This window comes from Gorilla gorilla, chromosome 5 (genome assembly GCF_029281585.2).
Source record: "Gorilla gorilla gorilla isolate KB3781 chromosome 5, NHGRI_mGorGor1-v2.1_pri, whole genome shotgun sequence".
Lineage (NCBI taxonomy): Eukaryota > Metazoa > Chordata > Mammalia > Primates > Hominidae > Gorilla > Gorilla gorilla.
In genome coordinates this window covers 154,021,276-154,093,364 of record NC_073229.2, presented here as the reverse complement: position 1 = coordinate 154,093,364, position 72,089 = coordinate 154,021,276, and the positions used below count along the sequence as shown (strand labels likewise).

At 37.2% G+C, this 72,089-nt stretch overlaps 1 protein-coding gene and 1 long non-coding RNA gene across 2 annotated transcripts; one reads left to right on the top strand and one right to left on the bottom strand.

Moving 5' to 3' along the window:
- Positions 1–26,108: 26,108 nt before the first annotated feature.
- Positions 26,109–46,958, bottom strand: LOC129534485 (uncharacterized). Its single transcript, XR_008681085.1, has 3 exons — positions 46,883–46,958; positions 43,130–43,225; positions 26,109–26,227 (listed from the first exon to the last, which is right to left on the bottom strand). It is a non-coding gene; the product is annotated as an uncharacterized lncRNA (long non-coding RNA).
- TMEM244 (transmembrane protein 244) lies at positions 41,268–71,754 on the top strand. Its single transcript, XM_019030115.3, has 5 exons — positions 41,268–41,427; positions 56,832–56,917; positions 59,081–59,154; positions 69,413–69,538; positions 71,612–71,754. Exons 1-5 carry the CDS (start codon positions 41,395–41,397, stop codon positions 71,677–71,679), a joined length of 387 nt encoding a protein of 128 aa, XP_018885660.2. The 5' UTR covers positions 41,268–41,394; the 3' UTR covers positions 71,680–71,754.
- Positions 71,755–72,089: the final 335 nt, after the last annotated feature.

The following is a 72,089-nucleotide window of genomic DNA, read 5'->3' as shown; positions in this document are numbered from 1 at the left end:
TGGAAGAATTTTAAGGTGCTTATTAGAAAAAAAAAAGGCAGGCTACTTTGGAGAGGCCATTGGTAGAAATATGAATGTTAGAGATGCTTCTGATGAGTTCTCAGAAGGAAATGAGGATATGTTACTAGAAACTGGAGGAAAAGTAATGCTTGTTATAAAGTGCAGAAAATGTGGGTGAATTGTATTCTGTGGCTAGGTAGAAAACAGAACTTACAAGTGATGAATTTGGATATTTTGCTAAGGAGCTTTCCCAACAAAGTGTGGAAAGTGCAGCCTGAGTTTTTATTGTTGCTTACTGTAAAATGTGACATGAAAGAGGTAAATTGAAGAAAGAACTGTTAAGCAAAAAGGAACCAGAACACTGTGATTTGGAATATTCTCGGCCTATCCATATTTCAAAAAATGCTGAAGCATGTGCTAAATAGAACACCAAAGGTGTGGCTGGCAACCTTTTGCTGGAGAGATTAGGTTTATGACTCATAGATCCAGCCAACCATCTCAGCAGAAACCAGAAATAGAGATGAGGTTATTCAGGCAGAATCTGTGGAGAATACTCATGTCTCAAGGAGGTGTGGACCTCCTTGAGATATATAAGTGACCAATAAGGTTTTTGAAAATGGTATAGCAGCAAAAACAATGCCAGCTTAGACTGAGAAAGACAGAGACTCAATAAAATGAAGGAAAGCTGTTGGATTTCTGAGATTCTACACACAAAAAATAGACTGATGGAACTGCTGAACTACAAACATCTGCTACCCTTTAAGAAAAAAGAATGACTCCAAAAGCAGAGCTGTGGATGCAGAGACGGAGACTAAAGAAGTGGGCCCTGAGGCCTCTGCGGGCCCAGAGAGTGGATTGATCCACACAGGTTCACTCAGGCTTTGAAGACAAATGGAGTTTTCCCTGCTGGAAGCTTGCTCCGAACCAGTGACCCCATTTTTTTTCACTTTCTGTCTTTTGGGATGGCAATGTTTATCCTATGCCTGTCTCATCATTGAATTTGGAAAGCAGATAATTTGTTTTCTAGTTTACAGATGCACAGATGGAGAGGAATTTTGTCCCAGGATGGATCATACCCAGCAGAACACCACGTGAAGTCAAAGGCAGAGATTGGAAGGAGGTATCTACAACCTATCTCTCTCAAATTTTCTTTTTCGATCGTAGACTTCCATCCTCCATAACTGTAAGAGAATAAGTTTGTGTTGTTTTGGGGCACCCAGTTTGTGGCCATTTGTTATGGCAGCTCTAGGAAATGAAAACGTTATCTTTTATTTTGCTGATTGCAAATTCTTTGTTTTTCGTGTTCCATAGCTTCACTCTGATATATCTAACTGTGGACTTCTTTTGATTTACCCTGCTTAGAATTCATTTGGTTTCTTGGATGTCTTGGGGTTCCTATTTTCTATTTGGTTTTGGCCTGGAAGTTCCTTATTCACTTTTGATTTTTTGATGCTTTAAATATATTTTAAAAATTATTTTTATAGAACTTTTTATTGCTTTTAGTATAAGGACTGGTGTAATTAACTCAGGCTAACTTTATTAGAGAAAGAAGTCTCTGCCAGAGTTTCTTGTAATAACCAAATAAAATCATGGCAGTATTTTGCTTAATACTCTCTATGGCTACTTATTATGCTTCTGATCAAATCCTAAGTCATACACCTGACCCTGGTGATCATGCCTGGATAAAACTTTTCATTCACCTTCTCCTAGATCATTCTCTCCCTTGAAGCTCCGCTCCTTGCCATGTTCCTGCAATGTCTGCAGTGTTGTTGCAGAGATTGTTCCCACTGTAGGGAACAATTTCTCTCCCCTCTATTATTATTTTCCCAGCTAAATCTTAGTCATATTTCATTTTTTAATATTAGGATTCTAAGTGATGCAAATGACTCTATCAAATAAATTAAGAATGACTTTGAAAGTTAATATTTCAGGGCAAAAGAGTTTTCTCCCTAATCTTTCACATCACACCATGCAAATAGAATTTTTTCACTTCATTCTGTAGAGTTCATTTCTGTACGTATTTATTGAGCACCTCTATATATCAAGTATTGTGTAGGAGTTTTGGGGAGTGGGGGTTCAAAAATGAGTATGACATGATCCTTTCACCTGAAAGACTTCATAGTGTGGTGAAGAAGACAGATAATAAGAAAATAATTTTAATGTATTCTTGTTAGATAACGGTCTGCAGAGAGAATTATGGTTGCCCAGAAGAGGGAAACTTTGCCAAGCCTGAGATTTCATAAAATTCCTTCTCAGTACCTTTTCACCAGGTCCTGTACAGTTCAAAATCCCTAGAGTCTAGAAAAGAATTTTCTCTGATTAAACTGGGTACCAGGAAAGGTAATTTTAGAACTAAAGATGGTTCTGTCTTTTGGCAACAACATAATCATTTATATAACTTAATTTAGCCAAGAGCTTTCTTTTCACACACAATAACAAATGAAGAGTTGTCCACCTGTCTTAAAAGAGTAACTTGTAAGATAATATTATTAGGTCTATTGACTGGGAAGTAGATTGTGATAAACTTGTAAAGCAAAACCCCCTTCACTCCAGAAAAGAATTACTCTCCTGACAATAGAGCAGTACCTTCAAATTGGGGTTTATTCACACCTGGGAGCACCAGGAACCTTTCCAAGGCCTACACAGGACCATGATTTTAAGGAAATCAACTTCCAGATCTTCAACTTTCATATGCATACTCTCAGAAAACTACTAAAATTGTCTTCTGTGCTTTCCTAATTTCCACATTTCCATTTATAATCCCTCTTCTCAAACTTTATAAAAGTGAACAACTCACCTTTCCTGAATTGAATTTCACTTTATCGTATTCTTAATGTTTGAAAAAACTTCTGAGGCACCAATAAAAGGGCGGTGGGGCAAGGAGCAGTTCCAAGTATTGGTGTCAGTATTGAGAAAGTGAATAATGCAAACGATTGGTTAGCAAATTTTTTTGTTGAGAGTTTCCCTTTTCAACTATTTTCATCAAAATCCAGTGAGGATCTAATAGAGTTCTTAACAAATAGATTATTAAAAACTAATTTTCGATGATAAATCACTATGGAATTTTTGTTATATGTCTCAAAAGGAGTTCAAAGAATTGAATAACAGAGCCACAACAAACTCCATCCAGTTCCGTCTACTTATTTAGGATAACTGTGTTTCTCAGGGCATACATTTGTAAAAATGAAAAATGGAAGTGCCATTTTTAATTTTAGTAATGAGTAATGATCATACATAGACACAGCCCCATTTATTTCATTAAAAGATGCATTGCCAATAAATTTTATTCAACACATATTTATCAAAGTTTTAATAAATGTTTGGATCAGTTGTGCACTAATAATAATGATAACTCAATCCAGACTGAATTTTTTTAATGCTTAGAGCCTCATGTTCACAAAATTTTTAAATTTCAAATACTATACTGAAAGTGTTATAGGCTAATAAAAGACTTTTAAGCATACAAATGTATCATAAATATATAGGTAAAATTCTCATGAAGGCATGGATTAGAAGTACGTGTAGAAAGAGTCAAGGAAAAGCTTGTTTATATATTTGCATTTCCATAGACAGACAAAACTGTTATGGTAACAAAATGTTTGATTGGATATAATTTAAAAACTGAAGTTATTGCTTTATTTTTAAATGCTGGTGTTTTAAACATATGGATATGACATATTCTCCATTTTTATTTTTATTATTTATCTTATTTTATTTTACTTTTAGACAAGTCTTAGTCTGTCACCCAGGCTAGAATGCAGTGGTGTGAACAGAGCTCACTGCAGCCTCAACCTCTTGGACCGAAGCAATCCTCTCTTATCCTCCTGAGTAGCTGGCTCCACAGGTGCACACCAACACATCCAGCTAGTTTTTAAGAAAGTATTTTGTATAGATGGGGTGGGCGCATCTCCCTTTGTTGCCCAGGCTGATCTCGAACTCCCAGGCTCAAGTGATCCTCCAGCCTTGGCCTCCCAAAGTGCTGGGATTATAGGCATGAGCCACCCACCATGTCTGGCCAGAACTGAGGCACTGAAAACAATGCCCTATTTCTTACTGTGAGTAAGGAACTAAGGTTTATATCTTTTGGTTCTATCCAAATTCCTCTGCCTGTGCTTATGGGCTGATCCCTAGAATCGCATGGTTGTCTAATTTTTTATGGAAAAACCATCTTTTCTTTTCTCATACTAGAAATTAAGTTGTAATTTGATCTTATTTAGACCAGGTAGCCAATAAATATTTGAATGCTGTAACCAAGGCAACTAACGAGCCAGCCAATTGACCAGTCAATCAATTATAGATGAATACAGATTTCCAGAAACATTTCAAATTTTATTTCTGTCATCAAAGTGCCTACAATATAGCATGGCAACTGTACTTACAATTCAAAGAAGTGAGGTCTAAAAGTCATTATTTGAGTTTGAAATGCAGACAGCAATATTTGGTACAATAGACACTTTAACCAATAAGTATACACAACATATATGTATATGTGATGTATAAACATATGTATGTGTATGCATATATAACTGTGTGTGTGTGTGTGTGTGTGTGTGTGTGTGCACGTGACCCTTGAACAACACAGGTTTAAACTACTATGCAGGTCCACTTATATGCAAATTTTTTTCAATAAAAGTTACATAAAGTGCGCCTGCCTCTCCTGCCTCCCCTTTCACCTCCTCCACCTGTTCTGCCTCTGCCAGTCCTGAGAGAGCAAGACCAACCCCTCCTTTTCCTTCTCCTTCTCAGCCTATTCAACATGAAGATAACAAAGATGAAGACTTTTATGATGATCCACTTCCAATTAATGAATAGTAAATGTATTTCCTCTTCCTTATGATTTTCTTAATAACTAATAACCTTTTCTTTTCTCTAGCTCGCTTTGCTTTAAGAATACTACATATAACACATATAATATGCAAAATATCTGTTAATAGACTATGTTTTTGCTAAGGCTTCTGATCAAGAATAGCCTATTCGTAGTTAAATTTTGGGGGGAGTCAAAAGTTATCTGAGGGTTTTCAACTGCAGGGCATTAGTGCTCTTTGCCCCCAAGTTGTTCAGGGGTCAACTGTATGTTTTTATTAAGCCAATTATCCTCTCTAAGGCTGGCTTCAGGGTATGGCTAGCCACTGGTCCTGCTAAACAGTATAGGTAGTAGAACAAATATAATTCATATCTCAGGTGATCTGCTTACAGGGTAACAACCTCCAACAGAGGAAGAGCCTTACACAACGGAGGAGACCAGCAAACAAATCTGTTTCTACCACTTGCTTGTTGAAACATTCAACAAGGAGCAGTTAACTCATCTTAGTCAGCAGATATAGAACAGTTTAGGTGTTCTTGAAATCACATGATGAGTTTTACATGTACTCACGCTACATGGACTCAAAGATGCCTACTAATTGTCTGCAGCAGAACCTTTACAACACGATGTCTCAAAGTTAGTTTGCCAATGATAACCCAAAAGTGCTCAATCTAGAATTTATTTCCTTCATTAAGAAATAATTTGAACTTAACTGTAACTTTACAGAGTAAATTATTGAATTTGGCTTCTGATAAAAATAGAAATTCTGAATATACAGCATCATTTGTTTCATTTTGGATAAAAATTTAAAATGAATATCCTGAGATTGCTGAAACTGCCTTAAAATCTTTTGTTTCATTCCCATTAACATAGCTTTGTGAGACTTGTTTCTCTACTATCAGTTGTTAAAATTAAAGTAGGTGTGGCATCGTGGCTCACGCCTGCAATTCCAGCACTTTGTGAAGTCGAGGATGGCGCATCATCTGAGGCCAGGAGTTCAAGACTAGCCGAGGCAACAAAGTGAGATCTCTGTCTCTCCGAAAAAAAAAAAAGAAAAAGCCAGACATGGTGGCACACGCCTGTGGTCCCAGCCATAAGAGGCCAGAGAATAGCTTCAGCCCAGGAGTTTGAGACCAACCTGGGCAACATAGTGAGACCCCCGAGACCCTCATCTCTACAAAAAATAAAATATTAGTGGGGTGTGGTGGTACATTTCTGTAGTCCCAACTACTTGGGGTCTGAGGTGGGAGGATCACTTGAGCCCAGGATGTCAAAGCTTCTGTGAGCCATGATTGCATCATTGCACTCCAGTCTGGGCGACAGAGTGAGACCCAGTCTCAAAAAAAAAAAAAAGAAAGAAAGAAAGAAAGGGAAAAAAAAAGAAATTAAAGTAGATTAGATATGTTAACAAGTAAGAAGCAAGCTTACTTGTCACATTAAAAACTGTATGTGGGTAGTTTAATGTATGTAAATAGTGTTTAAGTTGGGAAGTTGCTTTTCATTCATATTTTTGTTTAGTTACAATTGTGAAATGACAAAAAGTTATTGGCAAAACAGTGATTTTTCTGTATTAGTTGTCTACATACATATTTTCACTGAATAATATGGATAATTTTTGTAATTCTTTCATTTTTAACATTTGTTCCAATGGCATTAATTAAAATATAATTTTATGTCTACAGGATCTAATAATAAAAAATTGGAATTATATCTTATATGTCTTTTAAAATTTGTTCATTTTATTTATTTTTTAATAACTCAATGTTATTCATATTTTCTAAAACCATTAGTTCGTGACTGATTCAGAGTAAAAAACATACACACAAAAAAACTGGAAGTTAGCCACACTGAACTAGGAACTGAAAGTCTCACTGAACTAAGAGACTTTCTGAGTCTCTGTTTTCTGTTCTATGAAACAGGAATGTCAATACTTTAGAAAGATACTGTATAATTGAATAAAATCATGAGTAACACATTCCTGGTCTCTATTAGTCATTCAATATATGTAATCTTTTATGGCATATGCATTTAGACTATTTTAATAATAATATCTAGCCTCCATAATGTTATGTACTATTCTACATTCTTCCTGTGTATTAACTCATTCAATCCAAGTCCTGTGAGATGAATAACATTATTAGCTTCATTTGACAGGTTAATAAACTAAGGGCCATAGTCAGTTTTCACTAGGTAATGCTGTAATAAGAAGCAACGTCAAAATTCCAATAGCTTCTAACAATAAATACTTATTTCTCACATATATTATTTTGGTGGCTGCACCTCACTTTCCTTAGCTCTTCTCTGTGGGTCTTCTCATTCCAGGCCCCAGGCTGAAGGAGTAGCCCACTCTTCTGAGGGGACACATCATTTCCTTGGAAGAGGGTAAAAGCAAGAGAGATGGTGGAAACCCACTGCAGCTCTTGAAGCTGCTTGCTAGATACAGTATACATCATGTTTACTCACATACCACTGGCCAGAGCACACTCATGGCCAAGACCAAGGTCAATAGAACAAAGAAGTATCATCCCCTTAGAAGAAGGAGAAATGATTATTCAGGAGCAATAATAGTCTGTCACAGTTACGCTGTCTTTTTTTGTCCCGTTTGTTCTGCTATAACAGAATACTTGACATTGGGTAATCTCTACAGCACAGAGATTTATTTCTGAAAGTCCTGGAACCAGGAAGTTCATGGTCAAGGGGCCCAGGGCCCACATCTGGTGAGAATTGTCTTGCTGCATCATCCTATGATGGAACGCAGAAGGGAAAGAGGACATGTGCATGAGAGAAAGTTGGAGAGTGGGGGAGAAGGGACTGAACTTATTTTATCAGGAAACTACTCCTGTAATAGTGGTGTTAATCCACTCATAACTGCAGAGCCCTTGTGACATAATCACTATTTATTTATTTATGCATTTATTTATTTGAGATGGGGTCTTACTCTGTCACCCAGGTTGGAGTGCAGTGGCACAATATCGGCTCACTGCAACCTCCGCTTCCCAAGTTGAAGCAATTCTCCTGCCTCAGCCTTCTGAGTAGCTGGGATTACAAGTGTACGCCACCACACCCGGCTAATTTTTTTAGTTTTTTATTTGTAGTAGAGACGAGGTTTCACAGTTGCCGAGGCTGGTCTCAAGCTCCTAACCTCAAATGATCCACCTGCCTTGGCCTCCCAAAGTACTGGGATTACAGGCGTGGACCACCACACCCAGCCCTAATCACTTCTTAAAGGTCCCACCTCTTAAGGCTGTTGCTTCCAACACATGAACTTTGGGGGACACATTAAAGTCACAGCACACAACTTGTGAGAAATTATGCTAATATTCAAACCTAGCAGTCTAGCACCGAAGTCTATTCACATAGCGTCATCTCTCCTATTCCCAAGAAGGTTGCATCAGATGGAGAAAGAGAAATCCCAGCAGTGCTTTCTCTCTCCTATATCCAACATGGTATAAAAATTGATGACTATATAGAATCCATGAAGCCAGACAGGAAGCCCAAGGACAAGAAGTTCAAGGTCTCTCAGGGCTATAGAGTTTCATCATCAGTGTATTTTCAACCATAGAAAGATACCTAACTTGGAGAGCACAGATGAGATACTTAATAAATGTCCATGTTCCATTTCCAAATAATGACAAATGTTAGAATTTAAGGTCAGTATCTGCTATGCTCATTCTGTTTTCTCTTTTCTTTTAAATGTTACTTAAGACAAAAGAAAGCTTAACTCCTCAAAAAGTACATTTGGCACTGTACTGTTAGGCTAGTTTCCAAGTAGTGATATTATTAACAATATGCAGAAGATACTGCATTAACCATCTATTTTGCACTGTCTCATTTAATATGCATATATGATATAGTGCATTTATAATTTTCTCTTTTGTTTAAGTCTATGTGTAGATTGTTTGCCACCTAGTGGCAGTTGTTTTCAACTCAAACATTAATATTCATGACCAATTCTAATTAGTTTGGCAATGTGCTTTTTTTTTTTTTAAGGAAAGATTCCAAAGTCATAAAGTATTTAAAAGTGTTGACAATGACATTATTCTGCTCTAGCAAACTTTAAAAAAAGTACCTTGCAAATTTGGTTCATATTTAATCCTTGACAATGACAGATGAGGCAGTGTATTCAGAAGTCATTTCCTGTTGCAAGAAGAATGTAGAGAATGATAAAATGAACATTTCAATTTTTAGCAAATAATACTAGGATGTTCTTTGGATGTGTTGGTTTTCTGTTTTGCACTCACTATTGCTTGGCAAAATATATACACATAGCTACTAAATTCATTGACTTATCTCATGCGTATGCTGACCTACATAACTTAAAAGAGTTAATCAGTTAGTAGTGATGTTTTAATTGTTAACATTTTATTAAAAGTTATCTAGTCAAAATCTCATAAGAGCCTGGGCAGCAGGACTGAAATAATTTCCACAAATAATATAAAAACAACATTCCATGTTTTACAAAAACATAAAATCCCAAACTTCTGTATTTAATGTATTTGAATATATTAGAATGGTAGGAGGAAAGAGACATGGAATCATGAAGTGGATATACAAGGGATCAAGTGAAGGAATGAATTAACGACTAAGCTAACAGAAAGGAGCTTAGAGGCAGGGTGCGGTGGCTCACACCTGTAATCCCAACACTTTGGGAGGCCGAGGTGGATGGATCACCTGAGGTTAGGAGTTCAAAAAGGGGCTTAGAGGATAATGTGTCTTGAACTGAAAACTCAGTGATGATGAAGATCAACTAAATCTCTAAATGTGAGGTCCAAACAATAATGAGGGTGGTTTTACATTTAGGAATCAAATTTAAAAGTATTTTTTTCAAAAACAAAATTTTCCCTTTTAAGCAAAGGAGGTATTTCTCTGAAGTACAGGAGATACTTATTTTAGTTGGATGATTTGGGGTTTGGGATCATTGTAAACAGCCTGAGGTTATTTATATTTCAAGTTCACCAGGTCTTGAGATTTTGAATATACGGTTATTAAATGGACAAAGTTTTGAACTGAAAGGTAACTGTCTGATACAAACACTTGGTAGAAATAGAATAAAAGAGAACAGAGATTTAACAACAATAACAAAAACCCCAGAGATATTTAAGGAGAGAAATAGCTGGCCCACTTGGTTTGGGTCAGCATTTCTCAAATGTTGGCTGTTTCCCGCCTCTTTAAAAAAAAAAAAAAGATGTCGGGCATTGCTCCATAGGAAAAGATGGTGTTGTAGGGACACCATCTACTCTCTCCATTTTGCAAACTCACAGAGAGCATGAGCACATTAAAGTCTCAGAGATGGCCTGCATTAAATAAATAAGCCTGCTTGACTTCACCGAACTTCGTATTTAGACTTATTTGACCAAATGATGTTTGTTCCTGTAAAAGCCGTTAACATCCTGAGTTTTGCAAACTTAGCCTTTCATGGCCGTTTCGCAAAACAGTAGTTTAGGCAGACTCCCCTCTGCTATCCTTTTGCATTAACCTCCATTTTTCATTTCACAGGATTCTTTGTGACGCCTGTAACTATACGAATTTCCTTGAAAATACTCACAATCATAAAAATAGCATATTCTTGAGAAATGGGACCAATAGGATATACCTTATAAGAGAAAGAGACATATAGGAAGCAATTGATTATAAGAAGTTGGCTCACGTGATAATGGAGGCTGAGAAATCCCAGGATCTGCGATCTGCAAGCCAGTGGTGTACTTCCGGTCCAAACCCAACAGCCCAAGAACCAGACAAGGGGAGCCAGTGTCCCAGTCTGAGTCTAGAACTGGGGTTGGGGTGCTGAGCAGGCAATGGTATAAGTCCTGTTCTGAGTTGGAGAATCAGGAGCACATATGTCCCAAATATATATATGCTTATTGAAAAATTTTAGACCATAGAGATTTTTAAGTAACACATTTTATTTGAGAAATGAGATCGTAGCACACCTCCCAAGCTATACCTCCCCTTCTTCATTCAATAATACACCTTAGACATCCCTCGTCAGTATAGTCACATCATTTAACTTGGGATTTTTTTTTTCTAACCAGCCACAGAGTATTCCAGCGTAGGGATGAACATGAGATCTGAGGGCAGGTTTAGAAGCAGGATTGAGGAACAGGACACACCCAGCCCACGCAGACACCCAATTGGAGTAGGGACCCAGGAGAATGTGGCAACAGGCGAAGGAGCCTGTGGTCCTGGGCAGTGTGAGGGAGTCAGGAATCCATTTTAAACATGAGAAGAATGAGGCTAAGGCAGGAGATAAAATGAGCAACCATGGAAGTTAAGAATAGACCAGGCAAGACTGGGCTCGGTGGCTCACGCCTGTAATCCCAGCTCTTTGGGAGGCCGAGGCGGGCAGTTCACGAGGTCAGGAGATCAAGACCATCCTGGCCAACGTGGAGAAACCCCGTCTCTACCAAAAATACAAAATTAGCCGGGAGTGGTGGTGCTTGCTTGTAATCCCAGCTACTCGGGAGGCTGAGGCGGGAGAATTGCTTGAACCCGGGAGGCGGAGGTTGCAGTAAGCCGAGATAGTGCCATTGCACTCCAGCCTGGGCAACAGAGCAAAACTCTGCCACAAAAGAAAAAAAAAAAAATACACCAGGCAGGAAAATGACATGTGTCTAAGGCAAAACAATATTCAGTACGATTTTTGAACATTTACCATATACCAGGCACTAGAATAAGTACTTTACTATTTTTTTAAATTGTCACTAAAACAAAATCTTTTGAGAGAGATATTATTATCTCCATTATACCTATGAGGAAATCAAGGATTAGGAAATTCAAGCACACTAGCAGAGATGAGAAGGCTAGCAAACCTCAGGGCCATGTGTCTGACTTGAACAGTCGAGCCTCACTTATCACTACAGCTCACGGTCCAGGGTACACACCAGGTGAGAGAGGCTGTGATGACTCGTATGTAGGGGCCTGGTGTGACCACATGACTCAGGACAAGCCGTTTACCCAAGATGACCAATATTTTTAGTAGCATAGGAGGTAGGGAAGGTGTCAACGACAAGGTGGGGAAAATGCCGCAATGCTCTGTTCTTTTCCTGAATTTAGGTGTTTTCTCATCTCTTTCCTTCTAAAGCCACCTGAAGAATGTCCCAAAACCATGTGGCTTGACATCTTTTAAACTTACATTGTCCTGGTGCCTTCGCTACATTTTCTGACCAGCTTTCTCACACTTTGTCAAAAAAATCATCCCTGGCTCTCCCTGCTCACTCTGCATTTGGAGGAGGACTTTCCCTCCTCCAGCCTCCTCCATGTCCAAGTCAGCCTCACTGGCTCCACCACCCAAACTGAGCTTCTTCTCATTCAATTGTGAGCTCCTGGAGAGCAGAAATAGTGACTTCCTGTCTTTGCACATGCAGTGCCTCGTGTTGCTCTGCCTGGAACAGACACTGGCATGAGAACAGGAGCTCAGACATGCTTATTGCATGGAGGGTGAGACATTTGGCCACAATTGAGGAAGAAGAGAAGACAGGTGTGTAAGATTCACTTTCTTGGTTTCCATGGGAATGACATGAATGAGAAAGACAAAATAATGTGAGTGGACATGATGTTAAGATGATTCACCAGGAAAGTAGCTAGAAAGTGTGTGGCTTACTTTACAAAGGGAAAGAAAAGGAATTGAATGTAAATTTTTTTCAAATGTTTTACTCAATTTTCCCTGTCTATCGTTCAGGTATAAAGTAAGAGTCCAACCATATATTCTTTACATATACATATACACACATATATATCCATCATATATGTATATACACACACACATAATTTTTTCTTATATATGTGATATCTATATAAATATCTATATACTTTATACATGTGTAAGAAGCTTAGTCATCTGTACCTAAAAATCCAGCTATCATTGGGATATACACTTATAGGCATTGACATATCATGCTTTTATTTTATGAAACACTTCATCATAAATTAGTTCCTTCCATATTGAGGAAAGATTTGCAGAACAAAAAGTTCTCACAATAGAGATGTTGGTGAGTCACTCCCACTTTGGTGACTCATGCCATTTTGGTTTTATAACCATTTAGTAATATGATAATAGTAATTCTTGAATTCCATGTGCCTCTACAGACCTCTAAAGATCACATAGGCAGTGTGAAGCAGCAGATAGAGGCCTTAGAATTTTAATTCTAGCTCCACTGCTTCTGAAGTGTGTGCGTTGGGGTAAACTCTAAGCTTTCATCTCTCTCTGTGTAAAGTATCTACCTTAGACAGCTACTTTGAGGAGTAAAGAAGGTAAGCAACAGAAAAAGCTAACTCATATTATGTTCTCAAAAATGTTAAATGTATTTTTATCCTCCTGCTGCTTCTCCTAATGGCAATAAAAATGTCAGGTAATAGGCACAACAGACATTAACATTCATTTAAGTTAAAGCATATATTTATATATTTTAGCCTATTTTTATCAATTAGCAAAGTGAGCTAAGATTAGTTGCCTGCCTAGATGGTAAGCGTTTGAGGCAAGACTTGCATTCATGTTTTTTGTCAAAGGTGTTGTGTTCCACCTACTGTAACATTCTCTCTGGGAAGAGAGGCAAGGGAAGGATGAAAGTAAGAATCATGGAATTGAATATTTTGAGCATTCACTTCTCACAATCTTTCTAGGGTAGACCATATTGTGTAGTTGATAAAAGTGAGACACAGAAAAGTTGAGTAAACTTAACCAAGGTAATAGCAAAGCCAGAAACCATGAGTGGGCAAAATTGGAAAATTAGTATTTTATATTCCAGGGGTCTCTGTGTTCTCTTGTTATTATTGTGACTTGTTTGAGTGGCTATGGTTTCTATGCTGTAGCAATTTGCAACAATAAAAAAGATGACATATTGAAGGCCTATTTGTGCCAGCTTCTGAATATTTCAATTCAGCCAACATCTACCCAGTCTCATCTGCAAATGCTACATTTAAATGTTTCTTCCATCCGCAACGTTTCCCTTACTCGTCTTGCTAATAAGTGAAAACCTACCATTAAAAATTAAACCTTTGGATTAATGGTCTGCTTCTTGTTAAAATGCAGAGTGTTTTTTCCCCATATCAGTATCAGTATCAATCTTCCCCAAATCAGTAATTTGTATCTTAAAGTGAATTAGCTTGCCAGATCCTTGCCTCCCACGTTTTATAACAATGAGGAGGAATGCCATACAGCAGTAAAAAATGAAGACTGTGAATACATTGTGTAGGCTGACCTCACAGGAACATGAACTTGATTCTCTGCTCCACTTGGCCCATTTAGTTCTGTTCAGAAAAGGCTGTAGTGTATGTACATAATAGAACATCATGCAGTTATTAAAATCATATTTTTGAAGAAAATGGGAAAACATCCCTAGTGAATCATTAACCAAAAATAATAGGGCTGGGCATAGTGGCACACACCTGTGATCCCAGCTACTTGAGAGGGTGAGGCAGGAGATCACTTGATTCCATGAGTTCAAGACCAGCCTGGGTGATATAATGAGACCCCATCTCAAATACTACTACTACTACTACTACTAATAGAAATAAAAGTGGTACTTACCACATGATCCTAACTTTTTAACATGGGTATGTGTGTGTGCGACACACACACACACACACACACAAAGAGATAGGAGACAGTATTTTGGTCAAGTCAGAGACAAGATGATGTGAGCCCAGCTGCTTGCAGCATAAAACCTACCATGCTGCAGAGGTTACCTGTGAGCTCAGGGTGAAACAGCCTCTCACCTGCCGTGAAATCTTCCAGGAGCTGTTGCTGCCGCTGCTGCTGTGTCTCCTTCCTCTTCCCCATGAAATAAAATTAAAAGAACTTCAAACAATACTGAAGAGTGAAAATAAAAGGGCCTTAAGATCATGTAACTCCTTACCATATCCTGGAGGCAAACTTTTCATTTCTTATTGTGGCTTCCAGAAATATTTTATTCATATGGAAGTATGTATCTCACCTCTATCATTTCATTTCCATATATGGATATACTCTTCTGCACCAGTTTACTTTCTACTTCAGAAGTCTACTTCTAAACGACTTTCCATGTGAGTATTTATTATATTTCACAAAAACTTATATAGCGCTTTCTATGTGCCAGACCCTTGTCTAAGTGCCTTGCAAATATTGTATCATTTTATCTTCATAGCAACCTCATAGCAAGATGTCCTATTCTTGTGTCCATTTCATAGACAAGCAAAGTGAGACATATGGATATTATGATACTTGCTATAGATAACCCCAGCTATAAATGGTAGTGCCAAGTTTCAAACCCGGGTATGATTCCAGAGTCTGCACTGAGCCTTCAGAATCTACTCACTATGCTGAGCTGCTGGTTTGCATACATAGTACATATAAATCTTGGTGGATAAATAGATGTCACCTTTCTTAACAGCTGAGTGATATTCCCTTGCATGAATGGCCACAATCTATCAATCTAATCTCCTATTTATAAAACAGATTGCTTTCAATTTTTTTATAATTACAATAATTATTACCATAGATGTTATTGCACTTATCTGTCTCTGTGTAAATGTGCAAGATAGACTCAGGATAAATGCTCAGTGGTGGAATTGCAAAATAAAAATCACTTAAACATTTGATAAGTAATGCCAAATTATTTCACAAAAGTTTGCACCAATTTTTCCTATAAGAGTGCTTATTTCTTTCACACCCAGAAGCTTTTTGCTTGCCAACTTATCAACAGGGGAGGGAGGAATCTGAGATTGGTCTCTCATTATTTCTATTTGCATTTTTAAAATTAAGAGTAAGATTGGGCATACATTTATGGGTTTATTGGACAATTCTATTTTGTCTTCTAAGAGCTGCCTTTCATGCTTTTTATCCTTACCACTTTGTCTGGTAAGTTAAAAAAATTGATTACCAAGTGCTTTTCGTTTTTTAGGGATGTTAGCTTTTGTCTGTTATATGTCGTGCATATCTATTTTCCCAGGTTGGAGGAAGTCTGTATCAGCCAAGTGAACATTGTGAGGTAGGATTTTCAGATATGGCAGTTCATGTAAGCATTTCCTTCCTTCCTTCCTTTCCTTCCTTCCTTCCTTCCTTCCTTCCTTCCTTCTTCCTTCCTTCCTTCTTCCTTCTTTTTTTTCTTTTCTTTCTTTCTTGTGATGAAGTCTCTGTCACCCAGGCTGGTGCAATCATAGGTCACTACAACCCTGAACTCCTGAGCTCAACCTATCCTCCTATCTCAGCCTCCTGAGTAGCTGGGATTACGCGTGCATGCCACCATGCCCACGTGGGCATTTCTTGAAAGTTCTCTCAGTGAAAAGCAAGGTAATAATAAAGCCCAGTTAAGACAATTTCATGGGGCAATAAAACAACATGGCCCCAGTACATAGCTTTGGATGATCACACATGATTAGAATTAGAATACTGAAATGGAGACATTGTTTTCCTTCAAAGAAACACACTTTTTTTGTATGTCTATATGCCGATATTTAGATCATTATCTACATTAAACCTAACATATAATAAAGATTTATTTCATAGCAATGGAAAAAGAATGGACTATAAAATACATGCTATTTCTGACAATTAGAACATTTGGGGGAAAAAAAAAGCCTAAACTTCTTTGTAACCCACAAATAAAAATAAGTTATCAGATTGGCACTACATTTTTTGGGATCATATCCAAAGGAAAATAGACCTTCACATATACTGAAAGTGTAAATCAGCGTAGGCCTTTTGGTAGTCTCTATCAGAGCTGGAAATCTGAATCTCTTTCTCCAATGGTTCTACTTATAGCACTCTATCCTTTAGAAGTAGTCATATTTGTGTAGTACACAATATGTGTTGCTTGTATTACCAAGTAAACCAATCAACTAAACAAAGCAACCCATAGAGGAAACAATCTCAATACACACATGTAGGTGAATTACTAAACAATTTATGGTGCATTCCTGTTACTCAATAACATGCACTCTCTAAAGAAATGACATGGCTAATATCAGCCAACATTTATTAGCACTCAGTACATGCCACATACTGAGCTAGGTGCGTTGCATATTTTTTTATTATACTTTAAGTTCTAGGGTACATGTGCACAATGTGCAGGTTTGTTACATAGGTATACATGTGGCATGTAGGTTTGCTGCACCCATTAACTCGTCGTTTACATTAGGTATTTCTCCTAATGCTAACCCTCCCCCAGCCCCCCACCCGATGACAGGCCCACAGTAATACTTGCATCTTTCTACTCTTATTGAGATATTGGCTTAAACCATACATTTCACGTATGGTTGGATTATCTTGAGAACACAGATCATATTTTCTAATTTCTTTTCTATACACACATGTGATACATTTGGAAATTTAAATTGCACTAACTGGTTTGATCCAATGCCACAAACATATTCCTTTTCATCTTTAGCTGTCAATACATGAATTTCATATGTAATTTATTTTTATATTTAGTTTGGACAAAATTAGTTAGATACTTCAAATTATATAAGGCTTTATGAGAAAACATTAAAGCTAAGATCCTTTTATTGCATGGAATTCAGAAATGCTTTATGTCAAAAATTGGGGTTGAAATCCTCCTTTAACTTACATCTTCCAATCATTTTGCATATTTGGAAAACACTTCAAATTGATGAGGTGCTTTCTTCATCAGAATGTTTGATGTTAAAATCCAGTTATTGCTCTGATTTCCCTGCAATGTGTGTTTTAAATCAGAAACTTAAAATAAACCCTAAGCTTACTTAGGTATGATGAAAAGGTAATTAAAGATACACAAAATCATTCCCCTTTTATATTAGGACTACATAAGATAATAATCACAAATTTCAACTACTTCAGTAACCCATCTCAAAAATTAGCATTTCCATATTTTTAAAAAATCTATTCTTCCCTAACAAAGTGTGGTCTGGAAGTATCGATTTTTCCAAGAGTTGTCAGGTTTTTTTTATCTTGTTTATTTAAATTCAGGAAAGACTACAACTTCCTAAAGTATCACAAATTTGAGACATTGAGAGGTTTATCTTTTATCTCTGGTATAATTATATAGATCTCTTTTGCATCGGTACTTGCCACTCTTTCATTAACTCGAATAAAGAAATCTTTTTATGCCTTGTATTGTTTTAACATATTTCCTCTTGACATGAAAGACTATTTCATTGTCAAATTATTATAACCTGTGCGGTGCCATATCTGCATTTATGTTGAAATCTTATTTAATTTTACCTTTGTCATATGGGAACTGAAGTAATTTAAGATGTGATATTAAATTTTGGATACTAATAAAAAAATTTTTTTACATTAATAAAAATTCTTTTTATACTAAAGGCTTGCTTATTATTCCAGTTGCCCTCTGGAAACAGCTGAAGGACCTCCTTAGGGTGAATCATGTTGCACTGAGGATTTTCTGCTTTTCTGATAATTAACCTCCCTTGGCAGACCAAGACAGAGCCACACAATGCCAAATTTCAACACTGTCTTTGGTCGTATCGTCAAAATTTTTATTTAACAGAATGACTGATGTGATTCAAAATAATTTTTTAAAAAGCTAATGTACAAATTTTAGGATCTCATAAAACTTGAAGCATATGTTGAAAGCCAATCGAATATAATCATAACAATATTAGCAACTCTTTCAGTGTTTTTCTGAAAGCAGGTTTGAAACAAGAAGATAAAGATAAAATGAAGACCTTTCTAAGTATAAAAAACTTATTTAGAAAATGAAGCAAATTTCATCATGAGAATAAGTCATTGCTGCCAGTGAAGATACTGAGCTAAATAGTGCTCAAATAGATTCAATGAAAACATTAATCCCAAGGTTTCCTAGATTAGATGAATTGAAGGATCTCATGTAATACATTTCTATTGCACTTATAAGGAGTGTTATACTATTGGCAGCTAAGATTTAGTGGGTACCTACCACATGTCAGGCAAAAACTGTATTACTGAGTTCTCATAGGAACTCTCAGAGGTAGTTGCTATTATTATTCATGTTTTGAAGATGAAGGGACTGATACATACAGATAAGTTAAGCAAATCTCCCAAAGTTATGTGATTATTAAGTGGTAGGTAGCTGGGATTTGAATCTATAATCAGGCTCCAGAGTCAAATATCTTAACCACCACATCAACTCAACTGGGTCATATCTATATTTTAATAGTAGGATTTGCTTATCATCAAGATAAGTGATTACATGACAAATGAAGTAACGGCAGATCAGAAAGTTTAAAGAAATGATCCCAAGTCATTCAGTTAGTAGGAAAGCCAAGAATGAATCCTGGTTTCCCTGTCCAATGTGCCCCTCCAAACTGCTGCCTCCCAGTTATATAATATGTTAAGAAAACCAGAAAGCAAATTTAGAAATAGAGTTTGTGGCATAATGACCACAGAATAATGAAACATGACCAAAGCGATTTAATCATTTCGATTTACATAGCCTGTCTAGGTGCCCCCTCCCAACTCCCACTTAAAGTTTTCTATTCATCATGGCATTTTAAGAAGCCTCAATAAATTGATCTGACTGAATTTCTTAGACATATATAATTAAGCCAGTGTCCTGAGTTACGGCCATGAAGATGACACAGTTTTAGCTCATTTGTAAATGATGTTATTAAAAGCATGTTATTGTTTGGATTGTAGATTAAGAAGGTAGGAGCTTTCTGAGCTATTCATCTGACATCTTTTATTAATTTTAAATTAACCTAGAAATTAAACTGAATTACTTTTATGAGGATGAAAAATTGGTTTGGTAATTATTAGAATAGTCACTAGCTTGCATTTTATTCTTAGGTCATGCCTTGAGTTGCTTATATAACCTTCAGAAAGTCAATAAATCTCTCCAGTGATCCACGGAGGGGAAGGAAGAGTAGTGTGGTTAGGTGGCCCACCTGAGAGCTACAACGGGGCAGGGGAGCCCCCACATCCCAGCCAAGGGAGGCTGTTGGTGCCCCTCGAGGTCAGAGGTCCCAGAAGAAAAAGCAGGCACCCATCTTTGCCGCTCTCCAGCCTCCTTGAGTGACATATCCAGGCACCGGAGTGAACCAGATGAATAGGGCCTGAAGTGAACCCCCAGCAAACCGCAGCAGCCCTACAGAAGAGGAACTGAACGTTGAAGGAAAAACAAACAGAAAGCAACAACAACGGCAACATCAACAACAAAAAGTCCCCACAAAAACTCCATCCAAGGATCAGCAGCCTCAAAGATTGAAACTAGACAAACTCAAGAAGATTAGAAAGAATCAACAAAAAAACACTGAAAACCCAAAAGGTCAGAGTGCCTCTTCTTCTTCAAATGATCATGATGACTCTCCAGCAAGGGTGCAGAACTGGCCAGAGGATGAGATGGACGAATTGACAGAAGTAGACTTCAGAAGATGGGTAATAAAAAACTCCACTGAGCAAAAGGAGCATATTCTAACCCAATGCAAAGAAGTTAAGAACCTTGATAAAACATTAGAGTAGCTGCTAACTAGAATAACCAGTTTAGAGAGGAATATGAATGACCTGATGGAGCTGAAAAACACAGCATGAGAACTTCATGAAGCATACACAAGTATCAATAGCCAAATCGACCAAGTGGAAGAAAAGATATCAAAGTTTGAAGACCACTTTGCTGAAATAAGGCATGCAGACAAGATTAGAGAAAAAATAATGAAAAGGAATGAACAAAGCCTCCGAGAAATATGGGACTATGTAAAAAGACTGAACCTACAATTGACTGGAGTACCTGAAGGACACTGGGAGAATGGAAAAAGGCTGGAAAACACACTTCAGGACATTATCCAGGAGAAATTCCCCAACCTAGCAAACAGGCCAACGTGCAAATTCAGGAAATACAGAGAACATCTCTAAGATACTCCCAGAGAAGATTAACCACAAGACACATAATCATCAGATTCTCCAAGGTCGAAATGAAGGGAAAAAATGTTAAAGGCTGCCAGAGAGAAAGACCAGGTCACCTACAAAGGGAAGCCCATCAGACTAACAGCGGACCTTTCAGCAGAAACTCTACAAGCCAGAAGAGATTGAGGGCCAATATTCAACATTCTTAAAGAAAAGAATTTTCAACCCAGAATTCCATATCCAGTCAAAACTAAGCTTCATAAGTGAAGGAGAAATAAAATCCTTTCCAGGAAAGCAAATGCTGAGGGATTTTCTCACCATCAGGCCTGCCTTGCAAGAGCAAACTGGAAAGGAAAAACTGGTACCTGTCACTGCAAAACAACCCAAAATATAAAGTCCAATGACACCATAAAGAAACTGCATCAACTAATGTGCAAAATAACCAGATAGCATCATGATGACAAGCAAGTTGGATAAAGAGTCAAGACCCATCAGTGGGCTGTATTCAGGAGACCCATTTCATGTAGAAAGACACACATAGGCTCAAAATAAAGTGATGGAGGAAAACTTACCAAGCAAATGGAAAGCAAAAAAAAAAAAAAAAAAAAAAAAAAGCAGGGGTTGCAATCCTACTTTCTGACAAAACAGACTTTAAACCAACAAAGATCAAAAAAGACAAAAAAGGGCATTACATAATGGTGAAAGGATCAACTCAACAAGAAGAGCTAACTATCCTAAATATATATGCACCTAATACAGGAGCACCCTGATTCATAAAACAAGCTCTTAGAGACCTACAAAGAGACTTAGACTCCCACACAATAACAGTGGTAGACTTTAACACCCCACTGTCAATATCAGACAGATCAACAAGACAGTAAATTAACAAGGATATTCAGGACTTGAACTCAGCTCTGGATCAAGTGGACCTAATAGACATCTACAGAACTCTTCACCCCAAATCAACAGAATATACATTCTTCTCAGTGCCACGTGGCACTTATTCTAAAAACAATCACATATTTGGAAGTAAACCACTCCTCAGCAAATGCAAAAGAACTGAAATCATAACAAACAGTCTCTCAGACTACACTGCAATCAAATCAGAACTCAGGATTAAGAAACTCACTCAAAACCACACAATTACATGGAAATTGAACAACCTGCTCCTGAATGACTCCTGGGTAAATAATGAAATTAAGGCAGACATCAGGAAATTCTTTGAATCCAATGAGAACAAAGAAACAATGTACCAGAATCTGTGGGACACAGCTAAAGCAGTGTTAAGAGGGAAGTTTATAGCATGAAATGCCCACATAAGAAAGTGGGAAAGATCTAAAATCGACAACCTAACATCACAATTAAAAGAGCTATAGAAGCAAAAGCGAACTAATCCAGAAGCTAGCAGAAGAAAAGAAATGATTAAGATGAGAGTAGACTTGAAGGAGATAGAGATACGAAAAACCCTTCAAAAAAATAAATGAATCCAGGAGCTGGTTTTTCAAAAAAATTAACAAAATAGATAGACTGCTAGCTACACTAATTAAGAAGAAAAGAGAGAAGAATCAAATAGACACAATAAAAAATGATAAAGGGAATATCATCGCTGACCCCATAGAAATACAAAATACCACCAGGGAATACTATAAACACCTCTACACAAATAAACTAGAAAATCTAGAAGAAATGGATAAATTCCTGGACACATACACCCTCCCAAGACTAAACCAGGAAGAAGTCAAATCCCTGAACAGACCAATAACAAGTCCTGAAATTGAGGCAATAATTAATAGCCTACCAACCAAAAAAGGCCCAGGACCAGACAGATTCACAGCCGAGTTCTGCCAAACCTACAAAGAGGAGTTGGTACCATTCCATCTGAAGCTATTCTAAACAATTGAAAAGGAGAGATGTCTCCCTAACTGGTTTTATGAAGCCAGCATCATCCTGATACCAAAACCTGGCAGTGGCACAACAAAAAAAGAAAACTTCAGGCCAATATCCCTGATGAACATCGATGAACATCAATGCAAAAATCCTCAATAAAATACTGGCAAACTGAATCCATCGGCCCATCAAAAAACAGCCACCATATGGATCACCTGAGGTCAGGAGTTCAAGAGCAGCCTGACCAACATGATGAAACCCTGTTTCTACTAAATATACAAAAATTAGCTGGGTGAGGTGGTGAATGCCTGTAATCCCAGCTACCCAGGAGGTCGAGGCAGGAGAATTGCTTGAACCCGGGAGGCAGAGGTTACAGTGAGCTGAGATTGTGCCATTGCACTCCAGACTGGGCAACAAGAGTGAAATGCAGTCTCAAAACAAAACAAAACAAAACAAAACACCAACTTAGCTACCATGATCAAGTCAGCTTCATCCCTGGGATGCAAGGCTGGTTCAACATATGCAAATCAATAAACATAATCCATCACAAAAACAGAGCCAAAGACAAAAATCACATGATTATCTCAATTGATGCAGAAAAGGCCTTTGACAAAATTCAATATTCCTTAATGTTAAAAACTCTCAATAACCTAGGTATTGATAGAACATAATAAGAACTATTTATGACAAACCCACACCCAATATCACATTAAATGGGCAAAAGCTGGAAGCATTCCCTTTGAAAACCAGTATAAGACCAAGAGGCCCTCTCTCACCACTCCTAGTCAACATAGTATTGGAAGATCTGGCCAGGGCAATCAGGCAAGAGAAAGAAATAAAGGATATTCAAATAGGAAGAGAGGAAGTCAAATTTTTTCTGTTTGCATAATTCTATATTTAGAAAATCCCATCATTTCAGCCCAAAAACTCCTTAACCTGATAACCAACTTCAGCAAAATCTCAGGATACAAAATCAATGTGCAAAAATCACCAGCATTCCTCTACACCAACAATAGACAAGCAGAGAGCCAAATCATGAGTGAACTCCCATTCACAATTGCTACAAAGAGAATAAAATACTGAGGAATACAGCAACAAGGGATATGAAGGACCTCTTCAAGGAGAACTACAAACCACTGCTCAAGGAAATAAGAGAGGACACAAACAAATGGAAAAACATTCCATGCTCATGGATAGGAAGAATCAGTATCTTGAAGATGGCCATACTGCACAGAGTAATTTACAGATTCAATGCTATTCCCATCAAACTATGATTGACATCTCACAGAATTAGAATAAACTACTTTAAATTTTATATGGACTCAAAGTAGACCCCGTATGGCCAAGACTATCCTAACTAAAAAGAACAAAGCTGGAGGCATCACACTACCTGACTTCAAACTATACTACAAGGCTACAGTAACCAAAACAGCATGGCACTGGTACCACAACAGACATGTAGACCAATGGTACAGTACAGAGACCTCAGAAATCATACTACACATCTACAACCATCTGATCTTTGACAAACCCGACAAAAACAAGCAATGGGGAAGGAATCTCCTATTCAATAAATGATGCTGGGAAAACTGACTAGCCATATGCAGAAAACTGAAACTGGACCCCTTCCTTACACCTTATACAAAAATTAAGATGGATTAAAGATTTAAATGTAAAACCCCAAACCATAAAAACCCTGGAAGAAAAGCTAGGCAATACCATTCAGGACATAGGCATGGGCAAAGACTTCATGACTAAAACAACAAAAGTAATTGCAACAAAATCCAAAATGAGAAATGGGATCTAATTAAATTAAAAAGCTTCTGCACATCAAAAGTAACTATCATCAGAGTGAATAGGCAACCTACAGAATGGGAGAAAATTTTTGCAATCTACCCATCTGACAAAGGTCTAATATCCAGAATTTACAAGAAACTTAATCATATGTACAAGAAAAAAACAACCCCATCAAAAAGTGGGCAAAGGGTATGAACAGACACTTCTCAAAAGAAGACATTTACATGGCCAACAAACATATGAAAAAAAGCTCAACATCACTTATCACTAGAGAAATGCAAATCAAAACGACAATGAGATACCATCTCATGCCAGTCAGAATGGCAATTATTATAAAGTCAAGAAACAATAGATGCTGGCAAGGCTGTGGAGAAATAGGAATGCTTTTACCCTGTTGATGGGAATGTAAATTAGTTCAACCATTGTGGAAGATGGTATGGCGATTCCTCAAGGATCTAGAACCAGAAATACCATTTGCCCCAGCAATCCCATTACTGGGTATATACCCAAAGGAATATAAATCATTCTACTATAAAGATACATGCACACATATGTTTCTTGCAGCACTATTTACAATAGCAAAGTCATGGAACCAACCCAAATACCCATCAGTGATAGACTGGATAAAGAAAATGTGGTACATATATACCATGGAATACTATACAGACGTAAAAAGGAATGAGATCATGTCCTTTGCAGGGACATGGATGAAACTGGAAGCTATCATCCTCAGCAAACTAACACAGGAACAGAAAACCAAACACTGCATATTCTCACTCATAAGTGGGAGTCGAACAATGAGAACACATGGACGCAAGGACGGGAACAACATACACCAGGGCCTGTTGGGGGTTAGGGGGTGAGGGAAGAGAATTTAGAGGACAGGTCAATAGGTGCAGCAAACCACCATGGCACAGGTATACCTACGTAACAAACCTGCACTTCTGCACATGTATCCCAGAATTTAAAATAAAAATAAAAAATCAAATAAATCTCTCCTACTCTTAAGATAAAAATTATGAAGCTTAATTTTATCATGCTTTCTGTCATTTAGCACTGGCCAACAATTCTATGTGTAATGTGTTCCACTTACAAGATTACATGGAATAAGCAGATGAAGTCAGAGAAGCACATTTGCACACATGTTTAGCAGGGCTTTCCCCTCTCTCTCCCAAATTCTAGGCCTCAGGCCCCATGCTTTTAAGACTTACCGAGACAAAATTGCAAGGGCTGAGACGGAAGACTTGAAAAGAACCTCACCTTTCCTACATGGTTGGTTATCAATCAGCATAACCTTTCTGGAGGAGCATTTTCAATACACAACAAATGCCTAGAAAATGTGCAAATTACCTAGAAATTCCACTTTAGTAATTTACTTTATTCAAATATTTATTCACAATCATAAAAGAATTCACATCACAGCATCATTTAAAATAGTAAAACAACAGCAACAATTACAGCCAAGCCTGTGTATGGTAAAAGTCTGGCAATAAGAGATTTGTTAAATAAAATGATACTTCCATACTGGGCAGTATTCATTCTACAGCCATTTTAAATATATAATAGTTATTGACACATGGAAATGTCAATTAAAAGTTAATAAAATATGACCTCTATTTTTTTAAAAAAATTTATATTAATAGTCTAAAATTTAACAAGGATTATATCTGAGGAATGAAATTATGTGTTTATTTCTTATTCTTCTTTGTGAGTTTCCATATTCTCCAACTTTCCCTAAACAAACTTGGAACATTTCCTGGTCTGATCTCTTTGTAAGTACTGACTTTGGATTACCTTTAAATTTGGGGTATTTCTTATCTGAATGCTCACCTTGGCCAGGTGCAGCTTCCACGGTATTTATCCTCAGCAATGGTGACACGTCCATCTCTTTCCCAGCATCAGGTTGGCTGTTTTGTTTTGGTTTTGTTTGCCTTTGTTCCATCAATGTTCTGTTGGTAAGATCAAGGGGAAGCCCTGATAAGAATCTTTTTTTCCTTTCAGTAATCCTTGAGCATCTTACTCATCACTGTGAGCTGAGCGATTAATTTATTCAAAGCAAAACTTTAGAGTAACTGACAAATGGGAGGAATCTTTCTCTAATTAATTTTACTGATGCTATTTATGTTAGAATAAATAATGCCCTGGGGATAACTAGGCTTGCGAATGAACATTTACTTAAACATTGACAAAGGGAGTGATGTGTATGGTCGTAAGACTTTCTCCAAAGTCTCTATCTTACATAATAAATGTGCTCCCCAAAGTAACGGGGCATGAAGAAAAAAATGCATGACCTTGCAACCGAAAAGAGAAGGAACAAAGAGCTTCCTATAAGACAAATATTCATTCTGTAATTTTCTGATTGGTAAGTTTAAATCCGATATAATATAAACAGTTAATGTCTTGAAAAGGGCAAGGCAAAGCTTTCTTGGAGGAAACTTTGTTTATCTGAGTAACTTCAGTTTTGTGTGGGTTTGGTTTCATGCAATTAGGTTTCACTTCCTGTAATAGATCATTATTTTTTTAACCCATGATGAAGAAAGTATGTCAGTTTATATCATAGCAATTTGAGCAAGCTAGCATAATTTAATTAATGTATCAGGTCTTATCTCACACGGGGTTTTTCTGCAAAACTTCAAATTGTCCAAGAATGCCATTGCTATATGCAAACATAAATATTTTCTATTGGCACAAAACTTTTCATGTAAATTTGTCCATATTCAATTATGCTTAGCTGAATCGCCAGGCTCAAGAGTCATTGTGATTGAGTTTCACAAGAACATTGGGCTGGAAATGCAAATATAGAGCTTATGGACTTATTTTTGGAACACCTGTCTGCGTTGTGTGGTCTGCAACAGTATTATCGAATGGTTCTTTTTATAAATGTTCAATATGCTCAATTCTGTAACAATATCTTCTTTTTTTGATTCGAAAAACACTTATTTTACTGTCTTAAACGAAAACATAAAAACCAGATAGGCAGGGGAAGTCTAGACGACTTATGATTGAAGCAGCTCTATACAGAAATGAAGATGGTACAATGCTGTGACTTCAAAGAAAATGACTAAAACAAACATTCACAAACATCTTCATGTTTGTAATAATATATTAATGCACAAAATATCAAAAACACAAAGTCTGGTTTTTTTTCCCTGTAGGTTTATGATAAACTATCAAACTTCTATTTAACACATTTACTTTTACAAGCCTTCAGTGTTTAGAAGTGTACACTGCACAAGTACACACATGCTGGTATTTTACCATGAAAATTTTAGTTTTAGTTTTAGTTTTAGTCTCATACTAGTGACTTGCCTTTTTACCCATACTTATATACATTTCACTTCCATTGTAAGACATGTAATACCTTTCTAGTGGTACATTTTAATCAACATACATTTTTAAAATCTTGATTTTTAAATGAGTTATTGTAGTGCTGCGACGTGACAGGTTTAGCAGTTGAAGCACAATATGGTAACTACATTGTACTGTTTAAGCTAATTCACAGCTGTAGGAAAATGTTTGGTTTTTAAAATATAACCAAGATGAGGCTGGATAGTAATAAACACTGAAATACTAGAAAACAGTGAATGAATAAGTAATATGATTTTTCATCAATGACCACTGATTGTTTTGTTTTTAGGGACCTGGAAGAAATTGTCTTGAGTTTTAAATGTTCTGGTGAATTGTAACAGTATCTATTATAAGTCCAGTGGTAGTTTAGACTCATTTATTTCCAGACACTTCTCAAATACTTCAGGTTTGTTCAAACTCAAAAGACCTTCATCTAACATCTCTTTCCTACCATCCATTTGAAACTGTTCATGCCCTAGGGGTAAGTGAATTCTAGAGAAACGTGCAAAGTTAACAACCAAGTTATCATGGTGTCATTTTCTCTACCCTTTTTATTTTCTAAAAGCTTCAGAAGTTATTTCACAAACTGCTACTGCTCTTTCTCCTCCTCCTCCTTCTTTTAAACTGCTGGAAAGATGCACTCCCTAGTGCTAGGCAAAGCAAAACCCAGAAAGAGCTGGAAAATTCAGTGTATTCTAAACTTAGATTCCATGAAGTTTTAAGTGGGTCTAAATTTGGTAAAACCTGTTCTCTCATTTTTACTGTCAGCTTGTTTTAGATCATCTGGACTTGATTTTCAGAGAGAAGAAACTAAGGATCAAAATTCAGCTGCATAACTTATTGCCAAATCAATACTTTAATGGGCATATGCATTTAGGATGTATGTGTTTGCATGTGTACATGCATGTGTGCTCATATATGCCTTTAAATAAAAGACAAGCTATACATTGAAACTAATGATTAATCAAATCAAGTTTAAGGTTCCTACTCCCATCCCTGGTGCTGACTGTGGGTTTGCATTGGAAGGAACAGTGGAAAGCCATCAAGAAATGGGTCCAAATAGTCTAAAACTTTTGTGGAATTTTTTTAAGGCAGCAATCAATGTAGAGCATTGTTTTTTCTATAATTTATTGGTCAAACAACTAATGCCTTTATTGACCTATGTTACATTTGAAAAGAGGATGTCAAAATTCATACTTTTTTCACAGGTTTCTTCATGAGACTCTGTATATAGCAGTTATTCAATACATTTTAGTGAAATGAATGTTTGGATAAATGAATCAGTGAACGATCCTGTCTACAAAGGTATATAGAACATTCAGTGATTAAAATAATTTTATGTTTTCTTATGAATATGCTATAATTATGCATTTTTATTTAAAACTATACTCATATTACTGATTGCTATAATCAACTCATTTCTCTTAACTTTTGTCGTGTAAAAATCCTTGTTTGGTCCTCAGGCACCCTCTAATCATATTATCTACCCAAGATGTTAATATTTAATGATATTTGTGTTAGCCTCCAGAATGACCCCCAATGACCCACACCCTTATATAGCCCCCTCTGGATTTTGTCGATGAATCAAGGCTGGCCCTGTGTGACAGAGAGAGTACAAAAGTGATTGTATATGGCTCTCGGGGGTGTCAAGGTATTTTATCTATCACCCCGATCTCTTAGATTGCTCTCTCTGGGGGAAGATAGCTACCATACTATGAGGGCATTAAAGTAACTCCTTGAAAAGGAAAACTGGAGCAGCTGATCAACTTCCCACACATGTAAGGAAGGCACCTAGGAAGAGGATCCTGAAGCCCCAAAGCCTTAAGATGACAGTCACCCCAATCAAAATCTGACTGTAACTACAAGAGAGCCCTAAGTGAGAACTAACCAACAGCGCCCTTCTTGAATTCCTGATCTAGAATTTATGGGCATAAAAAATCATTACTTTATGCCATCAAGTTTTCCGTAACTAGAATAATATTTAAAGGTCTTCATAGTTGGCAAATTAATGAATTAATTCTCACTTTTAAGAGAATTGAAAATCAATAGTGATTCTAAGTTCAAGCACATGCTTAATTGTCCAACAATCATCTATCAAATTTCTCTTAGAAAAATTTCTCTGTTGAGTGTATTCAGTTCTGAGTCATTAAGTTCCTTGTTGGTTTTGTTACTATTTAACATTGGAAAGCTGCAAAGCAGCCAGTTCCAGGTCCAGGTTTTCTAGACTTTAACTGCTTTGGTGGATTTACTTCTTATCCCTCTCTGAAGACATGCAGACAGGGATAAGAAGTAAATTTTATAGTCGATATCTACAGCTCCTCTTGGGATTGGTGAGCTAGACCTGTTGAGTGAATAAATTAAGGGATTAACAAATAATAAGTGACAAAAACATAAACCAATGAACAGATTTTGGTGCCTAGTATGTGTTGGGGACTGTGTTAAGTCTTTTCACACGTTATGCTCTGTGTTTTCACCCACATTACCCCTTCTGTGTGTGCAGTGAGTTTTGCAGTACCTCACATGCATTTGATCTTTCCAATTAGCCTGTGTATTCAGAGAAAAAGAAATCTCATGGACAAAGGGAGTTTGTTAGCATTTGTTATCTTCCTGACATAATTTTCTTGTGAAGGATGTAATCAGCTTTTGATTTGTATAAAAAAAATCTGAGAACTACCCATTAATCGAGAGCTTCAACTTCCTCCAAGAGTCACAAGACCCCTGCTCTCTAAGGTCTTCATTCTTTTAGAGAAAATGACACTAAACAAAAAGAAGAAAATTACTAAACAGCAATAAGCTCTGTGCAGAGATGTAAAATAGAATAGTATGCTAGAGTCACTGGATGGCTGTTTTAGAGGACAGATAACCTGAGATTTGAAAGAAGTGACAAAGATGAAGGGAAGGGTATCACAGGCAGAAGGAGCAGAAAGTAAAGGCCACACAAGGTGGGAAAGAGTTTGGTGTACTTGGGATGCAACAAAGGCAAATAGGTGGCAGAAAAGTGTACAAAAGTGTACAATGGGCAGGAGAAGAGTGTACTTGTCAAATGAGATCAGACAATTCAACCATTCCAGGTAGGGAGACCTTTCTATGATAGAATAAAAAATTAGAATCTTTAAAAAAAAAAAAGCACTAAGAAGCCAATGAAGATTGAAGATTTTAAGCCAGTGATTTGACTTATATTTTAAACTGCTTCTGGCTGCTTTTTGGTAAATGGGTATTATATGGTGGCAAAAGTAAAAGCAGAGAGTTGTTAGAATGGGCGCTAATCCAATCCGACTGATGTCCTTATAAGAAGAGGAAATTTGGACACACGAACAGCCACCAGGGATGTGCACACACAGAGAAAAGACCATGTGAGGACACAGAGAACTAGTATAGTAGTACAAGGAAGGATAATGGTGGCTTGACCGCTTGACCATGGAGATAGTAATAGAAAATGAGAGAAGCTGATATATGCAATGTACACTTTGGAGGAAGATCCAGAGGAACTTGATGGATTGCATGTGGGGAAGCTGTCTGCCAAACCTCAGCTCTTTTGGCACTGTCACCTTTCTGGCCGGCACAGCTCTGTTTATACACTCATTTTAGTTTTTACTGCCCTTTCCCTTCTTATTTTGTAAAACAATAAAAATTGGAAAAATGAAAACGTTGGTATTAATGATAAAAACCATGGATTTCATAAGTGTGATATCTCAAGACAAAGACGGATATCATTAGGCATGCTGAAAAGAACAATTTTTAGCTTCAATCTGTTTGTTAAATAGATCTAAAGCAGTCAACGGTGTATTCAATGCTGAGGAATGAAAGAAAACTAAAAGTTATGTAAAATGAGGGAATGTATGGTTTCTTTAAGAAAAAGCACACTTAAAAATGTTTTTTAAATCTCTCTGGCCTGGAAATCTATCATGTTTAAGTCTGTTGTTGAACTTTTGCACACTTTTGCTATTCTACTATTCATGTTTTCACACTTTCAAATGTATATAGTCCTTTAGTAGGTACCGTATTCCACTTAAAGTAAAGGACTGTAGATATCCGAATGTAGCCCACGATCCATTTATTTATCTGTTAATATATGTATGGATGTGTGTGTATGTGTATATATGTACGTACATATATATGAATGTGTGTGCGTGTGTGTGTGCATGCGTGTGTGTGTCTTGGACATTTTCTATGTGCTTGGGTTGCAGAAATTAACAAATCAGGTCAGACACAATACCTGCCTTCATAGGGTTTATAGTCTAGTGGTTATAAAGATAAGTAAATAGGCAATCACAATGGAAAGTGACAAGAGCTATGATGGGCGATGTGCAAGGTGCCGTAGAAACACATAGGTAGATGCACCAACTAAGGCGAATGTGTTGGGGTGGGGAAGAGTATTGGAAAACACCCTGAAGGAAGTGAGTCTCAGGCTGAGGCTCAAGTTTGAGCTCTGTATGCTATGGAGCTCATCCATAAGAATTGGTCGCCTCACTAAGGTAAGAGTGCAGTCATTCATTCATTCATTCAATAGCCACACCCTGGAGCAGCTTCTTTTCCCTCCGTAATATGGCACATGCAGTAAATCTGGTAATGAGACAAAATTGCTCTTATTTTAAAAAACAGGCCCTGGAAAGAAAGACAATTGTTAAGGCCAAAGATGGAAGTGAAGATGAAGTAACCAGTATAATAAATTAATGGCTTTTAGCCATAAAAATAGAAATCTATGATCTATTGAATTGTTTTACAATAGCTCCGCTCTATGAGGCAACTGAGTTCCCTTGTGTGTTCCGTATGGAAATAAATAAAAGCAGATTGAAAAATTGATACAGCAAGTACCAGAGCCACTAAAAATGTACTTGTAGGTGAGAGAGATCAATCACCATGTGTCTGAAGAGGTGCATAGATCTTCACTTGTGGTTTTGCTTTTGTTTTGTAGGAAAATAGTGTTTTATTGTGGCATTCACAAATTTGGAAATTCACAGAGGTCTCTGGACTTCCTTTCTGCCAACATGAAGGCCTATCCCCTTCAGAGATATAAGATAGCTTCTCTAAAGAAAAACTTATAGAAGTCAAGCATCCGTCTCTTGGGTCTCTTAGCATCTTCTGAGTAAACCCATCCACTTTTGCATGGCTGTTTACCCTCTCCAAGTTCTCCTTCCCTGCATATGACAGGATAATGCCAGAGGTAAGAAGTCCATGAGACTGACTTTCAAATATTTTAAATGTTATTTACACAGCTAATTTAGTTTGCCCAAGTAAAAATGTGCACACCTAACAGGATCTATAAATGACTCCCTAGTTCAGCTCAGATTTCACTTAAAAACTGCTCCTATTATTAGCTTATTAGCTGTAAGTGCTTATGATAGGTTTTATGCTCAAATGAACCTTCCTTTTGAGAAGCTAGAACCCACCTGCAAAGTAAAAAACAGTGAATTCACTTACCCAGGGTCAAGAGCAAATTCGGGGTAAGTTGAGTTTTCTAATATTCTTGCTTATGTCCATGGTATGTTTAAATTTTAGATCCCTGGATTAATACTACAAAGATTATCATACATATCCAACCCTATAAAAGCTCTCACCATGCATTCCTTTCCTCTTCTCTACCTTCCTTTTCAACTAAACACTGAAAAGTGACTATTTAGAAAATCTCTTTATAACTACTTTCTAAGCTATTACATGAATATAGTTATTGAATAGGATCCTGTATGAATAGGATGGTAGTTTTTGATCCACTAGAAAAAAGGCATGGAAAAAATTGTTAAGCTAAGATCTTTGCTAGTGCTGAACAATATTTAGTACAATAAAAACAGTAGAACTGAGATTTTTAAAAAATATATGTTTTCTTCATATATCATTTTAATAACCTTTTAAAAGCTTATAAAGCAACTTGAAGCTTACTTTTACTTGCTAAAGCACCAAGATTAGTATAAACCTGGCTTTGTCTTACCTGATACTAGAAGTCCCAGAAGGCCCTTGCTGCAGCGTGGTCACACCCCAAGAGTGATATTATATAGACATGTTGTGTACTAAAACAAACAAAAAAGCCTAATAATGCATACACATAAGCATCACTATGTGTTTTTCTTAAAGTGACATTTTAGTTATTGTTGTTGTTTATTTTAGTTTCATTTAGGTCGAGGAAAAAAAAAGCAAATGAAACATTCTCTCCACAGCATCAGGTTGTACTCCTGCTGTATCTTTGGGCATTGAGCATTTCTTTGTAGTCTGTGAAACTAATGCCCATGTTTGATTTATATTTGTGCTTAAATGCCCTCAGCCCAATCCCTTAGAAAACTAATGCTTATCTGTGAAGCTTGGTAGTTGCTGTACAAGCAGTATTCCATGTCTTCATTAAATTACAATTAGGTGACTTTTATTTCTTTTTTTAGTTCAGAGCAGTTTGTAAAAATGAAAAAAAACTTGGCACAGTTTTGCATCCACCCAGGAACCTCAGATAATTTCTCAAATGTTTTTGGTTCAGTAAAATCCCAAATGCATCTTGCCAAGTGCCCTTTTCTCCATGACTTCCAAATCTATGCAAATTTCAGGGAAAATTTAATCCATATGTTTCTGATTCATTCACTCTTAACTTATCATATTGTTGTCTTCAAAAAACAATTTTATGTCCAAGAAACCCTACGGGCATGATATATATATATATATATATATATATATATATGTATATATATATACACATACATACATACATACACACACACATAATCTGGCTTTAGTCAAATTTTTCCCCAGTTGGAGCCTGGAAGCTGTACATTTTCAAGTATTAAGGATTGCTTGAACTTTCCCCCAACTTCATTTTAACTTCAAATCATTCTTGTAAGAAGTAAATTCCAATCAGGATACAGAGAATGTGAAATGGCTGGACATTTCTGCCAGCAGCTGCCTTGCCAGAACCAAGGCTGATACAATGAGCTTGAGCCTGCTAAACAAAGCCAGGTTTGCCCCTTAATCGCCTTCCGTGCTCTGGAGTCTCAGGCGAGCTCCCCTCCACTGAGTCATCCTTTAAAAAGTTAAGTTCAGGGATCTGAACCTGCCCTTTTGTAAAAAGTGTAAGCTCAGACAGGTCTGAGCCCTTTGGGAACAATGTAGTATCACTGTAACCATTATTTCTGAAGGGTTGAGGGGAGCCTTTGTATAAATGGTATAGTCTGCATCTACCTCAATATTGTTTGTTTACTTTTCCAAACATCATTTTGGGGTCATCAAATCACATTACACAGGACTTTAGTTTTCATGCAAAAAAAAAAAGGCCAGAATACATCAAGATACTGAACACATTAACAAGTAAATAACAAATACATGTTTATGCATTGGCTTCTAGTTGAAGCAGTCTGGTTGGCATTTTCTCAAGGGAGTTATTTAAATTTTAAATGGAACAACATCTCATTTAGATTTCTACAAATATGCTAGGGCACAGAAGTAATTTATATGTACATGAAACTCTTCACTTAAGCACCTGGGTACTTGACAATAATTAAAATACAAAGTAGACTTATTAACTTTTCCTTTTAAATTTCCATCTTTTTGCATCTTTGCAGAGGGTGAGAAGAAATTTCCAGAGTAGATTGTCAAGTGTCTAGTCTTTTTTCCCAGTATCACATAATGCCTGATTGCAATTCCCTCCTGGTTCTCTTTCTGTTGCATCCTTCAAAAGCTATGCTCTGATCTTCCCTTATACACTCATTGTCTATTTTCAGAATGCTTTTATTTCTTAAACTTTCAGTCCCTTTTACTCCGAACTGCCAGAGAATACACATTCATTTCACTTCAATATGAGCATATAATTAAGGAAACAGTTGATGGAGGGTATCAAAATCATAGAAAGTGCTGTAAGTCAGAAATTTCCACAACAAAATTTCAACAATAGCCTGGGCATAGATAATTCTCATACTTATGTCATTGGCCCAGACCTCCAACCTCACCTTCAGCCATCATGAATTGTCTTAGAGGACATAATTTAAATAAGTGCTTCTCAAAATATGGTACTCAGAAGTGCAAACACTAGGTCCTCCCAAGACCTACTGAATTAGAAACTCTGGTTTGAGGCCCTTCTATCTGCGCTGTAACAACTCCTCCAGGTGATTCTGATGCCCACTGATGTATGAGCTGACCCTGAAAGTTAATGTGTTGAATCCCACAGTTCGCTTTTCATTTCCTGTTTTCATAACCTATTCTTATCAATAGCACTGTAATCCCCTTAATTTGGTGGCATTAAAATCCTGACGTTATTTTTGTTCTTCTTTGTTCCCCCTTCAGTTTCTCATCAAGAAGGCTGTTATTTCCAAGGTGTTCTTAAAAATCTAATTATGCTCAGTTATTCTAGGCCCCAAAATCAAACCTCAAGCCTTTTCAATATGCTAATATATATCCACTTTGTAGTTTCTTCTCCTATATTGCTGTTAAAATAATTTTTCACATCTGCTGATTTTGTCTTTCATGCTGCTGCTCAAGAACAGTGCTGTTTTATTTTGAACCAAAATACAATGCTCCTTTTGTCCTTTGAGGCCTTCACCAATCAACATTCCAATCCTGCATTAGTCTTATTTCTCATTCTCTAGCAAAGCAGATCTCATTGACTTGTTCTCACTTCCTTTGTACTTTGTATTTCTCTTATCCAGATGCCCTCTCTCTCCTTCTTTCCACTCTATTTTCTCTTCCTATTGAAGATACAATTCATATTCTTTGAATTAGGGCTCTAACTTTATCTTTCGTATTTATTTTTACTCTGTGATGACTGTATTGAATTGCTCTAACTTGTATATTTCTTTCCCAATATTAATTCAAGTTGATACAATGTATATCTCGATATTTCCTATATCCTCTTAAAGATGATCCTTTACTCCATACTACCTATGATAAGATGCAGCACATGGTCAACTGGCTTAAAAGTAGGTAAAATTAGATACCAAAACTCAAGTGTCTACATTTGCAGTCATTGGTAACCCTGGTTTAGGTTTATGGGAGGGAGTATGGAAACTACTGTCTAATAACAGTTTGGATATTCATAACTAGTCATCCATGCCAACTGTTTTATGATGCTGTGCCATTCATTACCATATAGGGCACTGCTCCTTATTGTGCCTTTATCTTTCAAGACACAATTTACTATTCAACAAATATGAAGCAGTGAAATCAGTGTGTGCTCGTGTGTATATATGTATCTTCGCCTTAACATGGGCCTAAACCTAAAGGAAATTCCATAAAGGCTGTAAACAGAAAAAAAAATTACCCCAATCTTGACCATTATTTTTATGGCTCCCTGAAATAAAATGGAGTCTGTTTGTTCTTAATATTTTTATGATTTCATGATATCCTATAGAATAATTCAATTTCAAAAAGGCAGTGAACAATAGATGTGGCTAGAAGGGCGTAAAGGGAAGAAATGGGTTAGAGAGAATCAGTAAAACTAAAAATATAACACCATCAGACTTCCAAAGCAAAGCCAGCTATAATGGAGCAGAAAGCATCAGGGGAAATCTCTTATTTCATTCTGGCACTGAGGGCAAAGAAATTTTACTTTTTAATTTCTTGGGGACAAATTGACTTTGTCAACACAGTGTCTTTATTTTTACCACATCATTTAAAATTGTATTTACAGTTTTAAATGAAAAACTTTAGACAAATTAAATTTAGCAGAGTTTATTTGAGGAAAGAATAATTCATGTATTGGGCAGCCCTCAGAACCAGGAGAGGTTCAGAGAGCTCCACCCAACACGGGGAAGCAGTATTAGATAGGAAAATGAAATGACATACAGAAACAGCTTGATTGGCTACAGCTTAGTATTTGCCTGATATAGACACGCTCTAATTGGTAGGCAGTCTGTGATTGGCCAAAGCTCAGCTGCTGTGATTGGCCGAGGCTCAGCAACTTGTTATAAGAATATGCTCTTAAGTTAGGCTGCAGTTTGTTATGTGCTGAAGCTGCTTTAGGCCATATTTAATTTAATTTAGCAAGAGTTCTGTTATCAATGCCAATCTGCAGATTCTTATAATTAAATCTGTGTTTGTCCACTACTCCTTTTGTGAATCCAAAAATCTAAAAATCTGTGGAAACTATTTTATTATTTATTATCCTTGGGTGACAGAATATTACCAGACGTTAATGAATTTGGTGATGAAACCAAATTGACAAAATTATTTAGTTTTTATTCATCCCACTTGTGGCAAATATTTATACATTTTGCTGCTCAAACAATGTTTGGATACAGAGGGAAGTTCTAGACTACTTGGACATGGGATATAATATACTATATGGATCCTATTATTTAAATAAAATTCAAAATTTTCTGAAATTAGAAGCCTATCTGGCCCTAACGATTTGCAATTAGTAATTGTGGATCTGAGCTCATTTTCTCCTTTGATTTTATCAAGGAGAAATTCTAAATTATGTGCTACAATCTTGAAAATATTTCTTTAGTACCTTGAAGTTTTTGAATGCCTCTATCATGAAGGAAGTAGCTGAGTCCAATTTTAACAAACAAAGGAGAACTCTGGATACAAATTACACAAAGGGACTGAAAATAATTTAAAACATGATGAAATATCAAGGAGCACAATTCAGAACTAAAGAATGTGAAGAGTTTTATGTATTTTATTCTTTATCATAAGTATGTGCTGAATAAATACATGTACACACTATATATATATATATACACACATATACATATAAAATGTACACATGTAAATATTTCATCAGCCTAATGACAGACTTGGAAATCAGAATTGTAGTTGCTAAATGTGTATGTGTATGCCTCATGCCTTATTCTCGCAATAGGTCACAGTAGCAGTTCAAAAAATAATGCTTAAATCCAGTGCGGTGTCTCTGATGAAAAAAAAAGATGCTTATTATAGATGTAAATACCCATACACACATAATCTCTACTCATTAGACTATTGGTCATCAAATTTTTTTCCATTGTAATTATAGAAAATTAGTACTTTTCAGTATTTTATCCAGTAGAGTGCTGGAGTATTAGTTCCCAATGTATGGTGCCAACTTCCTGAGAGGATAGTTTTTGGGTGGTTATTGTTTACCTGAGTAACTCAGAAGGCATCTGAGTTGTGCACAAAGCAGCCTGTGTTGGGAGTAGAGTGAGTCAGGCACAAATCCTCTGCTTTATGCTGTGCTGTGACTCCCAGGAAGTTCCACTTGCCCCCCTTTTTTTTTTGAGACGGAATCCCTCATTGTTGCCAGGGCTGGAGTGCAATGGCACAATCTCAGCTCGCTGCAACCTCTGCCTTCTGGTGTAAATGATTCTCCTGCCTAAGCCTCCTGAGTAGCTGGGATTACAGGTGCCCGCCACCATGCCCAGCTAATTTTTTGTATTTTTAGTAAAGACGGGGTTTCACTATGTTGGCCAGGCTGGTCTCGAAATCCTGACCTTGTGATCCGTCTGCCTCAGACTCCCAAAGTGCGAGGATTACAGGCATGAGCCACCACACCTGGCCTCCGCCTGCCCTCTTTAAGGAGAAAGTCTGGGTCATCACTGTTACAAATAGGGCAGGGCATGGGATTTGGACAATCAGCATTTACTGAGGGTCCACCGTGTGCTGAAATCTGAAGACAACACTGAGAGCTGTTACAATCTTACCAGCAGGCAGAAAAGTCTTTTTCTGCAAGAACTCACAATATAAGCAGAGAACAGGGCAACCACACATTAAAGGATTTATCTAAGGTATATTAATAAAAGAGCATTGACAGTGTTATTAATATGCATTATGAATGTCAAATTCAATAACATATTCAGATGAAAACTATCAAGGCCTGGACTTGCTGAAGGCACTCTTTTCACCTTTGCTTTTGGTATGCGGGTAGATATTGCAGAATGTGCTCTTTATAGCGGTTAAGAAGATGCTGTAACGGAAAAAGGATTACAGGGCACAGCTAAGTTCCCATCTAAAGTTGGTGCCACAGCAAAGCAATCAATCAACAAAGTGAAGACACCAACCTGCAGAATGGGAAAAAAAATACTCAAACACTACCCATCTGACAAGGGGCTAACAACCAGAATATATAAGGAGCTCAAACAACTGTATAGGAAAAAATCTAATAATATGATTTAAAAATGCTCAAAATATCTGAATAGACATTTCTCAGAACAAGACATACAAATGGCAAACGGGTATGTGAGAAGTGCTCAACATCATCGATCATCAGAGAAAGGCAAATCAAAACTACAAAGAGATATGACTTCACCCCAGTTAAAATGGCTTTTATCCCAAAACAGGCAATAACAAATGCTGGTGAGGATGTGAAGAAAAGGACACCCTCATACACTGTTGGTGGGAATGTAAATTAGTACAGCCACTATGGAGAACAGTTTGGAGGTTCCTCAAAAGAGCAAAAATAGGACTGCCATATGATCCAGCAATCCCACTGCTGAGCATATACCCCAAAGAATGGAAATCAGTCTATCGAAGAGGTATCTGCATGCCCATGTATATTGCAGCATGTTTCACAATATCCAAGATTAAGAAACAACCTAAATGTCCATCAACAGACAAGTGGATAAAGAAATGTGGTACAGGTACAGAATAGAATTCAGCCAAAGGAAAGAATGAAATCCTGTCATTTGCAACAATATGGATGGAACTGGAGGTCCTTATGTTAAGTGAAATAAACCAGGCACAGAAAGACAAATTTCATATGTTCCTACTTATTTGTGGGAACTAAAAATGAAAACAATTGAACTCATGGAGATGGAAAGTAAAAGAATGGTTACCAGAAGCTGGGAAGGGTAGTGGGAGAAAAGGGGGAGTGTGGGGATGGTTAATGCATACAAAAAAGAGAGAGAATGTATAAGATCTAGTATTTGATAGCACAACAGAGTGACTACAGTCAATAATAATTTAATTGTACATTTAAAAATAACTAAAAGGGTATAATTGGATTGCTTGTAACACAAAGAATAAATGCTTGAGGTGATGGAAATCCCACTTACCTTGATGTGATCATTACATACTAGATGCCTATATCAAAATATATCATATACCCCATAAATACTATGGGGTATATTACCATATTATTATGTAATCACAGCAATTAAAAATTAAAATAAAAATAATAATAGAGTTGGTGCCAGTAAAAAGATGGGAGAATGAACTGTAAATGAAGGATTGGTTCTGGAGCCTCAGGACACAGAGAGACAGAGCTCCAATACTGCCTCCTGGCAGTTCTTGAAAACATTCCACCCACAATATTGTGGCCGTTATTTTAGAGTATGGGAACCCTTTTGTTTCCTAACAAAAAGTCATGAGTTTTACATTTCTTTGCCATGATGTGAAAGGAACTGATGATTTCTTTCTCAGAACTCTGTGGCCCTTGTGAGTGAAACAGAGAGGACAGGCCACGCTTCAACATGAATGCAGCAGCATCCTTTGGAAACAATCTCAAGACCTAACTGAAAACCCATGTTTCTAATTTAAGTATGAGACAGTAATTACTCATACAGCCAGAGAGGATTCCAAGTCCCTGCCTATTTGCCACACTATCTAAAAACAATCAACTCATCTTTCAAATCTGACCAAACTACAAATGGTATGAGAACTCCGTCGTTTAATAAGGATGTTCATTTTGGCACTTAGCAGCTTACGCATGGCTCACAGATGGCATCTGTCTCGTTTTGCGTAATCCAATCATCCTGCACTACTGCGTCTCACACTTAGTCTCCAGGAGTAATTGAAAAGCTCACGGTGACAATTGTGTCTTCTTCCAGATGCCATCGCTATAAGGAGTGGGGCTTTCATCACCTCCTTGACGTAGGATGTGTACATGGCTCTCCAGGTCAGAGTTGCTCCAAGCAAGGTAAAGAGAAATTACTTCTTTGCATTGCCTTTCAGTTGCTGCCTAGCACTGGTGTAAATGAATATGTTCTATAAATGGCCTCTCTGTCAGTGGGCAACTTGTTTCACTTTTGGCTGGGTACCATACAGAAAACATTCTGCTGCACGGCTTGCATCTTGTGGTAATAGGGCAATATAAAGGCACCCATGCCCAAGAAAGGATTCTAAAACATGTAAATAGTGGCTGTTTAGAAGGCACCATTTTCTTCGGAGGTAAGCTCTCTGGTATTAACACCTGCACGTCTGCTATCGTTTTCTGAAACCATGACAGTTTGTTCTCAATCTTTTTTTCTTTTTTTTTTGCAGGGAGTGGCTTTTATTTTTGTAACTTCTAAAGGGTGTGCAAAATTTTAAAGGCAAAGTGTTGAAACATTTCAAGCTGTAGGTTTGTTAGTTTCTTTTTCCCCCGAGGCTAGTGTTAATAGTTGTGTTTTACTTCAGTGCAAAAATACCCCTTTAAAAAAAAATCAAAGAATCGAAAACAAGGAAATATGCAAAGCCTCAAAGCAGCTGTGTAAATTCATACAGGCTTTAGGCCTATAATGAGCCAGACTTAAGGGAATGATAGTGGAAAATCAGATTTTTACTTAAAAATTAAATTACAATTATGAGTGAGTGCTACATTCATTTTAGTAAAATATCAGCACCGTGTGTATTTCCTTAAGCTTTTTCTTTACACTACCATCATCACCACATATGTCATCAGTGAGAAATGTTGAGCATGACAACAGCTAAGAAAAATTTTCAAGGTCAGTAAAACATTATTTCAGGAAAAATATTTTTAAAAAGCTTATTTTTAAGGGGTTTTTAAACTTTGTAATTTATATATAGATTTGGGATTGAACTAGCAATAATAACTTCTGCTGAAGAGATAAAAATTAGAAGATAAAATCCTTTCTCTTAAGTAGCTTACACAAAGAATGGGGGCTCTATATTTAGTCGGGGCTTACACAGACCAGACACACACACACACACACACACACACACATTGCAGAGAAAATATCCAGATAGTTGCTGCAGTTCCTCACTATCTTAGAATCATCTGAGCTTCACGTGTAGAATTACAGCCTTAGAACATTAGAAGAATAGTGAATATGTTCAAAATAGATAGGTTGTTGACTATCTGAATTCTCATGATACATCCCTGTAAGTTATGAGTTAACTTTTCTTTTAAGTGCTTGTTCACTGTCAATATTATCAGCACAAGAATTACTCATATGCTTATAAATTAATAGTAATAGCAAAAGTGACCTTCATCTAGAGATAACTCGAATACTCAACAAACATTTATTGAGTGCATGCAATGTGCCAGGCATTGGGCTAATTAAATCCCCCCTATCTGTACACTTTAAATGAGAGAAAAGCTGACTCAAGGGAAAGAGTCATGGCCAAAGGCCATTTAATTAATTTGCTGTCTGGGAAAATAGCACAAGAACTGGGAAGAAAGCCCAAGTATGAGGACTGCTAAACTGTTCAGAATACAATGTATTCTACTCCAGTAGACGACGTGTTTCCTAACTATGTTAAACTAATGTAAACTTTCCTCTGTAAAACAAATGTTGTAAAAATCTCAGAAGCACAACACATTCCTGCATATCCTCAGAGTCGTTCACCTGAACTGGAGAATTTCATTCATTCAGGCAATTTCAGAGGGAACTACTTACCAGTAGGACAGAGCCTTTGCTGTGATTCTACAAGTGAGAGAGTCATATCTCATGATTTCTCCAGGAATTGTCCAAAGAACTACAATGCAGGCTTTCCTATGGGGAGAAGTAAGAGAGAAAGTATTATCTATTGGGCACATACAGTACTTAATGTTAAGAATTGTATACATGTTCAGAATACAAATCCCTTATGAAACTTTACCTGTAGATGAGTAGAACAAAACTCAGAAAGTAACCAGCCAATGTCACACACTTGTCAGTGATGAACTGGGGGAGAAACTCCAGTGTATCTGACTTAGAGTCCACATACTTTATTAATAGACTATGGTTCCGGCCAGGCGTGGTGGCTCATGCCTGTAATCCCAGCACCTTAGGAGGCCAAACCGGACAATCACTTTAGGTCAGGAGTTCGATACCAGCCTGGTAAACATGGTGAAACCCCATCTCTACTAAAAATACAAAAATTAGCTGGGTATGGTGGTGCACACCTGTAGTCCCAGCTACTCAGGGAGGCTGAGGCAAGAGAATTCCTTGAAGCCGGGAGGCAGAGGTTACAGTGAGCTGAGATTGTGTCACTGTACTCCAGCCTGGGTGACAGAGCAAGACTCTGTTTCAAAAAAAAAAAGACTATGGTTCCTACTATAGTGGTCTTGTCTTCCATTATTTTTTTCCTTCCTCCCATGATTATTATTCAAAATACATTTATTGAATACCTATGAAAGCCTGACCAATATTTTGGGGGCTGAAGAATTAAATGTGGTCAAATCAGTGTCTGTCTGTTAGAGACTGGAGAAAGAAATGTATACGTCCAAAAGTAGGTATGCTACAATACAAACTTGATGAGATCTATAAGACAAATATAATATTATGGAAGCAATTAAAATAAGATAGATATTGATTCTGTCCTGCAGTGAGGGGTGGAGTGAGAAGATGATATATGAGCCAGACCTAGAGAATATAGCTACTTGCTCTGTAAAGAAGAGTGAAGCTACTGTAGGCAACGGGAACATTCTGCTTTGCAAAATCACACAAGGGCTTCCAGTTTCCGTAGACTAAATGGAGAAGGCTATTACAGAAGGACTAGGCCTAGATTTCACAAAAGAATTCTCCTAAGTCTTCAAAGATCAAATACTCCCAATGCTACTTAAATCATATGAGTATAGAAAAACAAGAAAAGCCACAAGAAAGTTTTATGAAACAAGAAATATGTTGTTACCCAAATCATATAAATATAGTACAAAAAATAAACTATAGATCAATCTCACTTATGAATACAGAAAAATCTAAACATATTAGCAAACAGAACCCAAGAACTCGTCATAAAAATAAAACATCATGACCAAGTGACATTTATTCCAAAAATGTACGGATGGTTCAATATTAGGTAATCTACTAACATAATTTAGATGTTCATATATCTAAGCAGAAAATCACATGACCATCTTCACTCATCTTCATAGATGCTAAAACTGCCTTTGACAAAAATTGGCAACCGTTCCTAAACCATTCCTGATTAAAATACTGAATAAAATAAGAACTGATGATTTTGTCTGAACAGATATATATATATATACATATATATGGATATATACACATATATATGTGTATATATATATATACACATATATATGGATATATACACATATATATATGTGTATATATATATATATAAAACCACACATACACACACACATTGCAATCCTAAAGCTGGTGTATTACTTAATGGAGAATACTAGAGGCATTTACAGAAAGGCCAAGAACAAGGCAAGAATGTCCACTAACTCCACTACTATGTAAACATATGTTAGGGTTGGGTGCAGTGGCTCATGCCTATTATCCCAACACTTTGGGAGGCCAAGGCGGGTGGATCACCTGAGGTCAGGAGTTCCAGAACAGCCTGGCCAACATGACAAAACCCCATCTCTACTAAAAATACAAAAAATTAGCCAGGCGTGGTGGCATGTGCCTGTAATCCCAGCTACTTGGGAGGCTGAGGCAGGAGAATTGCTTAAACTCAGAAGACGGAGGTTGTGGTGAGCTGAGATCTCACCATTGCACTCCAGTCTGGGTGACAGAGCGAGACTCCATCTCAAAAAAAAAAATTTATATATGTATATATGTGTGTGTGTGTGTGTGTGTGTGTGTATACACACAGATAAAATATATATGTTAGAGATACTATTCCATTCAATCAGATCAGAATAAACAAAAGAGTCATGAGAATTGAAATAGAAGTAAAACTATCTCTATTTACAGTTGATATTGTAGTGTATCTGGAAAATCCAAAACAATCAATGAAAATACTAACACAAACAATTTTAAAAATTAGTAAGGTAATAGACTATTAAAATACAAAAATCAGAAGCCTTTCTACACACAAACAATAGCTAGTTAGATAACGTAATGGAAGAGGAAACTTCAGTTGTATTAGTAGCAAAAAAGAATTTATTTAATCATAAGCTTAACAGGAAGTGTGTAAAATCTATATGATTAACACTTCTGTTAATCATATATTAACACTATATGATTAAAAAATTATCATACTCCTGAAAGATACAAAAGTGGACTTGAATAAGTTTGGAAATTTTTCTCATTTTTGAATGGTACTCATAAACATAATAAAGCTATCATTTATTCCCATCTTAATAAGTTTGGCATAATCTCAATAAAAATAACAAAGTTGTTTTTATGGAGCTAGTCAAGTAGATTTTGAAGTTTATATGAAAAAATAAAAATAGCTATGAGAATCTTAAAGAAAAGAAAAAGGAGAGATGACTAGCCTTACTAGATATTTTTAAAGCAGCTTTATTGAGGAATAAATTAATATACAAAAAGTGCACTTATTTAATATATACAAGTTTATACATTTGAACATTTGCAACACCTGTGAAACCATCACTGTAATTAAGATGATAGACATATTTATCACCTCCACAAGTTTCCTAGTAAACATTATAAAGTTTCCTTGTGTTCCTTTGATGGTTTCCTGTGTGTGCATGCATGTGTGCTAAGAATACTTAATGCAAGCTCTATCCTTTTAACAAATGCCTGCCAGATATTAAAACATACTATAAAGCTTCTATAATTAAAACAGTGTGGTATTGATTCATGAGTAGATAGCTCAATGGAAGTGAATAGAAAGCTCACAAATAGACAAAAGTGTATATGAAAATGCAGTAATGAAAAAGACAGTATCCCATTGGAATGTCATAAAGCAAGGAAGTACAAAAATGATGGGGATATGTAAAAAGAACACAGGCAGTATCTGGTAGGTGCTCAAATTGGTCAAACTTGGGATAATTTGAGCATCAACAGGAATCATGATGTTAATTAATTATGGCACACAGAAAATAAAAAAGACCTAGGTTATAAAAAATAAATGAATAAATAATAAATACATAAATTAATAGGTAAGTTCAAGGGTAAGAAAGGAAAACTCTTTATGGAAGAATATCTACTGAAATGTAGAAGAAACATAAAATAATAAAACCATCAGTTTACAATACCAATGTAAATAATTGATTCAGATGAGATATGTTAATGAATGGCTAAAAAGTTTTGGGGGAACAGGATATTTATATAGTCTCAAGTGTCACCCCACAGATTACTTATTAATTACAAACGATGAACAGTGCAATGAAAATAGATCTAGTAGATATCACCTTTACCAAGTGATCAAACTGACCATCAGTAATAATGAAAGTCATATTATGCATCTTCTCATAAGATACAATGGGAAATGCACAATATTACCTTTGTAGAGTTCTTCTCCAAAGAATCTGATCATGAGGAAACCATCAGACAAATTCAGAGTAGGTTACTAAAGAGACATGACAACCAAATGTAACATGTGAAAATATGATTGATTCTAGAATTCTCAGATTTTGAGAACAATAGAGGAAATCTGAATATAAACTCTATGTCAATGATATTTTATATCCGTGTAGGATTTATTGTGTGTAGTAATAGTTTTGAATTATAGGAGAATGTCGTTGTTCCTGCCTGTGAGAATTTGGGGAAAATACTTACTAAGTTCTTTGGAAATTTTGTCTTCACTTTCTGTCATTGAGAAATAAAAGTGTTATAATGTCACATTAGCTTGACACTATACCCCGTCATCTTTAGCAAGGCTGTCTAGAATGGTGTGCATTTCATTCACCAGAACAAGTAATTCATTTTTAAAAAAAGAAAAAGCATCTTCGCTAACTTGATAGAACAATAGTGTCTATGAAGTTTGGGTATGTGTTTCTTTATTGTCAGTGAAGTAAAAGATTATATTTGCTCGTTTTAATTGGAAATTTGTCTCTTGCCCATTTTGCTCAGGAACCCAGACCTGTGGCTGTCCCATGTGGAAATCCTGCCTGAGGGGAAATACTAGGACAGGCCTAGGTTTCTGTTTGTCACCTAGACCAGTTCCTATATCCCCAGTAGCTATTTGCATTGTAATCACCTGAGAGGTTTGTTAAAATGCAGTTACCAGGGTTAAGAATAATAACCTTTGTGAACCACTTAAAGGCTATGTATGTGGGCAGATATTGAATATGAAGAGTATGGACCATTATGATTGTTCCTAAGAGCCTAGATCTTCATGAAACCTAGCTTATCCCTTTTCTTTGAGGTAGTTTTGCAATTACTTTTAGCAATTATGGATGCTCCTTGACTTACAGTGGGATTATGTCCCAATAAACCTGTTGTAAATTTGAAACATTGTTAAATTGAACCATGGTAAGTCAGGGACCAGCTGTAATCAGAACCACAAAGCTTACTTTCTGACCAGGATTCAATACATTTTATACACAATTGTACCTCTTTCAGTGACTAGCTTTGTGAAAATCACTTAATTTCTCTGGACCTCTGTTTTTTCATCTGTAAGAGGTGACTAACCCACATGTTTATTTGGATGAGTGAGCTCATCTAGACAAGTACACAGTAAAGAGTCATATAAATGTTGGGTATACTTGCTTGTTCTCATTATTTTCTGTGTAATTATTTTGTCTCTTCTTACCTCTTCCTTTTTATCCCCAGGAAGTCTGAAACAGTTTTGGGCAGAATGTCAACACTTGATAATTATCTCCTGATTGGTGACTCTCTCACTGTGCAGCAAAGATTGCTTTTATCTGGGGTACTGTTCAGTGTGGCCTGGACTCTGACCAATCATAACTGATTCTCCTTTAATAACCAGAATGTCCTGTAGGGCCAGCCTTCTATTAATTCTAAAACTGTAATGAATCATCCAACAACTTATATTCTTTGAATACCTACTGTGTACCAGGAACCACACCAGACGCTACACATATATTAGGGAGCCAAATGGACACATCTCTTCCTCCCAGTCCCTTCTTAAATAAAATGAGGTAAGTAGCATAGAAAAAGTAGACCTTGTATCTTTTAGCAATTACTTGCAGAACCATAAAATGATATCTAGAAGACATCCCACCAGGGTGTTGTTAAATGCGACAACAAGAAAAACTCGAGAGCTGAATGAAGAGAGGTGGCTTTCAACTCCAGGAGAGTGGAATGAACGTGAGCTTTCCCGTTTTGAATTATGCCCCATCAAGCCAGTGTAGAAATTGGCAAGTCAGTTAAGTGAGTTACACTGCTGAAGTACTCAGGCTCCACTTAAGCTCTGAATCCTTAGGGATGCCATGTGCACATGCTCATATTCTATCCAGGTTCCAGCCTAGCCCTAGCAAAGATAGTGCTCATGGTTTTGGGAGATTCTAAAAGCGCAAATCAGTAGCACTTTCCTCTACCCTTTTTTACACACGTATAGTCTTTTCTTAATTTCAACTTATTAAAACTGCTTTATTTTTTAGGGCAGTGGAAGGAAGGCTGGTATCAAAATATTTTGACCAAAAAAGATGACAAAGATGTAAAGATCAGTTGTAGCAGACCGTTTTCTGAAAGCAACTTGGAAAAACATTCATTACATCATAAATGTGCACAATTTGCAGACTGGTGCACATTTATTTCACTTTCAGAATAGGAGTGTAAAAAAAAGGTGGAAGCTTTTTAATGAAGAAATTGCATTTATAATGATATGTGTTTGAATATTATACGGAGAAAGAGAGTGTTAGGGAGCATACAGTAGAGAATAAGAAGTCAGGGTAACTTCTTGGAGGAAGTGAGGTATCAGTTTAGACCTGAAAAGATGAGTGGGAGTTAGTTTTCCAAAGAGAGGAGCCGTTAATTCTACACAGGGGGAACAGCATTGAATTTTTCCAGAAATAGGAAGTACTTAAGTATGGCTGGAGCACCAAAGAGGAGAGTGAACACAAAGGAAATAACAGGACCCACGGGTGATCTTATATACACAAGATAATATATTGTGAGATGTTCTTGTGTCAGTTCCTCCATTGGAGGTGATGTTGTGCCAGATAATTAGATTTGGTATAGTAGGAAAGCAATGAAGAGGAACATTCAATGCTGTGGGTGCTCATTTGTTTTTTCAACTTCCAAAATGAGCTCCATCAATAGACTGGAAAGAGAATCCCAGAGAGAGCTTGAATACCCTCTGCAGGGATCTACCTGAGGAGCACCAGGTCTTGAGGGAGAAAAGAGGGAGATGGTGAGGAGGTGGCTGGGGGAGAGGCTGAAACTGGATTGCAAGTTTTGGGGCACGTATGGAGAAGAGCTGGAGAAGTCAGAAGATTACCTAGAATGGTTTGTGGCTGGCAGCAGGGAGCTAAAAGGAAGGTGAGGCGCTGGTTGCAGGCAAACCCCCAGTAGAGCCCTGTTAACCTGCTGCTAATGGGGGAAGGTGTGTTTCTCCTTGCCAGTAGGCATAGCTACCTGCCTCTTCATTGCCCTTGTACAGTCCAGCAGAACAACACATCCTCTGGTCCCTAGGACTTTGCTGAGTCCAAGGACTTGCTCAGTGATCCTCTTCTCTTCATGCCAGCCCCATCTCAATGGGCCAGAGTACTTGTAAACCCCCTGAAACTATGTCCTTGACCCCAGAGGAACAAAGAAGGCGAAGTGCCAGCTTCTGTGCTCCAATGATAAAGATGAATCATACTTCCTGTCTGGCAGTGTTGTTGTGAGGATTAAAGGAGATAAGGTTTGCAAAGTGGCTTGCTTGACGTCTTGCACATACAGGTATTAAGCAAAGGTTACCCCTTACCACATCCCCTAGGGATGTTCCTCAAAATTGTATTAATCAAAGCATGCTTTAAAAGTTTGTGAAGATGCTCACCGGTTGAATAAATTTATTTAAAAAAAATTATTACCAAAAAAGTAAACATATGCAAATTTAAATAAAATGGTATAATGAATCCCATTTATCCCTCACCTAGCTTCAAAATTATCAACTATTCAATCTTGTTTCATCTTCATTTCCAGCTATTCTCTTACCTTTTTATTTTGAAGCTAACCCAAACATTATATTATTTCAACTGCAAATATGTCCTTATGCATCTTTAAAGATAAGGACTTAAAAAAAACCACCATACCATTATCTTACTTTAAAAACCTAACAATAATTTTTTAACATTATTAAATATCCAGTCAAGTTTAAATAGCCAAATGTCTCATAAATGTCATAATTTTTTACAGTTTATTTGATTCAGGATCCAAATATATTTAAAAACATAATAAAATGTTTGGCAGTAGCCAAATATCTAGACTGCTACAAATTCTGAGTCTCACATATTGGCTTTTCCTAGAGTGCAGCAATAATATTGTATCATAATAAAATAATGTTCCCTCATTTGGACCGCATTATTAAGTGCTTTTACTTTGTTAATTCAATATAATTATTTTCCTATTCTCGACTTGGCCACTAAATAAAGGTGTGTCCTTGGGCTATTCACTCAACTTGTCTGAGTCACAGTTTTCATACTTTTAAAAAGAGAGTGTTGAACTAAAATTGATTATTCAGGCCAGGCGCAGTGACTCATAACTGTAATCCCAGCACTTTGGGAGGCTAAGGCGGGCAGATCACTTGAAGTCAGGAGTTTGAGACCACCCTGGCCAACATGGTGAAACCCCGTCTCTACTAAAAATACAAAAAAATTTGCTGGGCATGGTGGCAGACGCCTGTAATCCCAGCTACTTGGGAGGTTGAGGCAGGAGAATTGCTTGAGCCTGGGAGGTGGAGGTTGCAGTGAGCCAAGATCAAACCATGGCACTCCAGCCCAGGCAACAAAGCAAGAGTCCATCTCAGAATAAATAAATAAAGATTATTCAGCATGCTTTCATTGTGAACTTCTGGGTGGGAGGCAGGACAGCACAGGGTTGAGAGGAAACATCCAGCAGATCTGGTCTGGAGCCCTGCCACATATAGGCCACATGAGCTGGGATTAGTTCCTTAATCTCTCTTTGTCTCAGTTTCCAAGTCTGTGAAATGCAAATGAAAGACAACCAAACCCAGAAAGTTTTTCCTGTATGCATATAGTGGTGGGGTACAGGGAAGGGTGAATACAATGAGAAAATATGAGTACAGTGATTGTCACATAGGAATCCTTCAATAAAGAGTCAATATAGTTAGACTATCAACAGGGGCAGGGGATGAGAAGATGAGGCTGGAGGACGGGCAGAGGTGAGAACTGTCTTGTCCACCGTGGCAGCCACTGGCCACACATGGCCATTTAGCATTTGAAATGTAGCTAGTCTGAATTGAGATGTCTTGTAAATAAATTACCTTTTGTACTTCTAAGACGTAGTATGAACAAACAACATAAAATATCTCTATTTTTAATGATTCATTTATGTCAAAATCTTAATTATGTTGGATATATTGTGTTAAATAAATATTAGAATTAATTTTACTCTTTCAAAATTTTTATAAATGTGGCTATTAAAAAATTTAAAATTACATATGTGGCTTGCATTGTGTTTCTGCTGGACAGCACTGGGCTAGATCATCAATTGCAAATTCCAATCATTTAGAACTGATCCTGCTCCTCTTATTGTCCATCTAGTCGATAAAATTGGGTTGGAAAATTGGGAGATAGAGTCAACAGTTTCCTCTCCCTTAACCCCCCGCAAGTTATCCATTCTGTTTTCTTAATAGTTCACATACCTGTCCTCCTCTCCATTTCCATTGCAAATCCATTTAAATACTTTGCCGACCTAATGGCCCCTCTCTAGTCTATAATAGTCCTTAAATCTTTCAGTCTCCCCAGGGCCTTCAGAGACATGCAAAATTCCTCATTAAGGCATAAATTTCCCTTCATGTCTGACTTCAGCTCTTTAAACCTCTCCTACCAAAACCCCTCTCCATCAAGGTTTGGCTTCACCTAGGTCTTTGCAAGTGCTTCTTGTGCCTATGGCAACCCCTGCCACTGCCTCAGCTCATCATAAGTAGCATAAGGGTTGAGTCGGAGCAGGGCTTGAGTCTCAGCTCCACAATTTATTGTTAAATGTTCAGAAAGTTACAAGACCTCTCTGAGCCTCATTTTTCTTCTCTCTAAAAAAGGATTCTACCCCTCAGAAGTTTTATAAGGATTAAATGAGGTAATGCAGATGTGACGCCTTAACTCAAGAAAACCTACAATAAATGTTGTCAAGGATTTTCTGGGGAATGTTCATGCCCCCTTCACACACGTGCACGGAGGCACACATACACACACACATAACCCACCCATTCTCTGCTGGCGTCTCGCTTGGGCTTACATAGCATTCTGTACCCTCCTCAATAATACCTCTTCTCCTTGCATTGTAGCCATTTCTTGACTCATTCTTGCCTCCAGATCGGTAGTTCTCAAAGTGTGGTAATAGGTACAGCTGACTCAGCATCAGCTGGGAACTTGTTATGAACACAAATTCCTGGAGCCTGTCCCAGAATTACCAGATCAGAAACTCTGGGACTGGGGCCCTGCAATCTGTGTTTTAACAGGAACTTAACGTGAGTCTGATGCTTGTACATTTGAGAACAACAGCTCAACTGCATCCTACGGCTTGGACCACATCCAATTTACCTTGCATTGCCACCCTGCCCAGTAACTATCTGTCAAACGAAAAAAATGGAGGAATAAATCCTGATAATGATGTGAGGTCCTAAAAAGATATCAAGCAGAGGAAGTGACGGTCTGATTGTTTTTTAGAAAATTGTTACGTTCCATAGGCTCTGTAGGGTGTAGATTCGAGGAAGAAAATACTAAAAGCAAATGAATTTGCTTATGAGAAAAGTATTATTTGAAAATCTAGATTTATAATTCAGGTAGAAAAATTAATTGTTTACAAAAATTATGCCTTGCTTTTCCAAATATTTCCTACAAATGATTTTTAAATATATTATTTTGATATTATATTTATATTTAGTGTTATATAAATTTGTCAGGAAAAGTAAGTGTATCTCTATGTAAAGTTTGTCAACAAATATATTGTCTCACAAATTATAATTTAATTAAAAAATGTTCCAAATGTCTTACACAGATTTAGTATTTGTAGGTTTTCTGGGTATGTAGTACAATCCTCATGTTTGGATTATACAAGGAAAATTTTATAGTAAGTGAATGTATTAAAAAATTAAAATGTTACTTAAATTTTAATATTAACAGAGATAAGAATAGTTTCATGGTTGAAAATACATGTTAGTATAGAGACTATATATTATTCATCTTATTTTGGATTGAAATGAAAGCAATCATCTAGAAATATCTAGAGGCTATTAATGTTCAAATTAAAAGAAAAACTAATTGATTTCAATACATGGTAGGAAGAATAAAGCAAACCCAAAGACACATGACTCTTAAAAAAATTATAGTGCTGAAGAAGCTCCAAGATGCTCCCTATTACATACCCATCTCCCAGCAGCAAATTCTCATCCCAGCAATTGGGGAAGATTTGAACCAGTTGATGTATGCGCACAATGTTTGGGCCTTCAACTCAGGCAACACCTCCACATTTTTTTTTGATCTTTGAAGACTCTTCTCTACAAAATGAGGGCTTTTAGCTATTTCCATATTGATTCCTTCCAAGTGGAAGACGTAGTTTCCTGCCCCAACTCCTTCTTCCCTGCTAATAGAACTCCAATTTTTCTTTTATTGAGGCAGTAGGTGCCTGTCCCCGGAAGCGCAGTCATGATGTCATAAACCTGACATGGTAAAATCCTTTTACTCTTTACCTGTGATTGTTCAGTAATGGGCACGTGGCCCTGTGGTGGACAATGAGACATAATGGGAAGTCCGTTTACGGCTTCTGGAAGGATTTTTATTCTCCGATAAAAGAAAGACAGCTGTGGGAAGAATGTCTCTTTTGCACACATCCTTTTATTCCTTTTTAAAAATCATGTTGTGTCAGCTATCATGGAACCACAAGCTATGCAGGTCTTAGGGAGAGAATGAGGAGCATGGACAGGAGGGGACCAAGGGTTGAGGAAAGAGAGACTGAAGGTCATAAGGGAGGAGAGATTAAGAGACAAGGAATGTGAAGGCCAGGTGCAGAGTGGCTCATGCCTGTAATCCCAGCACTTTCTGAGGCTGACGCAGGCGGATCACCTGAGGTTGGGAGTTTGAGACCAGCCTGACCAACATGGATAAACCCCGACTCTACTAAAAATACAAAATTAGCTGGGCTTGGTGGTGCATGCCTGTAATCCCAGCTACTAGGGAGGCTGAGGAAGGAGAATCGCTTGAACCCGGGAGACCGAGTTTGCAGTGAGCCGAGATCATGCCATTGCACTCCAGCCTGGGCCACAAGAGTGAAACTCTGTCTCAAAAAAAAAAGAAAAGAAAAGAAAAAAGAAACAAGGAATGTGAGATCCTGAGAGTGAACTGGGCATGAGAATCAGGGCAGAGAGAGATGAGACTTGGTGAGCAGGGCTGGGGGTGGACATAGGCAAGGAGTAGGGGGTGTTGAGGATGGTGTGGGAGCAAGGGATGGGGGAAGATCCTGAAGGTCCCAGAACCTTGGAGTCCTGTTTTCTCATGGCCCTCTTAGGCCTCACATCCCACCCATTTAAAAATAGCTGGAAGAAGCAGGTTCTTGGTAGATCTGTAAATGTGGTCCATTCAGCCAATTGATTGTGGTATACTCTCTGCTAACTACCTTCTCCTCTTGCCTCTAGCTGTGGACTCCTTCTGTACCTAGGCAAGTGAAAATATGTGGTCAGTTTGGTGAATTGGTCATTCAAGTAAAATTAATAATAATCCTAAGGTGTTGGAGTGTGGGCTAAGCAAACATGGCTTTAAGATTCTAAAATACAAGAATAAACTGAGTAAACTGAGCACTTCTCATGTGAAATGCTGGGACCTTTATTATAGTCATAAGGATATCTTTGAAAAGGTTAACAGTGAAGTTTGGCACATTTTTTATTTTTATTGGCTTTTTAAGTGTTTCTTCATGTGAATTGCCTATTTATATACTTTGTCCATTTTTCTATTGGTTTGTCTTTTTCTAACATTTGTGTGAGTTTATATATTACAGATATCAATCCTTTTCCTGTGATATATATTACAAATATTTTCTCCCAACCTATTCCTTGGCATTTAAGCCTTTAATCCCCTTGAAATTTATTGTGGTGTCTGGTACAAGACTGGAATCTAATGGGATTTTTTTGTTTAGAAGTTAGACTATTTTCACAGCACCATTTGTCAAATAATCTTTCTGATTCTCATTAATCTGCAGTGCTTCTTTCTTAGGTCTCAGCTGCGGAAGAGTCCATTTCAGGGCCATCTATTGTATTTTACCAAATTGCTCTGTAAATTCTTGCATAGAGGTTTAATTATTGCATTATTATGTGGGTTTTTTGTTAATATTATTAGGAATTTACCTGTTCTCATCTTTCTATAGGTTAGTGCAAAAGTAACTGTGGTTCTTGACATTATTATTATAATTGGCAAGATTATATTATTATCACAGCTGAGGTTTAGAATCATTTTGTCAAGTTAAAAGACAAATACTGGCATTTAGGAAGTTTGTTCCAGTGAATGGAGGGTAAGAGATATGGATTTGTATATTGCATTAATTCTTGGTGCAAATGTGTAAGATGGTAACCTCTTCAGGCAGCAACACTTTTTTAATATGTAGTGTTTTATAAATTTGTCAGGAAAAGTAAGTGTATCTCTATATAAAATTTGTCAACAAATATATTGTCTCACAAATTATAATTTAATTAAAAAGATAGTTCCAAATGTCTTACACAGATTTACTATTTGTAGGTTTTCTGGGTATGTAGTACAATCCTCATGTTTGGATTATACAAGGAAAATTTTATAGTAAGTGAATGTATTAAAAAATTAAAATGTTATTTGAAGTTTAATATTAACAGAAATAAGAAAAGTTTAATGGTTGAAAATACATACTAACATAGAGGCTATATATTATTCATCTTATTTTGGATTGAAATGAAAGCAATCATCTAGAAATATCTAGAGGCTATTAATGCTCAAATTAAAAGAAACTAATTTATTTCAATACATGGTAGGAAGAATAAACCAAATCCAAAGACACATGACTCTTAAGAAAATTATACCGCTAAAGAAGCTCCAAGATGGGCACTTTGAAGTCATTCCCATTCCATGGGTCCTTAAGCAATACAAGGCTAGCCAACACTATCTACTAATCACTCATCATCTTTTGTCAAACTAGTTACCAAAGACCATGTGAAAAATCCCAGGCTCAGGCGGAGCTTGCAGTGAGCCGAGATCGCGCCACTGCACTCCAGCCTGGGCGACAGAGCGAGACTCCGTCTCAAAAAAAAAAAAAAAGAAAAAGAAAAATCCCAGGCTCTTGGACCTCATGCCTGTTTTCTCCACAGGTTGTTTTGCAGAAGTTTCTTCTATGTGTCATTCTTTTCTACACTGTGTACTATGTGTCCCTGAGCATGGGCTGCGTGATGTTTGAGTAAGTAGCACATTGTCTTCAAACAGAATTAAAAAGCTAACATTGAATAGGAAAGATGTTTATATTTAACATTTCATACGTCTTTATGGATTAGAGGATGTGGATTTTTTTAAAGACATAGTTTCTTACTTTTATTTGTTTTTTATTTTTGGTAGAGACAAGGTCTCGCTATGTTGCCTAGGCTGGTCTTGAATCCCTGGCCTTGAATGATCCTCCTGCCTTGGTCTCCCAAAATGCTAGGATTGCAGGCATGAGCCACTGAATCCAGCCTACTTTCGTTATTTAAGTAAAAATAGGCAAATGTTCTATCTGAAAATGATAAAAGTAACAATCATGAAATGAAATGGATAGAATCATTTAGGACTGTTTCTCTTACCTCTTCGGAGGATGCTCATGGAAAGAAAGTGAACCGATTACTCCCTGGTCTGGTATTGAATCAGAGAAGGTTTGAACAAGAAAGGAGCTTAAAGATCATCCACATCCAATTTAAATAATTTCTGTTATATTGGAAATAGCTTTTGGGAGGCAAGAGACCTACAATCTGACCCAAGTTCTTACTAACTTGCTGAATCATCTTGACCAAATGACAGCGTATCTCCTATTTCAATGCCTTCATTTGTCAAATGGAATCATCCAAAAAAGAGTTATTATGAGGACAAAATGGGATAATACGTGTATTTTAATGGTATCATTTTTATGTAAGTGTAAAACATTGTTTTTCAGGTAATTTTTTGTCTTGCTATGGTTGAATTTTGTCTCTACAGATTTTGGCTGCCAATATATTGGTTGCCTTGGGATACATTATGTATATTTACAAATGATTTCTTAGAAATTGAGTGCTTACACAATTTAATTTTATTGTGCAAGCAAGGAATTCTATTTCAATATGCGAATTAATACCAATATGCAACTATCAAAAAATAATGATACCAATGTTTGCAATGGAAAGAATGTTATTCAGCATGCTTGCAGGCAAGCCCACGGAGGAAGTATCTGGCACTCACATGCAGCCTCAGCCTCCTCCCTGGGACTGGAGATGGTGAGGCTATGCCTGGGGCAAGGAGAAGGCAAGACTCTCTAGGATTCTCTGAGCACGGGATTTTAAGGGTTTGTAGTTAACATGAGTCAGAGGTGAGGAATTTGAAGTAATTAGACCTTAAAGCTTCAGGAGGCAGCTAACTGGTTGGCCAGCTGCACACGACTACAAACTTGGGTATAGTATAAAGTCCAGCTGTATGCTTTAATAGACTCAGATTTTAGAACAGGAAGGGAACTCAGAGATTAATCTCTTCAATTTATAGGTAGGAAATTCGAGCCCAGAGAGGTTAGGTGACTTGCCCAAGTGCACGGCTATAGCACCACCAGGATTAGAACCTGTATCTTGTTGTTTTTCAAGCCTGCGCTGTCTCCATGGTATTACGTTTTCCTTCCATGTTTGATGGCAGGAACTATCAAGATTCTAGCTGAGACGTCAAATAAAATTAAGTCCACTTGGTGGACAAAGTGGAACTTAATTGGACAAAGACGACAAGGTAGACAAAATGTTATTTGGCTGTCATCCAAGTCAGCCAGTTTTTAAAAATTCTTTTTAGCTCACTTCATTTTTTTCTGCTTAGCAGGTTTTTTTTATACAAATGGTATCATATAATAGGTGTCATTTTATAACTTTTTTCAACATTACATTTCAAAAATATATCCATGATGAGATGTATTTAGCATTTAATTAATTTATTCTAACTGCTACAGTAGCTCACTTAATGTTAAAAAATATGTTATAGCACCGTTTAGGTGAACCTATTTTACATCTGAAGAACTACTGGTTTGGTCATGAAGTGAGTTTACATTTCGTAACTAGACATTCCCTTGTCCCTTGTTACCTTTATACCCTCTCACCTAATGACTGATCTGAAATTTTGCTGTAACTGTTACCACAGCTTGTAATTCTAGCAAGAAGAGTGAGATGTTTGAGTCAGAAAAAGATTCTATGGAGATTATTATCTTCATTGCTGATTCCTTCACATTCCAGCCAGTTTTGAAATGTGCCACGATGTGGGTAAATCGCATGGCTTATCCTTATATGAAAATAGTAATGTGTGTCACTTTGATGTGCAGTTATGAACTGCCTCATTCAGAGTAAACTGTTTTCATTTATAACATCTTTAGGGTGCATGAGTTGAATGTCCTGGCACCATTTGATTTCAAAACAAATCCCTCATGGCTCAACATAAACTATAAAGGTAATTGTTTTAATTTTAAATTCTTATCAATTAGTGAACTAAATGCCACTAAAAATAAATTTTTTAATAAAAAAATTTTAAATATCAGGCCGGTCTCACAGTCATCTATGTATTTTATCTGATTTCAAAAATTAATTAGGAAAAGTGCCATCAAAAATTTTAAAGTTGTTATTCCATGGAGGTGGAGTAATATGGAATAAGTGGAGAAAAAGAATGAGAATTCCTATATAAATTTTCATTTCATTGTATTGGGGGTAAATTTTTGTTGATTATTTTTAAAGAAAAGGAAGAATAATGACTTAATGTGCTGATGTAGAAAAATATTTGTGAGATATAAAATAGAAAATTAAATACAGCAAAAGAGTTCATATAATACAATTTCATTTTTGTAGCATAAAGTAAAATGCATGGTGTCAGTGATAAGAAGTCTGGAGAATTATGCAACAAACTGTTATCTCCCATCTGGGATGACAGAGAACTTTCGTTCTCTACTTTGTACATTTCTGCTTGGTTTTATTTTTCTTCCCAAAATAGTATAGAACTTGCTGCAGAAGAAAAACAATAAGAAAGAATACACTAAGGCAAAATTTCTCTCTTTTAAATTCGGCATTTTTGTTGAATAGTTATTAATTAATATCTAGTATGTTTGTAAACCTTCACACCTATGTACCTTGAATATATGTAAAACATTCTTGTTTGGAGGTGCTTCATGGTGAGTTTGCCCCATCTTCAGAAAAGTAAAATTTGAATGTTTTCTATCATAAAACATTTTAATTAATGAAAGCTTAGAAAATATCTACAAGCAGAAAGGAGAAAAATAAAATAAATCGCATACTTACATTCTGTATACAGTAATTACTCTTAATATTTTGTTGTTTTTCCCTATTCTTGTTTTTTAATGTACTGTCAATTCCTTAAACAATACAATTCATTAGAAAACCACTGGAGAATATTTTTGGGGTACAAATATGCAAATATAGAAAAATTGCTGGAGGCCAATGAAACGGGATTTCTACTATAATTTGTATAGGAAACTTGGTCAGTTAGAGTTACTGAATTCAAATAAAAAGCTTTAGTACAGCCTTGTTTGGTGCCATTATTGATTCAGTTTTGGATAGCAAAGCGTATGTGAGAACAAGATACTTCGATTCTGAGATACAAGAGGTCTAAGACTTTATCTTAACTTTCTTTCAGGCACTTCCCTAGTTTTTGCCAACACTATCCACAAATGATTAAAAAGAAAATAGTCCCAGTAAAGAGTCAAGTATGGGCCATGTGTGTGTTTTGGGTAGAGGGAGAGATTGAACACTCAACTGTCATTATTTAATTCTAGTCTTTGGGTCAGTCAATAAAGAAAAGGCAATATCACAGGCTTATGGGAGAAGGCTGTGTTTTTTCATAGCAGAGATTAGTGATGAACTTTTACATAGCAGGGATTAGCGAAGATCTCCAAAATGGCTGGCAGAGTTTACAGTCATCCTTTCCTCTCATGAAACACAAACATTTGTACAAAGATATCAATAAAACCTTAGCGTATTAGATGTTTAATTTTGGGTTTGGGGAGATAAATGTCATAACTCTTCAAAGTTGTTGCTGTGAGAATCTATACCTGTCTAATCTCAGAGATATTAATAAAATATAAGAGTAATCTCAGAGACTTTGGCATGTATTTATTATGGTCAGGTTTTGTGTAGGTTTCAATAATTTTGTCACCCAGGAGATCAGTTTTAGCAAGGACACTGGAAAGTGTGAGTCCAGTTAAAACACTCCAATTACTAATATCTTTCCTTTGCATCACAGAGAATAGTTTGCAAATTCCTTTCATTTTACATTAAAATCCTCCCAACAATTTTTTTGAGATAAATAATACTCCATATTCCAATTTATGGAGAAGAAAACAGACTGACCTGAAAGTTAAAATCTTGCTCAACACCTTATAACTCTTTTTTATTATTATTATATTTTAAGTTCTAGGGTACATGGGCACAATGTGCAGGTTTGTTAAATAGGTATACCTGTGCTGTGTTGGTTTGCTGCACCCATCAACTCGTCATTTACATTAGATATTTCTCCTAATGCTATCCACCCCCAGCCCCCTACCCCCCAACCGGACCCAGTGTGTGATGTTCCTCGCCCTGTGTCCAAGTGTTCTTTGTTTAACTCCCACCTATGAGTGAGAACATGTGGTGTTTGGTTTTCTGTTCCTGTGATAGTTTGCTTAAAATAATGGTTTCCAGCTTCATCCATGTCCCTACAAAGGACATGAACTCGTCCTTTTTTATGGATGCGTAGAGTTCCATGGTGTATATGTGCCACATTTTCTTAATCCAGTCTATTATTGATGGACATTTGGGTTGGTTCCAAGTCTTTGCTATGTGAATAGTGCCACAATAAACATATGTGTGCATGTGTCTATATCATAGAAAGATTTATAATTCTTTGGGTATATGCCCAGTAATGGGATTGGTGGGTCAAATGGTATTTCTAGTTCTAGATCCTTGAGGGATCGCCACACAGTCTTCCGCAATCATTGAACTAGTTTACACTCCCACCAACAGTGTAAAAGTGTTCCTATTGCTCCACATCCTCTCCAGCATCTGTTGTTTCCTGACTTTTTAATGATCGCCATTCTAACTGGCATGAGATGGTATCTCATGGTGGTTTTGATTTGCATTTCTCTGATGACCAGTGATGATGAGCATTTGTTCATATGTCTGTTGGCAGCATAAATATCTTCTTTTGAGAAGTGTCTGTTCATATACTTTGCCCATTTTTTGATGGGGTTGTTTTTTTCTTGTAAATTTGTTTAAGTTCTTTGTAGATTCTGGATATTAGCCTTGTCAGATGGACAGATGGCAAAAATTTTCTCCCATTCTGTAGGTTGCCTGTTCACTCTGATGATAGTTTCTTTTGCTGTGCAGAAGCTCTTTAGTTTAATTAGATCCCATTTGTCTCTTTCAGCTCTTGTTGCCATTGCTTTTGGGGTTTTAGTCATGAAGTCTTTGCCCATGACTATCTCCTAAATGATATTGCCTAGGTTTTCTTCTAGGGTTTTTATGGTGTTAGGTCTTACATTTAAGTCTTTATCCATCTTGAGTTAATTTTTGTTTATGGTGTAGGGAAGGCAACCAGTTTCAGTTTTCTGCATATGGCTAGCCAGTTTTCCCAGCACCATTTATTAAATAGGGAATCCTTTCCCCATTTCTTGTTTTTGTCAGGTTTGTCAAGGATCACATGGTTGTTGATGTGTGGTGTTATTCTTGAGGCCTCTGTTCTGTTCCATTGGTCTATATATCTGTTTTGGTATCAGTACCATGCTGTTTTGGTTACTGTAGCTGTGTAGCATAGTTTGAAGTCAGGTAGCGTGATGCCTCCAGCTTTGTTCTTTTTGCTTAGGATTGTCTTGGCTATGTGGGCTCTTTTTTGGTTCCATATGAACTTTAGTTTTTTCCAATTCTGTGAAGAAAGTCATTGGTAGCTTGATGGGGATGGAATTGAATGTATAAATTACTTTGGGCAGTATGGCCATTTTCACAATACTGATTCTTCCTATTCATGAGCATGGAATGTTCTTCCATTTGTTTGTGTCCGCTTTTATTTCGTTGAGCAGTGGTTTGTAGTTCCCCTTGAAGAGGTCCTTCACATTCCTTGTAAGTTGGATTCCTAGGTATTTTATTATCTTTGTAGCAATTGTGAATGGGAGTTCACTCATGTTTTGGCTCTCTGTTTGTCTATTATTTGTGTATAGGAATGCTTGTGATTTTTCCATGTTGATTTTGTATCCTGAGATTTTGCTGAAGTTGCTTATCAGCTTAAGGAGACTTTGGGCTGAGACAATGGGGTTTTCTAAATATACAATCATGTCATCTGCAAACAGAGATAATTTGACTTCCTCTTTTCCTAATTGAATACGCTTTATTTCTTTCTCTTGCCTGATTGCCCTGGCCAGAACTTCCAACATTATGTTGAATAGGAGTGCTGAGAGAGGGCATCCTTTTCTCGTGCCAGTTTTCAAATGGAATGCTTCCAGTTTTTGCCCATTCAGTATGACATTGGCTGTGGGTTTGTCATAAATAGCTCTTTTTATTTTGAGATACGTTCCATCAATACCTAGTTTATTGAGAGTTTTTAGCATGAAGGGCTATTGAATTTTGTTGAAGGCCTTTTCTGCATCTATTGAGATAATCATGTGGTTTTTGTCATTGGTTCTGTTTACATGATGGATTATGTTTATTGATTTGAATATGTTGAACCAGCCTTGCATCCCAGGGATGAAGCCAACTTGTTCATGGTGGATAAACTTTTTTATGTGCTGCTGGATTCGGTTTGACAGTATTTTACTGAGGATTTTTGCGTTGATGTTCATCAGAAATATTGGCTTGAAGTTCTCCTGTTCTGTTGTGTCTCTACCAGGCTTTGGTATCAGGATGATGCTAGCTTCATGAAATGAGTTAGGGAGGATTCTCTCTTTTCTATTGATTGGAATACTTTCAGAAGGAATGGTACCAGCTCCTCTTTGTACCTCTGGTAGAATTCGGCTGTGAATCCATCTGGTCCTGGACTTTTTTTGGTTGATAGGCCATTAATTATTTCCTCAACTTCAGAACCTGTTATTGGTCTAGTCAGAGATTCAACTTCTTCCTGATTTAGTCTTGGGAGGGTGTATGTGTCCAGGAATTTATCCATTTCTTCTAGATTTTCTAGTTTATTTGCATAGAGGTGTTTATAATATTCTCTAATGGTAGTTTGTATTTCTGTGCGATTGGTGGTGATATCCCCCTTATCACTTTTTATTGCATCTATTTGATTCTTCTCTCTTTTCTTCTTTATTAGTCTTGCTAGTGGTCTATTTTGTTGATCTTCTCAAAAAACCAGCTCCTGGATTCATTGATTTTTTTGAAAGGTTTTTGTGTCTCTATCTCCTTCAGTTCTGCTCTGATCTTGGTTATTTCTTGCCTTCTGCTAGCTTTTGAATTTTTTTGCTCTTGCTTCTCTATTTTTAATTGTGATGTTAGGGTGTCAATTTTAGCTCTTTCCTGCTTTCTCTTGTGGGCATTTAGTGCTATTAATTTCCCTCTACATACTGCTTTAAATGTGTCCCAGAGATTCTGATACACTGTGTCTTTGTTCTCGTTGGTTTCAAAGAACATCTTTATTTCTGCCTTCGTTTCGTTATGTACCCAGTAGTCATTCAGGAGCAGGTTGTTCAGTTTCCATGTAGTTGTGAGGTTTTGAGTGAGTTTCTTAATCCTGAGTTCTAATTTGATTGCACTGTGATCTGAGAGATCAGTCTGAGAGAAAGTTTGTTGTGATTTCTGTTCTTTTACATTTGCTGAGGAGTGTTTTACTACCAATTATGTGGTGAATTTTAGAATAAGTGCGATGTGGTGCTGAGAAGAATGTATATTCCATTGATTTGGGGTGTAGAATTCTGTAGATGTCTATTAGGTCTGCCTGGTGCAGAGCTGAGTTCAAATCCTGGATATCCTTATTAACCTTCTGTCTTGTTGATCTGTCTAATATTGACAGTGGGGTGTTAAAGTCTCCCATTATTATTGTGTGGGAGTCTAAGTCTCTTTGTAGGTCCCTAAGGACTTGCTTTATTAATCTGAATGCTCCTATATTGGGTGCATATATATTTAGGATGGTTAGCTCTTCTTGTTGAATTGATCCCTTTAGCATTATGCAGTGGCCTTCTTTGTCTCTTTTGATCTTTGTTGGTTTAAAGTCTGTTGTATCAGAGACTAAGATTGTAACCCACTTTTTTTGCTTTCCATTTGCTTGGTAGATCTTCCTCCATCCCTTTATTTTGAGCCTATGTGCATCTTTGCACATGAGATGGGTCTCTTGAATACAGCACACTGACGGGTCTTGACTCTTTATCCAATTTGCCAGTCTGTATATTTTAATTGGGGTATTTAGCCCATTTACGTTTAAGGTTAATACTGTTATGTTTGAATTTAATCCTGTCATTATTATGTTAGCTGGTTATTTTGCCTGTTAATTGATGCAGTTTCTTCATAGCGTCTAAAGTCTTTACCATTTGGCATGTTTTTGCAGTGGCTAGTAACTGTTGTTCCTTTCCATGTTTAGTGCTTCCTTCAGTAGCTCTTGTAAGGCAGGCCTGGTGGTGACAAAATCTCTCAGCATTTGCTTGTCTATAAAGGATTTTATTTCTTCTTCACTTATGAAGCTTAGTTTGACTGGATATGAAATTCTGGGTTGAAAATTCTTTTCTTTAAGAATGTTGAATATTGGCCCCCACTCTTTTCTGTTTTGTAGGGTTTCTGCCAAGAGATCCACTGTTAGTCTGATAGGCTTCCCTTTGTGGGTAACCCAACTTTCTCTCTGGCTGCCCTTAACATTTTTTCCCTCATTTCAACCTTGGCGAATCTGACAATTATATGTCTTCGAATTGCTCTTCTCGAAGAGTATCTTTGTGGTGTCTCTCTATTTTCTGAATTTGAATGTTGGCCTGCCTTGCTAGGTTAGGGAAGTTCTCCTGGATGATATCCTGAAGAGTGTTTTCTAACTTGGTTCCATTCTCCTATCACTTTCAGGTACACCCACCAAATGTATATTTGGTCTTTTCACACAGTCCTATATTTCTTGGAGGCTTTGTTCATTTCTTTTCACTCTTTTTTCTCTAATCTTGTCTTCTTGCTTTATTTCATTAATTTGATCTTCAGTCACTGATATCCTTTCTTCCACTTGATGGAATTACCTATTGAAGCTTATGCATGCATCACAAAGTTCTCATTCCATGGTTTTCAGCTCCATCAGGTCAGTTAACATCATCTCCACACTGTTTATTCTAGTTAGCCATTCATCTAATCTTTTTTCAAGGTTTTTAGCTTCCTTGCAATGGGTTAGAAGATGCTCCTTTAGCTCAGAGAAGTTTGTTATTACCAAGTAGGTTTCTGAAGCCTACTTCTGTCAACTCGTCAAACTCATTCTCCATCCAGTTTTGTTCCCTCGCTGGCGAGGTGCTGTGATCCTTTGGAGGAGAAGAGGTACTCTGTTTTTTAAAATTTTCAGTTTTTCTTCTCTGGTTTCTCCCCATCTTTGTGGTTTTATCTACCTTTGGTCTTTGATGTTGGTGACCTACAGATGGGGTTTTGATGTGGATGTCCTTTTTGTTGATCTTGATGCTATTTTTTCGTTTGTTAGTTTTCCTTCTAACAGTCAGACCCCTCAGCTGCAGATATGTTGGGGTTTGCTGGAGGTCCACTCCAGATCCTGTTTGCCTAGGTATCACCAGTGGAGGCTGCAGAACAGCAAATATTGCTGCCTGATCCTTCCTCTGGAAGCTTCGTCCCAGAGGGGCACCTGCCTGTTTGAGGTGTCTATCGGCCCCTACTGGGAGGTGTTTCCCAGTCAGGCTACACGGGGGTCAGGGACTCATTTGAGGAGGCAGTCTGTCTGTTCTCAGAGCTCGAATGCCGTGCTGAGAGAACAACTGCTCTCTTCAGAGCTGTCAGACAGGGACGTTTAAGTCTGCAGAAGCTGACTGCTGCCTTTTGTTCTACTATGCCCTACCCCCAGAGGTAGAATCTATAGAGGCAGTAGGCCTTGCTGAGCTGTGGTGTGCTCCACCCAGTTCGTGCTTCCAGGCCTCTTTGTTTACACTGTGAGCTACTCAAGCCTCAGCAATGGCAGACGCCCCTCTCCACATCAAGATGCAGCGTCGCAGGTCTATCTCAAACTGCTGCACTAGCAGTGAGCAAGGCTCCGTGGGTGTGGGACCTGCCGAGCCAGGCATGGGAGGGTATCTCCTGGTCTGACGGTTGCTAAGACTGTGGGAATAGTGCAGTATTTTGTCAGGAGTGCACTGTTTCTCCAGATACAGTCTGTCATGGCTTCCCTTAGCTAGGAAAGGGAAATCGCCCAACCCCTTGTGCTTCCCGGGTGAGGCAACACCCTGCCCTGCTTCAGCTCGCCCTCCATGGGCTGCACCCACTGTCCAACCAGTCCCAACGAGATGAACCAGGTACCTTAATTGGAAATGCAGAAATCACCCATCTTCTGCGTCGATCTCACTGGGAGCTGCAGACCAGAGCTGTTCCTATTCAGCCATCTTGGAAGTGACTCCATAACTTTTTTTTTTTTTTAAGAGACAGAGATTCACTCTGTCACCCAGTCTCGAGTGCAGTGCAGTGGCATGATCATAGCTCATTGTAACTTCAAACTCCTGCACTCAAGAGATCCTCCCATCTCCACCTCCTGAGTAGCTAGGACTACGGAGCACACTATTATGCCAGGCTAAGTGTTTTTCAATTTCTTTTAGAGACAGAGTCTTGCTATATTGCCCAGGGTGGCCTTGAACTCCTAGCTTCAAGTGATGCTCCCACCTCGGCCTCCCAAAGTGCTGGAATTACAGATGTGAACCACAGTGCCCAGACAAGGTCTTATGACTCTTATGCTGTAAAAGCGAGACTAGAATGCTGTTATCTTGACTTCAAATTTTGTATTACTTCCTTTAAGTCATGCTTTCTTTCCTATCATGAACAAAGCATAAGTATTCTCTATTAATATACACGAATGCAGCTTGTACAAGACTAAAATCACTATCTTCAAGCAGCTGCAAGTTAACCTATAAAATCTCTAAATGCTAACAAAAGAGTCATCTCTGTTTCCCTACAATAATGTCGTGATTCTCTAAACCAGTAGGGGAGGGAGGAATGAAATGTGATGGAAAGAGATGGTGTCAATATGACACAACAGGACAGTTCTTTCCTGGATATTAGGTGGCAGGGCATGCTGAACTGATCTCCACTGATCAAAGGAATTCCTGTGCAATAGAAAAGGAGTTAGTATGAATTCTGTATTTAACTTTTGAAACCTGTTAAGTTAAATTAAATAGAATTGAAGAGGAATATGTGTGAGGCCTTTAAAAAGATTGCACCTGGGGCGTGCTTCCTTGGTGCCTCGCTTACCGACTGCAATCACTGGCTTGCTGGATAATAAATTACTTCTGCACAGTAGGACATAAGGTGATTATTTTATTTTTTGCTTTGAAAAATATAGAGTTTGTCTGCTTAGATTTATTTATTCCTGAATTATATGAACATATCACTTATTTTCTGTGTTTTAAGAGGAAAGAAAGGTAATTTTTATGGAAAGTGGTATCATTTACAAAGGGACCTTGGTGGTATATCACATATATTTGTCACTTTAAAGTCTGATGGATCTCTCTTTTGAAAACATGCTAGTCTTAAAGATCCATATCAAAGACAAGAGGCAAAAGATTGACCCATCACATGTTCAGGGCTCTTAGAGATTTGTGGTTCTCACCTGTAAATATCTAGCTCTTTATACGTGTTCAGGTAAACTACTCTGTCACTACCAGTGGATTTAGAAGGGTGTCTCCATCCATACCTGTCATTTATGAGACTTTCTTTCATCCATGGTTATCAGTTATGTTTCCCAAGTGACGATCTGAACGAACCATTTTATTACAAAAACACAAAGGAACTCATTTCCAAGTTAGGCAGTGCTTGGTATCAGACAAACATTGTAGTTCAATAAACTCTTACATTTGGTTTAATTTTTTTTCATTTCTTAAAACTCAGAACTGGATTTTTTCATTAGTTTTTAATATATCTTAAAATGAGATTTGCAATCCAATTATAGATTTGCACATATTGGTTATATTGTAACACTTCTTTATTGTATTTCACTTCTAAAATGTTAAACACAAAGAATGTGAAACAGAAATGATATATTGTGGTTTTCTATAAATCTTAAAACTGTTAAAAGATAAAATATGTTAATTGTTTTATCCAAATTTGAGGATTGTTAGGAAACGGAACATTTAAAAAATTCTTACCAAAATTTCTTCTCAAAGTAAGCTTTCCTTTTCTTTTTTTTTTTTTTTTTTTTTGAGATGGAGTCTGGCTCTGTCGCCCAGGCTGGAGTGCAGTGGCGCAATCTCAGCTCACTGCAAGCTCCGCCTCCCGGGTTCACGCCATTCCCCTGCCTCAGCCTCCCGAGTAGCTGGGACTACAGGCGCCCGCCACCACGCCCGGCTAATTTTTTGTATTTTTAGTAGAGACGGGGTTTCACCATGTTAGCCAGGATGGTCTCGATCTCCTGACCTCGTGATCCGCCCGCCTCGGCCTCCCAAAGTGCTGGGATTACAGGCGTGAGCCACCAGCGCCCGGCCTCAAAGTAAGCTTTCCTGGTCTTGTTACTAGTTGTATTTCAGAATGTTCATTGCTCTAGTCCTCAATAATTATATTCTTCCTTGTATTTGCAGTTCTTTTAGTTTCAACAGAGGTCACCTACTTTGTTTGTGGATTGCTTTTTGTTCCAGTTGTGGAAGAATGGGTTTGGGATTATGCTATTTCAGTCACTATTCTTCATGTTGCCATCACTTCAACTGGTAAGCAGAATAAAATAACAGAAACAAGGAAAATGTATTAAAACAGATGTTGGACATAAACCACTTCCTGAGTAGAACTTTGTTGTCTGCATATTCTTGTATGATAGCTAGATGATAAAAACTGAAGATGAAAGGTCTTCATCCCTCTTTCCAGCCAAATTTTTTTCTACCACTCTTCTCAGGGAGGTTTTTTTTAACTTTTTAAAAAGCGTTTTATTTTGAAATAATTTTAGAGTTACAGAAAAGTTACAAAAATATAACTGAGAGTTCCCATGTACCCTTCACTCAGCTTCCCCTAATGTTAGCATTTCATATAACCATAGCACAATTGTCAAAACTAATAAATTAACATTGGTATAATACTATTATTAGCTAAACTTTATTTGTATTACCCTGGTTTTCCCTGCATCATTTTTCTTTTTCAACATCCAATCTGATTCAGAACTAAACTGAAATAGAGATGCTTCCCTTTCACATTCAACTTATCACCAACTGGGCAAGGTTTGCCCTGTAAGACATATTTTTCCTCCAAAATCCTTCCCTGAGGGCAGAAACTGTCAAAGACTCGGGGGATGCACAGACACCTATCCAACAATAGTTATTTTAAAATAAATACCAGTTCTTCGATTAAGTGGTTTTTATTTCTACCTGTGATTTTTGGAGCCAGAAGAAAACAGATACAAATTCCAGTCCTACCTTTTACTAGGTGGGTAGCTGTGGACAAGTCACATCTCTTACATCAGTTTCCTTCTCTACAAAATGGGGGAAACCTGATGAGGTTTCAATTAGATAATGAGAAATTGTCTGACATGTGTCTAGCAGATAATAATTACTCAGTAAATGAATATTTCATCCATTTGTTCACCTATCCACTCAAAATTTACTCATCCACTGTATTTTCTCCCTTACTATACCGCCTTATTTTTTTTAAAGCATATCAGTCAAAATATGAGTGATAACCAACCACAGGTTATAATTCAAAGTTTATTATTATTTATGACCAATTTAAATCACTGTCATATTTTCAGTGCCCTGATCTATTGATAGTATAATCTGCCTCCGCCAGGTGGAGTGGCTCATGCCTGTAATCCCAGCACTTTGGGAGGCTGAGGTGGGCAGATCACCTGAGGTCAGGAGTTGAAGACCAGCCTGGCCAACACGGTGAAACCCCATCTCTACTAAAAATACAAAAATTAGCCAGGCATGGTGGTGGACACCTGTAATCCCAGCTACCTGGGAGGCTGAGGCAGGGAGAATCGCTTGAACCCAGGAGGCGGAGGTTGCAGTAAGCCGAGATCACACCATTGCACTCCAACCTGGGCAACGGAGCGAGACTCTGTCTCAGAAAAAAAAAAAAAAAAAAGTACAATCTGCCTCCAACTGAAGAACACACAATTTCCAAATGAACTACAACTTCCTAGCTTCGCTGCTATTAGAGAATGCCCATATATTCATCACCTAGTATCAGTTTCCACAGACACAAACCCTCCCTCAGTAACTCAAACAATCACTGGACATCCCGCCCCCATCACTCTGCTTCTGAAGTGCTCTATTTTACTTTGGGGCTTAATTTTTTCTGCAAGACAGCCACTGATATTTGTAAAAGGGCTTGGAGTATAGCTGGTTCAATCCTCAGGGTTGAAATGAGCTATAGGTTCTGGACCTAGAAAAGTTATGAGTTAATGATCTAACATGTGGCACTTAGAAAATGTTAACAAGTGACTACTGGACAGAAGTGACTTCAGAGTGAAGTGGTTTGGAATTCCTGAGGGAACTAGGCATTGAGGATTCAGGACGGCCCGAGGATCATCACTTAAAATCAACTTTGGGAGCTGACCTGAGAACCTCACAATTCATAGCATTATTTCTAGGAGAAGAGTTGTAAAGGTTTGACTTAACAAATGACCTTTTAGACCAGGACTGAAGTACAACTTGGGGCTACCTGATTTCATGAACGTGGTGGATAAACCTTCTCTTGTTGGGTGGATATAATTTGACCGAACAGACGTATTTCTTCTTGAGCAAAATATAAAAATGCATGTTTTGAAATTAAACATTTTTTTTCTATTGCAGTTATGTTGGAATTCCCCTTGACATCACATTGGTGGGCTGCTTTAGGTATATCGAAATTGCTTGTTTAGATTCTCTAATGCACAGAAATAATGTTAAATAGAATAACTGTGGAAATATATTTTATTTTCTCATAGATTTTATAATTATTGTCTTTCTAAGATAATAATATCTAAGATAATTAAAAAACACACAGTTTTACTGAAGACGGACTCCACTGGTTGCCTCTTTTGGCCCAAATATACTCTCAGGCCAACCCCGACACCATCCATGGGAGAGAAGCTGCCATCTTAACATGTATTTAGAAACAAAAATACATCCGGTAAATACAAATATAAGAAGTATAGTGGCTGAGTGCGGTGGCTCATGCCTGTAATCCCAGCACTTTGGGAGGCCAAGGAGGGCAGATCACTTGATGTCAGGAGTTCGAGACCAGCCTGGTCAACATGGTGAAACTCCATGTCTACTAAAAATACAAAAA

Bases quoted from the DNA above. Each gene is read 5' to 3' on its own strand.
- TMEM244 (XM_019030115.3), top strand. From the start codon at position 41,395: ATGGCTCTCCAGGTCAGAGTTGCTCCAAGCAAG. The intron at 59,155-69,412 runs GTAATTGTTTTA...TTGTATTTGCAG, and splicing joins GCTCAACATAAACTATAAAG to TTCTTTTAGTTTCAACAGAG. The intron at 69,539-71,611 runs GTAAGCAGAATA...TTTCTATTGCAG, and splicing joins TGTTGCCATCACTTCAACTG to TTATGTTGGAATTCCCCTTG.